At 36.4% G+C, this 72,089-nt stretch overlaps 3 protein-coding genes across 3 annotated transcripts in view; all 3 read left to right on the forward strand.

The window, feature by feature from the left end:
* The first annotated feature begins 4,194 nt into the window (after nt 1-4,194).
* LOC122119935 (vomeronasal type-2 receptor 116-like) lies at nt 4,195-19,272 on the forward strand. The gene is made up of 6 exons (XM_042693986.1): nt 4,195-4,310; nt 11,311-11,599; nt 12,683-13,489; nt 14,666-14,893; nt 15,839-15,962; nt 18,353-19,272. The coding sequence occupies exons 1-6, from the start codon at nt 4,195-4,197 to the stop codon at nt 19,270-19,272; spliced, it is 2,484 nt and encodes an 827-aa protein (XP_042549920.1).
* A 16,876-nt stretch (nt 19,273-36,148) lies between these two features.
* LOC122119937 (vomeronasal type-2 receptor 116-like) lies at nt 36,149-51,069 on the forward strand. Its single transcript, XM_042693987.1, has 6 exons — nt 36,149-36,264; nt 42,896-43,184; nt 44,252-45,058; nt 46,483-46,710; nt 47,652-47,775; nt 50,150-51,069. Exons 1-6 carry the CDS (start codon nt 36,149-36,151, stop codon nt 51,067-51,069), a joined length of 2,484 nt encoding a protein of 827 aa, XP_042549921.1.
* Nucleotides 51,070-61,866: 10,797 nt separating this feature from the next.
* LOC122119938 (vomeronasal type-2 receptor 116-like) overlaps nt 61,867-72,089 on the forward strand; it is a 24,939-nt gene continuing 14,716 nt past the window's right edge. Inside the window, exon 1 of the mRNA XM_042693988.1 lies at nt 61,867-61,982. Coding sequence (XP_042549922.1) covers nt 61,867-61,982 — 116 coding nt within the window. The remainder of the gene's footprint in view (nt 61,983-72,089) is intronic.

The raw sequence follows: 72,089 nt of genomic DNA on the forward strand, positions 1-72,089 counted from the left end.
CAGGAAAGATACTGAGCAATTTGACTATAATTAACTACCAAAATGATGGAAGTTGTGGGAATCCGTAGCTAGTCTCCCATATAACTAAAAGCAGAAAGGCTCAGGAAATGAGAATGGGAAGCAAAGTATCTTAGATTCAATTAACAGTTCTGGAATGGATTTCAGCTAGGGTAAATACAACAACCAACACAATTGTTGCATCTTCTGAATTCCAAGATTTGAACAAGCTTCAGCACAAACCCATGAAAGACTTTACCTTAGCAGAGAAGCAATGAACACACCTTCATAAAATTTGTTAGTCAAACAAGGGTGGGTGGCCTCTGGTGGGCAGGGTATTGGGGTCAGCTACTTCTCTAAGCTTTCCTTTTAGCTGCATGTGGAACCACAGCTCAGCAGCTTCCAAGGAGGTAAGCAATGGGCAAGAGCAGTATACACTGTGAATTGATGGTTGAGTTTGGCAAAGGAGAAGACACTGGTTTGGTAAGAACTATGTGAGGCTGGGGTGCTAAGGACTCAGACCCCTAATACTTTCATTGAAGATAACATTAAGCTCTTATGCTGGAAGATGAATGCTTAATAGATTCAATATTAGAGCGACATCTCCCAAAAGCCACCTACCAGGTTAAATATTTCACTTCCAAGAAATGGATGGACTAGTCGAAAACTGTGACAAATAATCACAGACACACATTAAACCCAATCAGCAAAGTAGATAATACACCAGCAATCAACAGGCTGAAAAGTCAAGGAATCCAACAAATTCCAAATAGTATCTATTACAACTAATACAAAGTATCATAAATATCAATTAATAAATATAACCAAGGAGGTGAAAGAGATCTATTAAAAAAAACATCGGTTTTTCAAAATAGTAGAAACCATAAGAGGAAAAATTATCCATTGGGTATATATTGAGAAAAGCACTATTGTGAAAATATATAAAAGTTTAAAATTATATGTATGTAGATAGATAGATAGATAGAAAGACAGATATCCCACATTTGGAATCTTACCAGATGTGCTTCAATGGATTAGGGGCCAAGAGTTGGTCTACATATACAATTTTTTTTGTTCATTCATAAGTACTTATGATATACCATTTGTAATGAGATGGAATATTCTGGAAAAATGTATAAATCAGGCCTAGACAAACAAAGGATTAATGTTTTTCTTTAGGCATGAAAGCTAGAATTAGTTTATATAGTAAAAGCTTAGGTGATCTCAAAGTGTATTCAGATGTATTAACTGAAATACCATAGATTCTTGGGAGAATTCAAATAATGCAATTCCCTAGAAAGGCAAAATCAACTTTCTGTAACATAAAACACCAGGAAAGGGCTGGGGGATCAAATCGGGAGAAAGGGTTGAACAAATAAAGAACAGAAGAGGAGAATGCAGTTACACATCCAATATATATCATTCAAAATGAAAAGATGGAAGAGGTGGATAGGGGAGGGATGAATGAAACATTGAAAGGGGTGACATTGATCAAGTACTATATGGTATTTATAAACTGCTTTATTAAAGAGCAACTTCATTGTACAATGACTTAAAATAATTTAAATTTAAAAACTAAAAAAGTGAGCCTGGGAAGGTGGCTCAGTGGTAGAGTGCTTGCTTTGAATGCCTGAGGCCCTGGGTTTGATTCCTCAACACCACATAAGCAAAAAGAAAAAAGCCGGAAGTGGCACAGTGGCTCAAGTGGTAGAGTGCTAGCCTTGAGCTGAAGAGCTGAGACACAGCCCCCAGGCCCAGAGTTCAGGCCCCACGACCGGAGGCCCACACCCCCAAAAAACTAAAAAAGTAAAGAGTTTTTAAAAATATTTTGGTGTTTCCATGCCTGTATATAATGTACTCTTTTCAGAAACATAGCAAATAATTTCCATCAACACCAACCCTTCTTAAAACTATTTCTATAGATCTCATTATTATATAATGTATATTAAGTACATTTATCATGTGGAAGCTGTTACATCTCCATTGACCTTCTGTCTCCAACACAAACCATGACTTTCATTTCATTCCTACCATTCATTTTTGTTGATCAGTTTTGTGCCAGTACTATTGCTTGAACTCAGGGCCTGACTGTCCAGATTAATTCATTCTGATACACATGCACTTTTCAGTGCTTTCTTGAGGACCATGATAGGTGGGTACTGCAAGATGAGCCATAAATCCAGCCCTTCTTTTACACTGAGTATTTTTGCAATAGTATCTTGCTTTGGCTACATGCCAATGCCTGGGCTCTAGTCTTTCTACTGATGCCTGCTGCCACAGCTGGAATGACAGGCCATATGCCTCAATATCCAGCTTCTTCTATTTACACAGAATCTGAGGATATTGTTTATAGCCTGGGCTGGCTTGAAATCACAATCCTCCTGATCTCAGCCATCCTCCTCAGCACACTCACACCCCCACCCACACACCTCTACACACAAATGGCTTGAATACAAATCATGTACCATCCCACCCAGCTATTGATTAAGAGGATCTCATGAAAGTTGTGCCTGGGCTATCTGTGAAATCTGATCCCAATCACAGCCATGTGAGCACGTTGCACTACAGTTAGGAGCCTCCATGCTTGCTCAATTCTTTAGTATGCTGGATATGGAACGCAGGATCTAAAACTGATCCACAGATCTTATAGTATTCATCAAGCTTTGTTCTTTCTTAAGCTATCTCAGTATTGCTTAGAACATAATTACCAGTGTCTGTTGCTTCAAGTATTTCCCATATATATGTATATATATATATATCTGTGGTTTTGTGTTTGAATCTCTTAGGTTGAGGACTCTCATGGAATGACAGCCCTCAACAAGGAACAATGCAGTTTGCAAACACAATTTGTTACAGAAGCAGTCTTGTGTCCACTATATGTAATTGGCCATTTTGTCAACAATCAGTTGGCTGTAGCTATGTGGGATTGTGCTGGATCATCTATTATGTTTACTGGTTTCCAGATGTTTTTGGCACCACTGTCAATGTGACTTTACTTCAGTAGTTGTGTAGTGGAGTTTGAAATCAGGTCTGCCATATTTCCAAAATTGTGCTTTTTCCCTTGCGGATTTGTTCTTACATTGCATGAATCCAAATAAATTTGAAGAGACTTTTTTTGTCAAGGACAACATTGGAATTTTGAAGGCAAAGGTATCTGTGAGTTTCTTTGTAAATTGGGCATTTCAGTGATATTCATCCTTACCCCTAGAAATGGGAGTTGCTTCCTGTTCTCTTTTCTTCTCTGATTCTTTCTTCTAAATCCTCTGGTTTTCAAGACTGATAGAGGATTTTGATTCCTCAACTTGAATTTCTCTTAGACATCTTTGGAGGCTATGACAGACAGGTGGGTACAGGGGGGTCTTTCTTCATCAAAAACTTTCGGCTGGTGTAAACCTTTCTGCATTACAGTTGAGAATATGAAGATTCTTCTCTGAACCAAGGCTGGGAAAAAGTGTTTCTGGGATGTCTTGCCTCGGTGGGGTTGCAGCTATCTATGATTCTAGCTCTTTTAGAGGTGGAGTTTGAGGAAATAAGAGTTCCAGGGCAGTCCTATAGCGTTGAAACTATGAGATATCATTTGCAAAGAGAGCATGTTTGCCTGGATATGGTGTATGTGGATCAACCCTCTAAGTACAATGCCCTTATAATTTTAGTTGGCAACTCGCAGGCATAGACTTTCTGGCCATTTCACCATCCACGTGACATGATATCACCTCATGCAATCCAGTTGCATCATCCCAAATGACTTTCATGCAAGTAGTTTCTAGACAGACTTTGGACAAACTACAACCAAGATAATTCCATCTCTGGGGCCTCACTATCTGTGGTGTTGGATAAAATTACAGCACCTGCTGTGAAGAAGGCAAATTTCCAAACATGTTTTCTTACATATGTTTTTCTTCCTGATGCAAGGCTACAAATGCAGAGCCCCTGGGAATAGTCTTGCACATTACTTCTGGGGACTCACATGAGGCTTTCATTAGAGGTGAGCTACATTATAGATCTCTGTCAATAAAAAGACATATGCACATATACAAAAATATGCCAATACATATAACTGAAATTGTGGGCCTCACTTCCCACCAGCATTTCTGCTTGGCAGAGGCTTCAGGGATGTGCCCTTTGACTTTCACACTCTTTCTTCTCCATCTTCCCCTCCCTGTCAGGTCCTTGGCTGGCACTAGTTGCTTTTCTACCATGAAGCACCGAGCACACATGGATGGAGATGTGATGATCACTGGATTTTTCCCTCTGAACACTTTGGGAATAGATCACAGTAACAGCCATGCTTCCAGGCAAGAAGAGAACAAGATGTGAGTAGTTTCATATTTTATTTTCATTTACAGTTCTGAGGATGTTTGACTGGTGCTGTGGGTGCACACATCAATGATCTCTGTCTCCTCTACACTGACCTCCATTACTATTGCATCTGTAGCAGCTCAGTTTCATTATTTTGTCTTATATGTACTGTTGAGTGATTTTCTGTCTGTTAGCAGGAGAGGATTCTATTTCCCTCCATGTAACTTCTCTTTGCAGCATGCCTGTATCTCCTCAATTTCAGCTGTGGAAAATGAGGTGATGTTACTACAATAAAATTGAGTCACTGTCCTGAGTTCTGTATTGAAAGGCTTCCACTTCATTTTCTAAACCAGACATCTGAGAACTTTTCTTTAGTAACACCTATATATTGAGAATGTTGATAAAATTTCTTATGGTGGCTCATGCCTGTAATCCTTACTAGTCATGGAGCTGATATCTGAGGATGGTGGTTTTAAGCAAGCCCAGGCAAGAAAATCTGTGAGACTTTTATCTCCAATTAACCAGCCAAATGCTGAAAATGAAGTTGTGGTTCAAGTGGCAGTATGTTAGCCTTGAGCCAAAAAGCTCAAGAACAGAGCCCAGGCACTGATTTAATGGTCTAGAACTGGTGTGCACACAGGCATGTGCACACACACACACAGAGTCACATACATACACATTGCTAGTGTACACAAGGAATTACTGTTCCAAATTAAGCCTTGTGTCATTGTTTCCTGTCAGATAGGTTACCAGGCAGCTCAGTGTTATGAAAGATTCCTCATTGGGGAATTTACCTAACCAAGATGAATTCTTCTTTCCTTGTGCACAGGCATATTCTTGAAACCTCGACTGTAAAAGTCTCTCACTAATAAGTGGCTATAATAAAGATCAAATTAAAGAAAAATGACTGCAGAGAAGTTCAAGAAATTCTAGCAAATTATCTGATTCCTATTTCAAAAGAAAATGTCTTTGTCTCCATCATTGGCACTGCTTTTTAAGTGCTGGTATAACAACTATAGCCAGATGCAGCTGCCCACAATTGAGAGCAAAGATACCAGGATAGGAATTACTCCCTTCTGTGCTATAGAAAATTCATGGCTTCATTTTATATGTCCCTGATATGTTTATCTTTCTCACTTTCATATTGGTCCTGGGATATTAGGGCTTGTGGGCTGTTCCATTTTTGCTGAAGTCTAGTGCTCTAGCCCTTGAGCCACAGCTTCACTTCTGGCATTTTTGGTGGTTAAATGGAGATAAGAGACTCAGCCCTCCCTTCCCAGGCTGCCTTGAAACCATGATCCTTAGGTCTCAGCCTCATGAGTAGTTCAGAATGAAGGTGTGAGGCGCTACTGTCTAACTTCCCTTATTCTTTATATTCCACACTATATACCCATGTTTAGTTGATTTTTATTCTTTTAACTTCCCAATATATACGTGAATATTTTTGTTAAGCTCTTAATAGAGATATGTTGAGAATCATGTATTCAGAAATTGGATGTTTCTTTTCTATTCCCAACTACAAAGTAAAATCTGGTTTGGGTTAGTAAAATTTTATGCATGTTTTCTATTCCCAACTACAAAGTAAAATCTGGTTTGGGTTAGTAAAATTTTATGCATGCTACTGACTACAGATTGAAATATTTATTGACTATGTCTCCTCATAGGTAAATAGAGCACTGTAATTAGACATCAATAGGTGTGAGATTTGACTCCTCTATGTCCACTGATGTTAGCATGTTTGCCAATTTGATACAATATGGTGCTTGTGCCAAGTACCTAGTTCATATTGTAGTTCTATACTTTGATTTTATTCATTCACTGTTTTAGAACCATTTCTTTATGTTTTTTGTTTTGTTATGTTTTTGGTTTTGGTTTGGTCATGGGGCTTGAACACTGGGCCTGGGTGCTGTCCCTCAGCTCATCAGCTCAGGCTAGCATCCCTACTACTTGAGCCACAGTGCCACATCTGGTTGTATGAGTTGTTTATTGGAGATAAAGCCTTTCCTGCCTGGGATGTCTTTGAACCGCGATGCTCAGATCTCACCTCCTGAGAAGCTATGATTACAGGAATGACTCACCACGCAGGCTTTTTATAGCCATTTCTATATCGTGTCACATATCAGTTCTTTCTCTTATATCTCTAATTTCTTCTACTCATTTTCACTTTTCTGGGGTAGCTAGGAATAAGCCATTGATAATTGGCTTACTTTGGAATTTTGCATACATTTTTATCTCAAAGCTGGTACTTTGCTACTATACCCCCTACTTAAAACTTTCTGCTGATTGACTGGAGATAAATGTGCCATGGTCTTTTCTGTGACAGCTCCTTTTGACTCAGGATCCTTTCCTCTTGATTAGCTTGGATTGCAGGTCTAAGCCACCAGTAGAAATACACTTAATTTCTTGAAGAATCTCTAAACTTCAATTTTTATGTACCATTACACTAACTTTAATTTTTCTCTGGGCTAATAAATAACTAATGGGTGCCCTGAAAAACCAAATTATTGAGCATCATTTTTCTGTTGTGATTTTCTATTTCTAACTTTTAAGTGTTTTTTTATGTATTCACAGGATTTTTCCAATTCAATATTTAATTTTAGAACTGTTTTCCACTACATTATTCATCCTCTGTGAGATATATAGGTGGCAAGATTTTTCACTGTTCATTTGTCTTTCCTGCCATTTCTTTCACTGTACTGAAGATTTTTAATTGGATACAAGCACAGTTAATTTACATTTCCAGTGCTTGGGGTACAAGTTTTGGCCTTGTAAGTGAGACAAAGGATTCTGCCATTTAATCAAACCCAGAGAATAATTATGCCACTTCTTTTATGAGCTATTGAAATTTGTTTAAGTTATCTGTGTTTTTATATTTCCCTTTATTTTCACTATTACTTCCAAAGTTGAAGTCTCTATTAAGAAATAATCTATTCTGAGATTAAAATACATATGGTCTAGATTGAGTGTTTCACACATGCATGCCCAGTTTCACAATGCCACTGCTTGCTAAGTGTGTCATGTTTGAACCATGTGTTATCTGACATCTTCTCCAAGAATCACATATCTATTGTTTGCAAGTACTTTATGGTCTAATATTTCTTTGATACATGTATCTGTTTTTATATTTTGTGTCATTTTTTAAATTGTGAAAACATCGTACAGAGGTGTTACAATTATATGGGTAAGGTAATGTGTTCATTTCTTATCAAGCAATGTTGCCTCTTCCTTTGTTTCCCCTTCCCATCCCCTTCCATCTCCCACCCCTTACCCCCACCCCAATTTGTGCAGGAGGAATAAACAACAGGCATGAGATGCTTTTGTGTTGTTCTTGTGTCTTAAAATATGTCTGGGTCCTGGAGAATTTCCTTGTTCAGAAAATTCAGTTTTCATTTACTGTAAAGGAAGTGATAGGAATTTTGATGTAGGCTGTACTGAAGGTTCTATAGATAGTTTTTCAGTAGTACAGCTATTTTCACCATATTGCTTCTGGCATACAAAATAATGAGAGGTATGGATTCACATGTGTAATTTTGTTGCTTTCCCTATTATGGTTCATGATTTTTTTCCCCCATTATGGTTCATGTTCTTGTAAATCCTCCTTTTCCTTTATTGATTGTTGCTATTTTTGGTAGTCTCTAATTCTTTTTCTTTTACTTGATTATTTCATTCTTTCTACTAATTTTGGGTTTGTTTTTCTAGTGGCTTGAGATGTAGCACAGGTTCTTTAGTACAACATTTGAACTCCAGACTTCAGCAAAGGTTGTGATAGTTTCATTTCATTTCAGTATTTATATATGTATAGATTCTGATATTCTGTTTTCATTTTTATTTGTTCCAAAGATTGGTATACTTCTTCAATTTGTCTTGAAAGTCAAGTCATTTAATCATGTATTAATCATTTAATTCAATTGAATACTTTTAAGTAAATTAAATTTTAATAAAATTAAAGGCTTTATTTCTGGTTTAAGAAGAACTCATTTCAATATTATGGGAATATTTTTGTTGTTTTGCTTTTTAATTTCTAGCCTTACCACAGTGGGGTTTGCACATGTGCTCAATGTATTTTAAATAATATTTTGTGTGTTTTTTATTGGAAAAGTGTTGTACAGAGGGGTTACAGTTTGACCAATGTAATGAGTACATTTCCTATTGAGTATTGTTACTTCCTCCTTTGTTTTCCCACTACCAACCCTTCCCTCCCACTCCACAGGTATGTCCCACAAAAGTTCGTTTTCAACATAGTTTTGTACATCTCCTTGTTACAATGGGTCAACCTGTATCCTTATGTAAGCATTTTGTTTTTTCCCTTACCTCCCCAAATTAGAGAAGTGTATATATAAGATGCAGGGCACCAACATCAAATACAGTGAAAATAGCGGTTATACTGTATGAGAGGAACATACAAAGAAACAAAAAAAAATCATGTGAAGGGTAAACAAAGGAGGATGCTCAATGCTTGATAAGAAATGTACTCATTATCTTGCCCATGTAATTGTATCCCCTTTGTAAAGTATGTTCACAAAAAATAAAAATAAAAAAAATAACATGGTACATTATAAATACATGAGAAACAATAGCTAGAAAGAAAAAATATATTTGTGTCCCTATTTTGGGGTTCATTTTACTTAACATCATCTAATATGATCATATGTACATGGCTTTGGCCTTGTCATAAAAACATACTAGTTGTTATATATAAGGGAAACCACAGGATGCTGTTTCTTTGGGCCTGGCTTATTTCAATGTATTTTAAATGACATTTATTTATTTATTTACTTATTTATTTACTTATTTATTTGATTTTTGGTAGGGCATGGTGCTTGTACTCTGGGGTTGGGCACTGTTCCTGCATTCTTTATCTTAAGGACAGTGCTCTATTACTTGAGCCACATTGCCACTTCCTGTTTTCTGGTGGTTAAGTGGAGATAAGTGTCTCATGGACTTTCCTGAAGGGGCTGGCTTTGAACCATGATCCTCAGATTTCAGCCCCATGAATAGCTAGGATTAAGCCCCTGGCAGCCAGCTATTTCCATACTTTTTATATCTGGCTGTTTTGTTTCTTATCCCACGATCTCTCCTGTAGAATGCTCAATATGTGGGTGAGAGATGGTTTATTCAGACATTTTGTGAAGTGTTCTCTAGGTGTATGTGAGGCTCATCTAATCAAGTTTTATTGTGTTCACAGGAAACAGGGTATATATTCTTGTATATCTTTCTTGTTCATTAATGTTTCTGTTTTGTGGTCTGAAAAACTTACTTTAGTATTTCATGTAGGAAGGGTTTAATGCAGATTCATTCTATTAACTGTGCTTTTCTGGGAACATTTTTATCCTTCCTCCATTTCTACAGGTTAGCATTACTAGGTGCAATACTCTTGTTGGACAATTTAAATTTTTTGTCTTCAGTACTGTAAAGAGCTCTTGCCATGTTTTGTTGACTTATATGGACTCTACTAAGCTATTATAGAAATTGGTGCACACCGATATGAATATGAGTCTCATTTTCGTTATACTTTAGAGAATTATCCCTGTATATGTATTTCAGTTGTGGGAGCCTCAGGCTAAGACAGCTTGCTGTAGATGCCATGAACAAAATTTGATAATCATTTCCTCTTTAGGAATGTTACTTTGTTAGTTGAGAAAATACTCTCATAAACTTTTGACAAATTTTTCCCACATCTTCATTCCTATATTTTATTCTTCCATATGTGTATGTTCAATTAAATTTTCCAAAAGCTTACTATTTTCTTCTGTTTAGAACATTTTGAATATGACAGATTTTGATTGTGATCATTTCACATATACATATAGTACAGATTGAACAAGTTGGTCCTTTCCCTTCGTATAGTATTTCCAATATGCCTTCATTGTTTCCTTTTAAACAATACCAGTTGATTTCATTATATTAGATTCTTTAGAATATGAGAATATGCCCATGCAATCTCAGCTTGCATGTAAATACACACAAACACAAACAGACATTCACACAAATCCTTGTTGCACATAGACAAAAAATGAAAGAAGGAAAAGTTCTTCGATTCTTTCTATTTTGCTCTATTGCTTCCTTTACAAATATCTCAATCTAAATATATATGGAAAAGAGTAGTGATCAATGCATTTTACCTTGGATGCCTTGGAACTGGGGTATCTATACAAAGCTTACCTATAATCCTCTTCTCAATACTCATGTCATGATTTCTTGTCTCCAAAATGAGTTCCTTGAAATTGGATGAATCCTTTTCATTGTGTTAGATAAATAAAAATAAAATCCTTGCCCCCAATAGTTCAGTTCTTTTTCTGGTTGTTATTAGTAAGAGCTATTCAGTATGTTGGTCTGTGAGCAGACCATTCATCATACAATCATTCATAAATAACATTTTGCTTCTGCATATTGCAGTTAAATTAAATATTCCTTAGTTATCCTGACATGCCTCTAAACACATAACAAACTGGGTGACTGAAAACACAAAAATTATTTTCCATACAGTTACAGCCAGTTGCCCTAATGTAAATGCAACACAACAAACATATGCTGTTTGATAAAAATCCAATCCAAGACAACAGCCTTTCCCTGTAGTGCATGTGGTAAAGGGCAAAACAAGCTCTTCCTCAATTTAAATAAGTATCTGAAGCTCATTCATGAGAAATGCCCTTCATGTCATTATCTAGATCTTTTTTTTTTCCGGTCATGGATCTTGAACTCTGGCCATGAGTACTGTCCCTGAGCTCTTCAGCTCAAGGCTAGCACTCTACCACTTGAGCCACAGTGTCACATCCAGCTTTTTCTGTTTACGTGGAAGTGAGGAATTGAACCCAAGGCAAGCACTCTATCACTGAGCCAGCTTCCTAGCCCACTTTACCTAGATCTTTATACAAGCATAAAACACTACATTCACATTCCATTCTAATTGAGGTAATATTTTAACATATTCTTTGACAACGAAGCAAGCATTTTAATGTATCATAGTCTTAAGTTTTGGAATATTCCTCCTCAAATTATTTGCTCATTATGCAGGTTTATCTTCAAGAACTATCAGCGTGTTTTGGCCTTGGCTTTTGCTATTGAGGAGATCAACAAAAATCCTGATCTTTTACATAACATGACTTTGGGATTTGATATTTATGATGTTGAATTCAGAACTTGGACAATGTTTAAGAATCCTTTCACTTGTCTCTTTGGGAAATACAAGATTCCAAACTACTCCTGCATGAGAGACAGCAGGTCTATAGCAGTACTTACAGGACCATCAGGAATAACATCTGACCAGATTGGGACATTATTAGGACTCTACAGATTTCCACAGGTGAGGGTGCAAATTGTGGAAGGATATAATAATGTCTAATTTTGTGGCATTTCCGATGTTAGAAGAGAATGATAGGAAGATATTCTATTTATGAACCCATCAAGTTTTGTGATATCAGAGTATTTATTCAAAGATATTTGGAAATATATATTTTCATACTTTGGAAAAAGATATAGAAGATTTGAGCTGACAAATGAATAATTTATTGTTTTGAGACTTATCAATAATTTTCTTTAATACATCAGGAAATGGAAAATGGTATAGCAGTGTGAAGATATATTGAGAGGGTACTGATTGCTCACAGCAGTAATCCTAACTAATAAGGAAACATGTATCTCAAATTAAATATCAAAGGGCACAAGTGAATGCATGAGTCCATTGGTCAACACAAGTCTTGAGGTAAATTACCAAGGAAGTGCAAAAAGCCATGTGTTTGTGCCTCTGGCATTCATACACACACACACACACACACACACACACATGCATGCAGGCACACAAAACATATTATATTGACTAAAGTAAATCAGGTTCAGAATGAGAAAGGGTAAATATGTGAAAGTTAGGTCTAAAATATGAATATGTAATATGAAATAAGTATGGAACACACATATAGCCCCTTACATATATACATGATTAATCTGACTAAATTAAGATATTCACAATGGTGAACTCCATGGTGTAACTTTTCTGACCTATTGACAATATAAAAATGAACACCAAAAAGGTGAAACATATCTTGTCTGAGTGGGGTAGATGGTAAGGGAAAAATGCAAGGAAATGTGGATTGGATGGGTGGCAAAAAGCAATATGATGTACTATGGGTATGTAAGCAAATGGAATTAGGAGTGGGTCAGGTTAATATAGATGGGAAGAGTTGATGGAAATAGTGACAAATATCAGGACAATTACAAGTCAATTGATATGTTGTGCAACATTTCAAAAACAATTAAATAATTTTTTCAAAAAATAAAACAAAACCTACCTTCCACCTACTTCAATTGGTTCTTAAAAGAATTCAAGATTGAGATTATAATGCATGGAAATCTTCTCATTCATGGAGCGTCCAATTTTCTTTTACTTTAGCTTACCTTTGGGCCGTTTGATCATGCCCTGAGTGACCATAACAAGTTTCCTGCTCTCTATCAGATGGCCCCAAAGGACTCATCAATAGCCACTGCCATGGTCTCCTTACTTCTTCACTTCAGCTGGAACTGGGTGGGACTATTGACCTCACAAGATGAGAATGGTGCCTGGATTCTTGCTGAATTGAAAGAAGAGATGGCCAAAAACAGAGTTTGTGTAGCCTATGAGCTAATGCTCTCAACGCAAGACTTGTCATATATATTCAAACTCATGGCAGTTCATAATGAGGTAAATCTATCTTCAGCAAGTGTCCTCATCATATATGGTGATAATGATTCACTGATAGCTTTAATGATATTTATTGAGCAAATTTTTATACATGGCAAAGTTTGTATTGTGAACTGTCAGTGGGATTTCACCATGAAAAGGAAATATTTCTTGCTAGGCTCATTGCATGTACCTCTTATTTTTACACACCATCATGTAGAAGTTTCTGGATTCACAGATTTTGTCAAGGCAGTTAAGCCTTCCAAATACCCAGAAGACATTTTTCTTGCAAGGCTGTGGTTTCTGTCTTTTAATTGCTCAGATTCTGAGTCTGACTGTATATCATGGGACAACTGTGTTCATGATGCCTCTTTGGATTGGTTGCCTGTGCATATTTTTGAAATGACTATGTCTGGAGACAGTTACAATATATACAATGCTGTGTATGCTGTGGCCCAGGCTCTGCATGAGATGTTTCTTCATCAAAGAGAAGTTCAAACAATGGGAAATAGAAAACAGAGAGTCCCTTCCCCAGAAGAGGTAATTCTTCTATGGAGGAGTGTCTATGGATGAGTATACATTATGAGCAAGGGCACTTTCTAGAAGGGATCCTTACTGTCTGAAATTCAATATTTCTGTATGTATGTCTGCTTGTTTCTGGACTTGTATATATATGACTTGTGTTTATGTACACAAATATAAATATATGTTTGTATTCATATGTCATACTAATTTGCTTGTTGAAATTAGTTAATATTGCTCTATTTAAAGCAATTTTCTCAACAGTTTTGCTTTTCCTTTCTCTTATCAGAAATTAATAGGAGTACAAATTTGAACAAATATAGACTCACATTTAAAAATTAAACATTTCATTTGCTTATCAAAACCTTATGTGATTCTTCATGTGTCCATGTAATTAAGGTAACATGTGTGGAAATGCTGGTAAGAAAACAACAGGCCAGTAACAAGATAAAACATATTTCACATTTCTGTAAGTTAAGTTTGGCCAGTGCAGGGACGTGAACACACTATCTGGGCTATGTCCCTGAGTGTCTATGTACTCAAGGCTAGTGCTCAACTACTTGAACACAGCATTTCTTCTGTTTTTTTTTTTTTTTTTTTCTGAATTGTTTTTTGGAGACATGGTTTTCTCTAACTTTTCTATACAGGCTGGCCTCAAAGCCTGATCCTCTTATCTGAGACACCCGAATAGCTCAGTTTACAACCATCAGCCAACTCCTGTTGGCTGAGGAATTCCTTTAGTTAATAATAACTCATCATGTTAATACCTAGTATTTTGAAAACTGCAAATTGAGCTTCTCCCTATACTTTCCTTCAGTCAAAGCAAAGGATGACCTTATGAACAGAATTATCCGTATTTTTCATGAGAGACCAATTTTTATTCAACTTTTGGAATTAAACATTTAGCAACCTGAAATTATAAACATTCATAAAATAATGGTTAGGGCAAGATGGAGTAAAATGATATCTGTGGAAGAAGTCTTTCTACTCTTTTTCTAAGTGACCAGTAACAATTATTTTTCAGAGTGATTATTTTATTTCTCCATAGGTTTTTCTTCTGAGATAATTCATTGTATATCATTACTCTTTTTGAATTCAAAATCAGAGATTAAAGGCAATCAGAGTGTTTCTTGCTTCATGTTTTTTTGTCTTAACTCCGGGATGTAATTCACTATAAGATAATGTCTCTTTTAGCTGCACACTTTCCTGAAGAGCATCCAGTTTTATAATCGTATTAGAGATCAAGTGATTTGGGATGAGAAAAGACAACTGGAGACAGAATATGACATTCTGAACATTTGGAATTTTCCAGAGGGTCTTGCACTTGAGGTGAAAGTAGGGAAGTTTTCTCCATATGCTCCACATGGCAATCAAATGTCTTTATCTGAAGATATGGTAGAGTGGGCCATTGGAACTACAGGGGTGAGTTGGATCTAATCCGAATAATTTTAAGGACACACATCAGTAAGAGTCACCTTTAAATTTATACCTGTCTCAGTGACAGCAAATTTCTCTTATAATCCTAGCAGCTAATGGTGCTGAGATTGGGATAGCATAGCTTAGAGTCAGCTCACACAGGAAACTCTGTGAGACGCTAATCTCCAATTAACTACCCAAAACCTGGAAGAAGAGTTGTGACTGAGGTAGGAGAATGCTATCCTTGAGTGAAAATAGCTGAAGTCCAGTGTCAAGGCCTGAGTTCATGTCCCAGGATCAGATACAGAAGAGTTAAATGTGTTTCTACATGTTGATTTTGAATATTGTCATAGAATGTAAATTTGATTTATGTCAGTAGGTATCTAACACTGTGATAATGAACCTGAGGATGTAATTCATGTCGTTGAAAGTTTTCTTTGGCTGCTTTCTGCAAAGGTTTATTTAATGGTTAATTGATTTGCTATTTATTCACCTTTGGTTAAGATGAATCATTGAAGGCATCTGTGAGGAAAGTTTCATGTCATGGCCACTGGGGAAAAAAGAGAAAGATAAGAAGACCCTGGGGTTCACATACCCCTATAAAGTGGTTTCCTACTTGCTCATTCCCATGTCACACATTAGTAGGTTACAAAATATAATGGCATGAATTCAAGAAAAATCCATAGGGCTGTACACTTAAATTACATTCTCACAACAACCTTCAGCCTTTTAAAGATTCCATACCTTTCAGTGATTCCACAGGTTAGATCAAAGTTGTAGCACATAGCCTTTGGAAATCATGGAATACGGAATATAAAACAGAATTCAATAAATTGGTTGCAATTGCCTGCCTAAATTATTATCCTCAAAATCAATTCCTTAAAACAATGGATTTTTGCAATGTTCTATATGAATCTGAACAGTCACTGGCACACTCCTGCCTTTTCTCAGACTCCTCACTCTGTCTGCAGTGAGAGTTGTGGTCCTGGATTCAGAAAATCTCCTCAGGAAGAAAAAGCTGCCTGTTGCTTTGATTGTACACCTTGTTCAGAAAATGAGATTGCTAATTGTACAGGTGAGTCTGTGACTTATGAAGAAATTCTTTACCTCTTCCTAGTTTTCCTCAATCCAAACAAGTCAATGCAAAAGTTGTGTATTAGGATTACAGACCTCATGCTCCTCTCCCTGTTAATAACTCAATTCTGATAAGTGGTGGTATTACTAATTGTAATATAATAGATCATGGCTTTGAATTATATATTTAGTTATAGTTTCCAGGCTATTGCACAGAAAGTTATACCCAGGAATCCTTCTTTTTTTTTAAAAAAAATTTTTATTGCGAAAATACTGTACAGAGGGGTTACAATTAGATGGGTGGGATAATGAGTACATTTCTTATCAAGCATTGTAGCCTCCTCCTTTGTTTCCCCTTCCCATCCCTTCCCAGACTCCCCCTGCCCCCCACCCAATCCTTCTCCCCCCCACCAAAGTTGTAAAGTTCTTTTTCAATATGACAAATTGTACTTCTCATTGTTACAACGGATCGACCTGTGTCCTTATTTAAACAACTTGTTTACCCCCTCCCATCCACAAAATATACCAATATCAAATACCATGAAAGCAGGGTTATACTGTGGGGGAGGGACATACAAAGCAACAAGAAATAATCTTATAAATACGTTAAAACAAATACATGAAAGAAAAAAAACATTTGAATACGTATCTTAGGATTCATTTTCCTCATATCATCTAATGGGACTTTTTCTGCTTGACTCAGACATATACTAGATATTGCAAATAAGGGAAACCATGGGACCTATGTTTCTTTGGGCTTGGCTTACTTCGCTTAATATAATTTTTCCCAAGCTTTCCATTTCCTAACAAATGGGGCAATGCCATTCTTTCTGATGGAGGCATAGAATTCCAATTTGTATATATACCATATTTTCTTGATGCATTTACCTACTGAGGGGCATTTGCTTGGTTCCATATCTTAGCTATAGTAAATAACGTTGCAATAAACTGGGAACCTTACTGCATTGTTGGTGGGAGTGTAAACTTGTTCAACCACTTTGGAAAGTAGTATGGAGGTTCCTGAAACGACTCCACATAGAGCTCCCCTATGACCCAGCAAGCCCACTTTTGGGCCTTTACCCAAATGTTTACAAACAAGACCACACTAAAGCTACCAGGAATCTTTCTTAACACTAATTATTAGGAAAAGTCTAAACTGTAACCGGAAGTTAAACCTAAGTCTTATTAAGAAGAGTGTTCATCTTAGAAGTTATATTTTATGCACACAGGAATCAGGGATCTCACATATGTTTATTTCTCAGTGCCCAGAACTCTTCTTGGCATAGGACAAGGGCCCAGTAAGCTAAATTCAGTGTAAGAAGTGAGCATGACTATACAATGTCCAAGAGAATTTAATCTGTGCCCACAGCTTCAAAGGTGAGCAGGCAAGTCAAATGTAGTGAGATGAAATCAAGGATAATGTATCATAGGGTAAAATTAATGTTTTACAGAAACATGTGGGGACACTTAAGCTGCTTAATTACAATTTAAATATTATTGAAGAACTGTTAATGGGAGTGAGTCGTGTAGAAAAATTTAATAAGATGTTAGAGTAGCCCAATATCAATACATGTGGTAGTCATTGAGTGAAAACACTCTTAAGTAAAAAAGACTGATGGAAGCATAAACATCACCCCATTTGTAAGGAAATGGAAAAACTTGGAAAAAGTATTAAGTGAAGTAAGCCAGACTCAAAGAAACATAGGCTCCATAGTATTCATTATTTGCAATTATTAGTATATGTCTAGGATAATCATAGCAGATAAACAGAATAGCTCAATAGCTTTAATCATATGACCATATAAGGTGATGCTAAGTAAAATGTACTTCAAGAAACAGGTAGAAGAGGTCTTTCTTTATTGTTGTTTTTTAATGTGCTATGTGATTTCATGCATCTTTTGTATACTTCCTCCCTTTTAGTATACTCCTGTTGTCACTGTTTTTGATTTTTGTAACCTAGAAATGTTTTTCTGAATTAGGGAAGAGAAGGGAAACACAGAATGGTGAGACAAAGGACAAAGTGGGAGCCAATACAACAGCGACATGCACAAGAGAGTATGTTGGAAATGATCTGGACAAGTTGTGGGGGAAATTTTCTGGGGAAGGAAAGTAGGAGAAAAATGAGGGAAGGGGTAACATGTTTGACAAGAAAAGTACTTATTACCTTATTTTTGTAACTCTAACCTTTCTGTACATTACCTTGCAATAACAAAAGTCTGTATAAAGAAGAAAAAACAGGAGGTGGTTATGGCCTGGGAAAAATACAGAAAAAGCTTTTATGATACTAAATGCTGACATCGCAGGATTTCACTTACATGAAAAATTTCCTAAAATCCTTGAAGAAAATGAGGTTCATAAAAAGAAGTAATGGTAATGTACATGTCTCAGCAGATATGGAGCAATGTGTGAAGTGTCCAGATCATCAGTATGCCAACACACAGAAGAACCAGTGCTTCTTGAGAACTGCAAGTTTCCTGGCATTTGAAGATCCCTTGGGCATAGCTCTGGCTTGTATGGCTCTTTGCTTCTCTATGCTAACTGCTGCTGTTCTTGGGGTGTTTGTGAAACACCAAGACACTGCCATTGTCAAGGCCAATAACAGGGCTCTCAGCTACATCTTGCTCATCTCCCTCATCTTCTGTTTCCTCTGTTCCTTGCTGTTTCTTGGTCATCCCAACCAAGTCACATGCATCCTGCAGCAGATCACATTTGGGGTTGTGTTCACTGTGGCTGTTTCCACAGTGTTGGCCAAAACAGTGACTGTGGTTCTGGCCTTCAAGGCCACTTCCCCAGGAAGAAGGATGAGGTGGTTGTTGGTATCAGGGGTTCCTAACTTCATCATCCCCATCTGCACCCTCATCCAGGTGACTCTCTGTGGAATCTGGCTGGGAACCTCTCCTCCCTTTGTGGACACTGATGTACACTCTGAACATGGCCATATCATCATCCTGTGCAACAAGGGCTCCCTCACCGCTTTCTACTCTGTCCTGGCATACTTGGGCTCCCTGGCCCTGGCCAGCTTCACTGTGGCTTTTCTGGCCAGGAACCTGCCTGACACCTTCAATGAGGCCAAGTTCCTGACCTTCAGCATGCTGGTGTTCTGCAGTGTGTGGCTCACCTTCCTGCCTGTCTATCACAGTGCCAAGGGGAAGGTCATGGTGGCTGTGGAGGTCTTCTCTATCTTGGCCTCCAGTGCTGGCCTACTGGGATGCATTTTTGCTCCAAAGTGTTACACCATCTTGTTAGTGCCAAATAGAAATTCTTTATATGGCTTCAGGGTGAAAGAAAGTAGTAGAAACAAACATTCTTAAGATTAAGCACATAGGTTTGATTCTTATAGACAAGGTCTGATGTAAGTCTACAGTAATTATGCCTTTTGTTATAGTTTATATTATAAAATTTATATTTCAAAGACTAAGGATCTAGTGTTCATTTTCCTAGCAGTGGTAGTGAAGAAGTGATGGTGATCACAATTTAAACTGGAGTTTTGCTTCTGTACTTTTGGTTCCTCCTTTTTAATCTCCACTTAATTCTATTATCTCCTCTTTATAATGTCTATTCACTCTTGTTTTTCTCAATAACTCTTCTAAATTTTACAGCTTATTAACTTCCTGTCTGCACACCACCATGTTGCAGAGCCCTCCAAACTATTTCATTAATATTTTCTTCTTCACAAATTTACATCCTTTAATGTTGTACTTAGAGTTTGTTTTATTCAATACTTGTATATTTCCATTCACACATTCACCTTTTGAAATTATCCTGAGTCTCATTTATGGGACCTTTCTCTCTGTCCCAGTCTTTTTTTTCTCTTTGATTCACTCCATCTCCTTCACTGTCTTCCTCTTCCTTTTCACACTATTTTTGTCATATAACTTAGGAATGAAATGTATATGTAACAAAAATTAAGCCTCTATTGATGATTACAATGTGTAATATGTTTTGCACTTTCTCCTAAAATTAAAGTCCATTATACATAATAGTAATGCCCTTCTTGCCTGGAATATCATTTATAATTTATGGTTGATTCATCACTATGCATTAGTTTGACACAAAGAATTTTGAATATTAATTATATAAGATTATCTCTTAATAACATCTTTCTTACAATCTGTTCAACATGAACATTTTTATTTGTCATATTTCAAAACTCCTAATTTGATAAGAAAAGCATCACTTATTGGTTCAAATAGGTTGACCTAGTCCATTCCATATAATTTTTACAAAATCACATATTTAAGTGAAATAGACTCAGTTGCACTCATTTCTTGTCTCTACTAGTGTTAGTTACATGTTTCTTCTCATATTAATTCAATTCATTTATGCATATGTGTAGTCAGGGCCTATATTGTCCTTTAACTCTTTCATTCAATCCTTCTTTACCATTTGACTCACAACTCCATTTGTAGCTGTTTGTCTCTTATTGGAAATCAGAGTCTCTTACATTTTCTTCCCCAGTTTGACTTAAAACCAATTTTTATTTTTACATTTCTAATAAGTAAATGAATATGTAATTTACTATAACTGCATAATTTAAAATTTTAGTTTACAATATAACAATATTTGACAAAATATTTGTATTTTTCTGTTCAGGGCATAATGTTTAACAAATGAAAATGTAATTAATTTTCAACTTCCTCAGTATGGTAATCAAGATATCAAAATATTCATGTTTTCACTGATATATTTTTTACTATATCCTTTGTTAATTTAAGGCATTTCATTAATAGAATTGAGTTTATATTATTTAGTAAAATACTGAATCCTCATTGTATGATGTGAAATTATTGGAAGAATATGTGGTTTCATTGAATTTGCATAGCATTTTGTAGCCTTTGCTAATTTTTTCTTAGGATTTCTGTAATCTTACACATTTTTCTATTAAATGAAGAAATTAAAGAATATACACATGGATGGGTTGATGTGTTGAAGTAAGATTGGATGAATGGGACATAAGGAGAAAGTAAATGTATGTAAAGGAAAAATTCATAGATAAATAGGTAGAAGAACATAGGTAAAAAGGGAACAAGGAAAATGTAGCCATATGTGCTATGTTTATTTGTGTTACAATAAAACTTTATTCATAAGAAACAGGATGGATTTGGTCCTTGAGTCATGGTTTACCTATTTTCTGTGTTGTGTGTGTTTGTGTCTGTGTCTGTGCTTGTGTGTGTGGTAATGAGAATCAAATTTCATATCCTTTATCTGATTTTTGTTGCTTTAAAACAGGTTACATATATTATATCAAACATTGGAAATTTCATATGAATGGAGCAGAATATAGCAATAAAGACCATTAGGATGATTTAAAATTTTTAGAGGAAGTAAAATGTAATGGATATAGGACATTTAGAAAAAAAGACTTTATATGCTCACATAAAACTACCATAATGAAATTAATTTTTAACTAAACACTCTATTAAAACCTTAAAGTGATACAAAAAATAAAACTTAAAGACAATCTACTTAGAGTTGGAAAAGTAACATCTCCTTTTGTCAATTAAGACTGAACTTCATGTATACCATTAAATGGTGGCTTCCCAAAACAAATACTGAGGACTCTCTATCTAAGAAAAGATCTGTAAAGACTCCTACAGTGAAAAGGAAAGCTATGATATAAGAGACTGGATAAGAAAATGAAAAGACGATGTTAATCCTTCTAATCCAGGAGCATGGGAGGTTTTGCGACTTTCTAAGTTCTGTTTTGATTTTCTCTTCAGGTTTTTAAAGTTTTCATCATAGAGGACCTTCACTTCTTTGGTGAAGTTAAATCCTAAGTATTTTCCTTTTATAAGGCTATTATGAATGGAATAACTATCCTGATTAAATCCATGCTATTCTCATTGTTAGAATACAGAAAAGCCATTGATTTATTTTATTTTATTTTTTATTGTGAAAATACTGTACAGAGGAGTTACAATTACAAGGGCAAGATAATGAGTACATTTCTTATCAAGCGTTGTAGCCTCCTCCTTTGTTTCCCCTTCCCATCCCCTCCCATCCACCCCCCGCCTGCCCCCAATCTGCCAGGTCCCTCCACGCTCCCTCCCCCCCCCCTCCCCCCAGACGAAAGTTGTAAAGTTCGTTTTCAACATATCTCATTGTTGCAATGGGTCCACCTCTATCCCTATTTAAACGATTTGTTTTTCCCCTTCCCCTCCACTAATTATAACCACATCAAATACAGTGAAAGCAGGGGTTATACTGTGGGGGAGGGACATACAAAGCAACAAGGAAATAATCTTATAAATGTGTTAGAAACAATCACATGACAGGAAAAAAAAAACATTTGATAACATATCTTAGGGTTCATTTCCCTAACATCATCTTATGTGACATTTTCTTCTTGACTCAGGCATATACTAGATATTGCAAATAAAGGAAATCATGGGACCTATGTTTCTTTGGGCTTGGCTTCCTTCATTTAATATAATTTTTTCCAAGTCTTTCCATTTCCTAACAAATGGCGCAATGTCATTCTTTCTGATGGAGGTATACAATTCCATTGTGTATATATACTACATTTTCTTGATCCAATCACCTACTGAGGGGCATCTGGGTTGGTTCCATACCTAACCTATAGTAAATAATGCTGCAATAAACATAGTCATACTGGTAGCTTTAATATGGTCTTGTTTGTAAACATTTGGGTGAAGGCCCAAAAGTGGGATTGCTGGGTCATAAGGGAGCTCTATGTGGAGTCTTTTGAGGAGCCTCCATACTGCTTTCCAAAGTGCTTGAACAAGTTTACACTTCCACCAACAATGCAGTGAGGTTCCCTCTGTCCACATCCCCTCCAGCATCTGTTGTTAATAGAGTTCTTGATTATAGCCATTCTAACTAGAATGAGGTGGTTATCTCAATGTTGTTTTGATTTGCATTTCTTTGATGGCTATGGAGGTTGAGCATTCCGTCATGTCTATTGGCCATCCTTCTTTCCTCTTCAGAGAAGTTTCTCTTTAAGTCTTTAGCCCACTTATTTATTGGGCAGTTGTTTCTTAAGTACCAGGGTATAAAATTAACCCTCAAAAATCATTGGCTTTTCTGTATGCCATCAAAGAGAAAAGTGTGCCTGAAATTATGGAAGGAACTGTATTTGTAATAGCCCCACAAAAAATAAAATACCTAGGAATTAACCAAAGAAGTGAAAATCCTCTATGATGAAAACTTTAAGAACTTGAAAAGGATATCAAAACAGAACTTAGAAAGTAGCAAACACTCCTATGCTCCTGGATTGGAAGATCAACATCGTGAAAATGGCAATACTTCCCAAGGCTATCTACAAGTTCAATGCGATACCTATCAAAATTCCAACTTCTTTCTTAAGGGAAATAGAAGAGGCAATCCAAAAATTCATATGGAATACTGAAAGTCCCCGAATAGCAAAAACACTCCTCAACCGAAAGAACGCTGCTGGAGGAATATCAATACCAAATTTCAAACTCTACTATAAAGCCATAGTATTCAAAACAGCTTGGTACTGGCCAAGAACAGACCCCATTGCCAATGGAATAGAATTGAAATCCTAGAAATGAACCTACGGATAAGAGAGCTAAAAAAATAGAATGGAAGAAAGACAATCTCTTCAGTAAATGGTGCTGGCAAAATTGGTTAACTACTTGTGGAAAGCTACTAAAGCTAGATCCTTATATATCACCCTGCAGCAGAATCAACTCCAAATGGATCAAAGAACTTGGAGTCAAAGCAGACACTCTGATAATGTTACAGGATGGAATAGGAGAAACCCTAGGTCTCCTTGGAGCAGGCCGAAATTTTCTTAATAGAAACCTGGAAACACAACAAATCAAAGAAAGGTTGGACAAATGGTATTGCATGAAGTTGCAGAGCCTCTGCATGGCAAAGGACATAGCTAGCAAGATCAATATAAAGCCTACGGATTGAGAGAAGATCTTCATTAGCCATAAAACAGACAAGTGTCTTATATCTAAAATATTCTTGGAACTCAAAAAATTAAATCCCCCAACAACAAATCCTCAAAGAAACAACTGCCCAATAAATCAGTGGGCTAAAGACTTAAAGAGAAACTTCACTGAAGAATAAAGAAGGATGGCCAATAGACACATGAAGAAATGCTCCACCTCCGTAGCCATAAAAGAAATGCAAATCACAACAACACGGAGATACCACCTCACTCCAGTTAGAATGGCAAAAATCAAGAACTCTGTTGTTATCAACAGATGCTGGAGCGGATGTGGACCGAAGGGAACCTTACTTCATTGTTGGTGGGAGTGTAAACTTGTTCAACTACTTTGGAAAGTAGTATGGAGGTTCCTCAAAAGACTCCACATTGAGCTCCCCTATGACCCAGCAAACCCACTTTTGGTACTTTAACCAAATGTTTACAAACAAGACTACACTAAAGCTACCAGAACAACTATGTTTATTGCAGCATTATTTACCATAGCTAAGACATGGAACCAACCCAGATGCCCCTCAGTGGATGAATGGATCAAGAAAATGTTGTATATATACACAATGGAATTCGATGCCTCCATCAGAAAAAATGCCATTGCCCCACTTGTTAGGAAACGGAAAGACTTGGAAAAAATTATATGAAGTGAAGTAAGCCAAGCCCAAAGAAACAGAGGTCCCATGGTTTCCCTTATTTGCAATATCTAGTATATGTATGAGTCAAGCAGAAAAGATCAGATAAGTTGACATTAGGAAAATGAACCCTAAGGTATGTATCTAAATCTTTTTTTCTTTCATACATTTGTTTCTAAGGCATTTATAAGATTATTTCAATGTTGCTTTGTATGTCCCTCCCCTACAATATAACCCCTGCTTTCACTGTATTTGATGTCGGTATAATTTGTGCAGGGGAAGGGGAAAAACAAGTCATTTAAATAAGGATACTGGTGGACCCATTGCAACAATGAGAAGTACAAGTCGTTATGTCGAAAACGAACTTTACAATGTTGGGGGAGAGTTGGAGTGGATGAGAAGGGATGGGAAAGGGAAATAAAGGAGGAATCTACAATGATTGATAAGAAATGTACTCATTATATTGCCCGTGTAATGGTAACCCCTCTGTATGGTATTTTCACAATAAAAATATTATGTATAAAAAAAGAAAAAAGCTACCTTGATTTTTAACATAATAAACAAGACATAAAATTAAATATTACATAGAGCACTATAAAGCCTCAAATCCAAATTGCCTAATATAATTAAGGTATATTTGAAAATTCATCTAAAAAATGTATGTTATCTATTGTATTTCTCCATCCGTATTTCTGTGGTTCTAGACTAAAACAAACACCGTATTAAACAAAACTACTTTCCTGGTAAATGGTAGGATAAAATCACATTCTTTAAAACAATGGATTTTTCAGTGTTCTATATGGCACATCCCTGCCTTTCCTCAGACTCCTCACTCTGTCTGCAGTGATAGTTGTGGTCCTGGACTCAGGAAATCTCAGGAGGGAAAGACTGCCTGTTGCTTTGATTGTACACCTTGCCCAGAAAATAAGATTGCTAATGGGACAGGTGAGTCTGTGACTTATGAAGAAATATTTTTATCTCTCCCTAATTTTCCAAACAAGTTGATGCCAAAGTTGTATATTAGGATTACAGAGCCCATGCTCCTCTCCCTGTTTATTACTAAATTCTGAAAACTGGTAGTATTGCTAACTGTAACATGAGAACTCCTGGCTTTGAATTATATATTTAGTAACATTTTGCAGACTATTACAGGCAACGTTATCTCCAGGAATCCTTCTTATCACGAACCATTAGGACAAGTCTCAATTCTAACAGGGAATTAAACCTAAGACTTATTATGGAGAGTGTTCATCTTAAAAGTTACATTTTATGCACACAGAAAACATTGATCACCCATATATTTATTTCTCAGTGCCCAGAGCTCTTCTTAGCACAGGACAAAGGCCCAGTAAGCTAGAGTCAGTATAAGGTGAGCATGAATATATAAAGTCCAAGAGTGGTCAATCTGTCCCTATAGCTTCACAGGCGAACAGGTAAGACAAATGTAATGAAATGAAATTGAGGATAATGTACCACAAGTTAAAATTAATGTTTTACAGAAACATGTGGAGACATTAAAATATGATTGAAGAGCTGTTAATTAGAGTGAGAAATAGTGTATAAAATTTTAATAAGATATTATACTAGCCCAACTATTACATTGCCAATACATGTGATAGTCATTGAGTGAAAATATGTTGATAAAAGTTGCTTTGTATCTCCCTCCTCCACGGTATAATCCCTATTTTCACTGTATTTGATATAATTTGGTATAATTTGTGGAGGGGAAGGGAAAAAACAAATTTTTTAAATATGGATATAGGTGGACCCATTGCAACAATAAGATGTACAAGATGTTATATTGAAAAATGCACTTTCCAACTTTGGCGTTTTTGGGGGAGACATGGGGAGGGATGGGAAGGGATGGGTAGGGGGAAACAAAGGAGGAAGGAACAATACTTGTTAAGAAATGTGCTCATTACCTTGCCTATGTAATTGTAACCCCTCTCTATAGTGTTTTCACAATAAAAAATGATTGAAGCATGAACACCACCCCATTTGTAAGGAAATGGAAAGATTTGGAAAAAAATTATATTAAGTGAATTAAGCCAGACCCAAAGAAACATAGTCTCCATGGATTCCCTTATTTGTAATAGTTAATATGTGTGTAGGATAATCTTAGCAGATTAACAGAAGAGTTCAATACCTATATCCATATGACCCTATAAGATGATGCTAAGCAAAATGAACTCCAAGACATGAACACAAACAAATTTTGGTGTTGTTGTTTTTAACATAGTATGTGATTTCATGCATCTTTTGTACCTTTTTCTCACTATGGTATATCCCCTGTTGTCACTACATTTGCTTTTAGTATCCTAGAATTATGTATGTGTATATGAATTAGGGAAGAGGAGTGAACCAACAGAATGGTAAGGCAAAGGACAAGGTGGGAAACAATACAACAGCAATATACACAATATATTAGAAATTAAGTGTACAACTCGTTGGTTGGAGACTGGCAAGGAGGGAAAGTAGGAGAAAAACGAGGGAAGGGTAACAAATTTGACAAGAAATGTACTTATTACCTTATGTATGTAATTGTAACCCCTCTATACATCAACTTGACAATAAAAATTTGGTAAAAGAAGAAGAAAAAAATAGGATGAGGTTATGGCTTGAGAAAAAATATAAAAGCACTTTTATGATAGTAAATGGTGGTAAATGCTGACATCTCAGGATTTCACTTAAGTGAAAAATTTCCTAAATTTTTGAAGAAAATGAGTTTAGTAAAAGAAGTAATGCTAGAGTACATGTCTCACCAGATATGGAACCATGTGTGAAGTGTCCAGATTATCAGTATGCCAACACAAAGAGGACTAAGTGCCTCCTGAGAACAGCAAGTTTCCTGACTTTTGAAGAGGTTGGGCATGGCTCTGGCCTGTATGGCTCTTTGCTTCTCTATACTAACTACTGTTGTTTTAGGGATTTTTTTTAACACAAGACAGTGCAATTGTCAAGGCCAATAACTGGCTTTCAGCTATATTTTGCTCATCTGGCTCATCTTCTGTTTCCTCTGTTCCTTGCTCTTTCTTGACCATCCAAACCAGTTACATGCATCCTGTAGCAGATCACATTTGGATTTGTGTTCACTCTGGCTGTTTCCACATTGTTGCCCAAAAGAATGACTGTGGTTCTGGCCTTCAAGGCCAATTCCCCAGGGAGAAGGATGAGGTGGCTGCTGGTATCAGGGGCTCCTAACTTCATCATCCCCATCTGCACTCTCATCTAGGTGACTCTGTGGAGTCTTACTGGAAACCTTTCCTCCCTTTGTGGACACAGATGCACACTCTGAACATGGCCACATCCATCCTGTGCAACAAGGGATCCCTCACTGCCTTCTATTGTGTCCTGGGACACCTGAGATCGCTGGCCCTGGCCAGCTTCACTGTGGCTTTTCTGTGCAGGGACCTGCCTGGCATCTTCAATGAAGTCAAGTTCCTTGACAATTGCTGGTGTTCTGCAGTGTGTGGATTATCTTCCTGATTCTCTACTACAGTGTCAAGGGGAAGGTCATGTTGGCTGTGGAGGTCTTCTCCATCTTGGCCTCTGGTGTAGGGCTCCTAGGCTGTATTTCTGCCCCAACATGTTACATCATCTTGTTCATGCCAAATAGAAGTTCTCTGCATGGCTTGAGGTATAAAACACAGTAAGAGAAATAATCATTCTTAAAATTAAGCACATAGGTTTGATTTTATATACAAGCTCTGATCTATTTTTACAGTAATTATCTCTTCTTGTCATAATTTATATTATGGAATTTATACCTGACAGACTAAGAATCTAGTGTGAATTTTCCTAGCAGTGGTAGTTACAAGTGATGGTGATCACAATTTAAACTGGAATTTTGCTTCTGCATTTTTGTTTCCTCCTATTCAATCTGCACTTAATTCTATTATCCCCTCTTTTTAATGTCTTTTCACTCTTGTCTTTCTCAATTACTCTTTTAAATTTTTCAGTATATTAACTTCCTGTATGCATAACTCCATGTTGCAGAGCCCTCAAATCCATTTCATTAATATTTTCTTCTTCACAATTGTACATTTTTAATGTTGTCGTTAGACATTGTTTTGTTCAATACTTGTATATTTCTACTCATACTTTCATCTTTTGTAATTATGCTGAATTTCTTTTGTGGGACCTTTGTCTCTTTCCCAGTCTCCTTTCTCTTTGTCTCTCTCCCTCTCATTCTTCAACTTCCTCTTCCCTCTCACACTGCTTTCCTCATATAACTTAGGAATGACTTGTATATGGTACAAAAAATTCTCTTTGATTTGAGGTTACAATACATGAGATGTTTGGAATTCTCTCTTAAGATTAAAGTTTGCCATGCATAGTAATAGGACCCTTCTTGCCTGGATACACTTTTTATTTTATGGTTGATTATTCACTCTGGGTTAATTTGAAACAAGGAATTTTGAATATTAAATATATATATATATATATATGTATAAGATTGTTTTTGTAATATCATCACTACTTACAATCTGTTCAAACAGAAAAAAGTTTTATTTGCCACATTTCAAATTCTTGGTTAGACAAGGTTTACTTATTGTTTCATATAGGTTGATTTAGTGGGCTCTATACTATGTCTGGAGAATTACATATTTAAGAGAAATTGACACAAGTGCACTCATTTCTTGTCCATTCAAGAGCTCTTTACATGTTTCTTCTGATAATAATTTGATTCATTTATGCATACTTGTACTCAGGGCCTATACTGTCCTTTTACCTTTTTCACTCAAGGCTTCTTTAACACTTAAATAATGCTCCATTGCTAGCTGATTGGTTTCTGATTAAGAGTCTTGTAAACTTACCTTCCCAGGCTGATTTTGAACCTCTTCTCACATTTACATTTCTAAAAGATACAAGGCTAAGTAACTTACCATAGCTTTCTATAAATTAACTTTCTAGTTGACAATAAAACAATGTTTGGTAAAATATATTGTGTTCATATATTTTGTTGGGGGCATGATGTTTAACAAAGAAAGTGTAATTGATTTTCATTGTCATGTTGAAAACAAAACTTTACAACTTTGGTGGGGGGGGGGAGGATTGGCTGAGTGGGGCCTGGGGGAGGCTGGGAAGGGATGGGAAGGGGAAACAAAGGAGGAGGCTACAATGCTTGTTAAGAAATGTACCCATTATCTTGCCCATCTAATTGTAACCCCTCTGTACAGTATTTTCACAATAGAAAAAGAAATTATAATTGATTTTCAACTTCTTCAGTATATTAATCAAGATATAATCAAAATACTCATCAGTTTCTATTGCATTTTTGACTATCTTACTTGTTTATTTAAGGAATTTCATTGATAGATTTGAGTTTATATTATTGAGTAAAATGGAGAATCCTCATTTTGTCATATGAAATTATTGGGAGAATATGTGATTTCAGTGAATTTGCATATGATTTTATAATCCTGCTAATTTTTCTGAGTTAGGATTTCAGCAATCTTACACTCTTTCTCTTAAATGAAGAAATGTAAAGAATGTACACATGGATGGATTGATATGTTAAAGTAAGATTGGATGATAGGAGCCAAGAAGAAAGTTTATACACGTAAAGGAAAAGTTAATGAATAAAGATGTAGAAGAACAGAGATAGGAAGGCAAGGAGAAAAAATGGCACCATATGAGAGGTTATTATTTTTGTTACAATAAAACTTTATTCATAAGAAGCAGGTTGGATTTGGCCTTTGAGTCATGGTTTACCTGTCTTCCATGTGTGTGTATAAGTGTTTGTGTGGGTGTGGGTGTGTCTGTGAGAGAAAGAGAGAGAGACAGAGAGAGAGAGGTATTGAGAATAAAATGCTATGTTTTTATCTGATTATTTTTGCTCTAAAAAAGTTTACATATATTCTATTGAACATTGGAAATGTCATATGAACGAAGAAGTAAAGTAGTGGAGGCCATTAGGATGATTTAAATTTTTAGGGGAAATAAAATGTAATGGATTCAGGGCATTTAGATAAGAGACTTTATATGGCCATATAAAACAAACATAATGAACTCCATTTTAACTATATACACTAGTACAAATTTAAAGTAATAAAAATTTTAAAAATAAGTCTATGTGGTGTTGAAAAAGACCATCTCCTTCTTAAATTCGTACTAAACTTCATTTTTTAATTGTTTAAAATAAAACTAATGAAGAGCCAAAGTTCATTTCATATATACCTTCAAATGGTGGCTTCACAAAAACAAATACCTAGGACTCTAAACCTATGAAAAGTTCTGTAAAACCTCTACAATGAAAAGTAAAGCTATGATAAAAGACATTGGATGAGAAAATGGAAAGACATCCTGTGTTCAGTGTCTGGCAATATTAAAATTGAGAAAGTGGCTATATATCCAAAGCTACCGTTCATTAAATATTTTTTCACTGAAAATTACATTGCATTTTTGTAGGAATATAAAAATCAATTCTAAGCCTAAAAGCAATGGGAAACTCTGATACCGCTAGTTGAGATTCTTCTCTTAATCCAGTCTGGGAAAAAAAAAAATTTCTGGAATGTCTTGCCTGGGTGGGGTGGCAGATATCTGTGATCCCAGATCTTTCAGAGGTGGAGATTGAGGAAATGAGAGTTCCAGGGCAATGCTATGTGGGTGATAGTCACAACAGTGTTGCATGACTATAACCACTGATTTGATGGCAATGAAGAGAAAGCATCACAAAAATACACAGAGCAAGCTGGATGTTGGTGACTCATGTCTGTAATACTTGGTATTTACCAAGCTGAGATCTGAGCAATGCAGTTCAAAGTCAGCCTGGACAGGAAAGATACTGAGCGATTTAACTATAATAAACTACCAAAAAAGATGGAAGTTGTGGGAATCCTATAGTAAATTGCTAGTCTCCCATATAACTAAAAGCAGAAAGGCTCAGGAAATGATAAAGGGAAGCAAAGTATCTTAGATTCAATCAACAGTTCTGGAGTGGATTTCAGGTAGGGTAAATACAACAACCATCACAATTGTTGCATCTTCTGAATTCCCAGATTTGAACAAGCTTCAGCACAAACCCATGAAAGACTTGACCTTAGCAGAGAAGCAATGAACACACCTTCATAAAATTTGTTAGTCAAACAAGGGTGGGTGGCCTCCGGTGGGCAGGGTATTGGGGTCAGCTACTTCTCTAAGTTTTCCTTTTAGCTGCGTGTGGAACCACAGCTCAGCACTTCCAAGGAGGTAAGCAATGGGCAAGAGCAGTATACGCTGTGAATTGATGGTTGAGTTTGGCAAAGGAGAAGACACTGGTTTGGTAAGAACTATGTGAGGCTGGGGTGCTAAGTACTCAGACCCCTAATACTTTCATTGAAGATTACATTAAGCTCTTATGCTGGAAGATGGGTGCTTAATAGACTCAATTTTAGAGCGCCACCTCCCAACAGCCACCTACTAGGTTAAATATGTCACTCCCAAGAAATGGATGGACTAGTGGAAAACTGTGACAAATAATCACAGACACACATTAAACCCATTCAGCAAAGTAAATAATACACCAGCAATCAACAGGCTAAAAAGTCAAGGAATCCAACAAATTCCAAATAGTCTCTAATACAACTAATACAAAGTATCATAATATCAATTAATAAATATAACCAAGGAGGTGAAAGAGATCTATAAAAAAAACATTTGTTTTTCAAAATAGTAGAAACCATAAGAGGAGAAATTATCCATTGGGTATATATTGGGAAAAGTACTGCTGTGAAAATATATAAAACTCTTAAAATTATATATGTATGTAGATAGAAATACAGATAGATAGACAGACAGACAGACTGACAGACAGACAGACAGACAGACAGACTGACAGACAGACAGACAGATAGATAGATAGATAGATAGATAGATAGATAGATAGATAGATAGATAGATAGATAGATAGATCGATAGAATACCACATCTGGAATCTTCCCAGATGTGCTTCAATGGATAAAGGGACCAAGAATGTGTTCTACATACACAATTATTTTTTGTTCATTCATAAGAACTTATGATATACCATTTGTAATGAGATATAATATTCTGGAAAAATGTATAAGTTAGGCCTCGAGAAACAAAGGATGAATGTTTTCCTTTAGGCGTGGAAGCTAGAATTAGTTTATATAGTAAAAGCTTAGGTGATATCAAATTGTATTCAGATGTATTAACTGAAATACCATAGATTCTTGGGAGAATTCAAATAATGCAATTCACTAGAAAGGCAAAATCAACTTTCTGCAAAATAAAACACCACGAAAGGGAGAGGGGCTATCAAATCGGGAGAAAGGCGTGATTAGATGAAGAGCAGAAGTGGAGGATACAGTTACACATCCAATATATATCATTCAAACTATAGAGAAACTCAGCTTTGGTATTGGATGAAAAAGCCTGGCTATGATGCCAAGATTGGAAAGCACAGTGCATGAATCCTGATTTAATCAATACATCTTTGATACTCTCAAGAGTTTATTCAGTGTGCTTGGAAAGTCACTCATGTACACAAAATGATTAGAAGGATTTCGTTTTTTTTAATCACTCTGCTTGTCTTTGTCCTTGCTTGTAAAATAATGCATGGTACATCTGAGTGCTGTAGCAAGTACAGTTCATAACACCTTTCCAATATTGTCCTGGAAGGAGAGTATTTCTGCCCATGGTCCAACACAATGCCCACAATTGGTACACAAACATGATGGTCTGTTATGATTGGTGAAAAACTTTTGTCACCTCTTCTTTCTGGCTATATAGATTTCACTGCTTGACAAACTTTGCAAATCAAGCAGGAAACAACTTTGTGTGCTGCTTCTGACTGTGCATTATTAGACTGAATAAAGGCTTCTCCAGGTGAAAAAAATATATATAATTCAAAATGAAAAGATGGAAGAGGTGGATAGGGGAGGGATGAATGAAACATTGAAAGCGGTGACATTGATCAAGTAATATATGATATTTATAAATTGCTTTATGAAAGAGCAACTTCCCTGACAATGACTTAAAAATTATTTAAATTTAAAAACTAAAAAAGTGGGGCTGGGAAGGTGGCTCAGTGGTAGAGCGCTTGCCTTTCATGCCTGAGGCCCTGGGTTCGATTCCTCAGCACCACATAAGCAAAAAGAAAAAAACCGGAAGTGGGGCCTTGGCTGAAGTGGTAGAGTGTTAGCCTAGAGCTGAAGAGCTGAGGTAAGAGCTCAGGCCCAGAGTTCAGGTCCCACGACCGGACCCCCCCCCCCCCCAAAAAAAAAAAACTAAAACTAAAAAGTAAAGAGTTTTTCAAAGTATTTTGAAGTTTCCATGCCTGTATATAATGTACTCTTTTCAGAAACATAGCAAATAATTTCCATCAACACCATCCCTTCTTAAAACGATTTCTATATATCTCATTATTATATAATGTATATTAAGTACATTTATCATGTGCAAGCTGTTACATCTCCATTGACCTTCTGTCTCCAACACAAACCATGACTTTCATTTCATTTCTACCATTCATTTTTGTTGATCAGTTTTGTGCCAGTACTATTGCTTGAACTCAGGGCCTGATTCTCCAGATTATTTCATGCTGACACACATCCACTCTTCAATGCTTTCTTGAGGACCATGATAGGTAGGTATTTCAAAATGAGCAATAAATCCAGCTCTTCTTTTACACTGAGTATTTTTGCAATAGTATCTTGCTTTGGTTTCATGCCCATGCCTGAGCTCTAGTCTTTCGATGCCACAGCTGGAATGACAGGCATATGCCTCAATATCAAGCTGCTTCTATTTACACTGAATCGGAGGATATTGTTTATAGTCTGGTCTGGCTTGGAATCACAATCCCAATAATTTCAGCCATCCTCCTCAGCACACTGACACCCCCACCCACACATCTCCACACACAAATGGCTTGAATACAAAGCATGTACCATCATATTCAGCTATTGATTAAGAGGATCTCATGAAAGTTGTGCCTGGACTGTCTGTGAAATCTGATCCCAATCACAGCCATGTGAGCAGGTTGCGCTACAATTAGGAGCCTCCATGCTTGCTCAGTTCTTTAGTATGCTGGATATGGAACGCAGGATCTACAGATTTTACAGTATTCATCAAGCTTTGTTGTTCTTTCTTAAGCTATCTCAATATTGCTTAGAACATAATTACCAGTGTCTGTTGCTTCAAGTATTTCATATATATATATATATATATATATATATATATATATCTGTAGTTTTGTGTTTGAATCTCATAGGTTGAAGACTCTCATGGAATGACAGTCCTCAACAAGAAACAATGCAGTTTAAAAATACAATTTGTTACAGAAGCAGTCTTGTGTCCACTATATGTAATTGGCCATTTTGTCAACAATCAGTTGGCTGTAGCTATGTGGGATTGTGCTGGATCATCTATTATGTTTACTGGTTTCCTGATGTTCTTGGCACACCTGTCAATGTGACTTTCTTTCAGTAGTTATGTAGTACAGTTTGAAATCAGGTCTGCCATATTTCCAGAATTGTGCTTTTTCTTTTTGGTTTTGTTCTTTCATTGTGTGAATCCAAATAAATTTGAAGAGACTTTTTTTTTTGTTAAGGACAACATTGGAATTTTGAAGGGAATGGTATCCATGAGTTTCTTTGTAAATTGGGCATTTTAATGATATTCATGCTTATCCCAAGAAATGGGAGTTGCTTCTTGTTCTCTTTCCTTTTCTGATTGTATCTTCTAAATACTCTGGTTTTCAAGACTGATAGAGGACTTTGATGCCTTAACTTGAATTTCTCTTAGACATCTTTGGAGGCTATGACAGACAGGAGGGTACAGGGGTGTCTTCATCAATAAGTTTGGGCTGGTGTAAATCTTTCTGCTTTACAGTTGAGAATATGAAGATTCTTCTCTGAACCAAGGCTGGGAAAAAGAGTTTCTGGGATGTCTTGCCTCGGTGGGGTTGCAGCTATCTATGATTCTAGCTCTTTTAGAGGTGGAGATTGAGGAAATAAGAGTTCCAGGGCAGTCCTATAGCGTTGAAACTATGAAATATCATTTGCAAAGAGAGCATGTTTGCCTGGATATGTAGTTTGTGAATCAACCCTCTAAGTACAATGACCTTATAATTTTAGTTGGCAACTCGCAGGCATAGACTTTCTGGCCATTTCACCTTCCACGTGACATATTATCACCTTATGTAATCCAGTTGCATCATCCCAAATGACTTTCATGCAAGTAGTTTCTAGACAGACTTTGGACAAACTACAACCAAGATAATTCCATCTCTGGGGCCTCACTATTTGTGGTCTTGGATCAAATCACAGCACCTGCTGTGAAGAAGGCAAATTTCCAAACATGTTTTCTTACATATGTTTTTCTTCCTGATGCAAGGCTACAAATGCAGAGCCCCTGGGAATAGTCTTGCACATTACTTCTGGGGACTCACATGAGGCTTTCATTAGAGGTGAGCTATAGTATCGATCCCTGTCAATAAAAAGACATATGCACATATACAAAGATATGCCAATACATATAACTGAAATTGTGGGCCTCACTTCCCACCAGCATTTCTGCTTGGCAGAGGCTTCAGGGATGTGCCCTTTGACTTTCACACTCTTTCTTCTCCATCTTCCCCTTCCTGTCAGGTCCTTGGCTGGCACTAGTTGCTTTTCTACCATGAAGCACCGAGCACACATGGATGGAGATGTGATGATCACTGGGTTTTTCCCTCTGAACACTTTGGGAATAGATCACAGTAACAGCCATGCTTCCAGGCAAGAAGAGAACAAGATGTGAGTAGTTTCATATTTTATTTTCATTTACAGTTCTGAGGATGTTTGACTGGTGCTGTGGGTGCACACATCAATGATCTCTGTCTCCTCTACACTGACCTCCATTACTATTGCATCAGTAGCAGCTCAGTTTCATTATTTTGTCTTACACCTACTGTTGAGTGATTTTCTGTCTGTTAGCAGGAGAGGATTCTATTTCCCTCCATGTAACTTCTCTTTGCAGCATGCCTGTATCTCCTCAATTTCAGCTGTGGAAATGAGGTTACTACAATAAAATTGAGTCACTGGCCTGAGTTCTGTATTAAAAGGCTGCCACTGCATTTCCTACACCAGACATCTGAGAACTTTTCTTTAGTAACACCTATATATTGAGAATTTTGATAAAATTTCCTATGATGGCTCATGCCTGTAATCTTACTACTCATGGAGCTGATATCTGAGGATGGAGATTTTAAGAAGCCCAGAAAAGAAAATCTGTGAGACTTTATTCTCCAATTAACCAGCCAAATGCTGAAAATGAAGTTGTGGCTCAAGTTGCAGTATGTTAGCCTTGAGCCAAAAAGTTCAAGAACAGAGCTCAGGCACTGATTTCATGATCTAGAACTGGTGTGCACACAGGCATGTGCACACACACACACACATACACACAGAGTCACATACATACACATTGCTAGTGTACACAAGCAGTTACTCTTCCAAATTAAGCCTTGTGGCATTGTTGTCTGTCAGATAGGTTACCAGGCAGCTCAGTGTTATGAAAGATTCCTCATTGGGGAATTAACCTAACCAAGATGAATTCTTCTTTCCTTGTGCACAGGCATATTCTTGAAATTCTGATCGTAATAGTTCCTCACTAATAATTGGCTATACTAAAAGGAAAAAGAAAAGAAAATTGACTGCACAGAACCTCACGGAATTCTAGCAAATTATCTAATTCCTACAGCAAAATAAAAATGTCATTGTCTCCATCATTGGCACTGCTTTTTAAGTGCTGGTATGACAACTACAGCCAGATGCAGCTGCCCACAATTGAGAGCAAAGTTACCAGAATAGGAATTACTCTCTTCTGTGCTATAGAAGATTCATGGCTTCATTTTATATGTCACTGATATGTTTATCTTTCTCACTTTCATCCTGGTCCTGGGATATTAGGGCCTGTGGGCTGTCCCATTTTTGCTGAAGGCTAGTGCTCTAGCCCTTGAGCCACAGCTTCACTTCTGGCATTTTTGGTGGTTAAATGGAGATAAGAGACTCAGCCCTCCCTTCCCAGGCTGCCTTGAAACCATGATCCTTAGGTCTCAGCCTTATGAGTAGTTCAGAATGAAGGTGTGCGGTGGTACTGTCTAACTTCCCTTATTCTTTATATTCTAAACTATATACCCATGTTTAGTTGATTTTTATTCTTTTAACTTACCAATATATACGTGAATATTTTTGTTAAGCTCTTAATAGAGACATGTTGAGAAGCATGTTTTCAGAAGTTGAATGTTTCTTTTCTATTCCCAACTACAAAGTAAAATCTGGTTTGGGTTAGTAAAATTTTATGCATGCTATTGACTACAGATAGAAATATTTATTGGCTAACTCTCCTCATAGATAAATAGAGCACTGTAATTAGACATCAGTAGGTGTGAGATTTGACTCCTCTATGTCCACTGATGTTAGCCAATTTGATACAATATGGTGCTTGTGCCAAGTACCTAGTTCATGTTGTAGTTCCATACTTTGATTTCAATCATTCACTGTTTTAGAACCATTTCTTTCTGTTTTTTGTTTTGTTATGTTTTTGGTTTTGGTGTTGGTTTTGGTCATGGGGCTTGAACACTGGGCCTGGGTGCTGTCCCTCAGCTCATCAGCTCAGGCTAGCATCCCTACCACTTGAGCCACAGTGCCATATCCGGTTGTATGTGTTGTTTATTGGAGATAAAGCCTTTCCTGCCTGGGCTGGCTTTGAACCATGATGCTCAGATCTCGCCTCTTGAGAAGCTATGATTACAGGAATGACTCACCACGCAGGCTTTTTATAGCCATTTCTATATCGTGTCACACATCAGTTCTTTGTCTCTTTTATCTCTAATTTTTTCTACTCATTTTCACTTTTTTGAGGTAGCTAAGATTAAGCCATTGATAATTAGCTTACTTTGGAATTTTGCATACATTTTTATCTCAAAGCTGGTACTTTACCACTATACCCTTTCTTCAAGCTTTCTGCTGATTGACTGGAGATAAATGTGCCATAGTCTTTTCTGTGACAGGTCCTTTTGACTCAGGATCCTTTTCTCTTGATTTCTAGTTTAGCTAGGATTGCCGGTCAAAGCCACCAGTAGAGATACGTTTAATTTCTTGAAGAATCTCTAAACTTCAATTTTTATGTACCATCACACAAACTTTAATTTTTCTCTGGGCTAATAAATAACTAATGTGTGCCCTGAAAAACCAAATTATTGAGTATCATTTTTCTGTTGTGATTTTCTATTTCTAACCTTTAAGTGTTTTTACTGTATATTTTCGATTTTTCTAATAGAATATTTAATTTTAGAACTGTTTTCCACTACATTATTCATCCTCTGTGAGATATATAGGTAGCAAGATTTTTAACTGTTAATTTGCCTGTCCTGCCATTTCTTTCACTGTACTGAAGATTTTCAATTGGATACAAGCACAGTTAATTTACATTTCCAGTGCTTGGGGTACAAGTTTTGGCCTTTTAAGTGAGACAAAGGATTCTGTCATTTAATCAAACCCACGGAATAATTATGCCACTTCTTTTACGAGCTATTGAAATTTGTTTAAGTTATCTGTGTTTTTATATTTCACTTTATTTTCACTATTACTTCCAAAGTTCAAGTCTCTATTAAGAAATAATCTATTTTTAGATTAAAATACATATGGTCTAGATTGAGTGTTTCACACATGCATGCCCAGTTTCACAATGCCACTGCTTGCTAAGAGTGTCATGTTTGGACCATGTGTTATCTGACACCTTCTCTAAGAATCAGATATCTATTGTTTGCAAGTACTTTATGGTCTTATATTCCTTTGATACATGTATCTGTTTTTATCTTTTGTGTCATTTTTTAAATTGTGAAAATATCGTACAGAGGTGTTACAATTATATGTGTAAGGTAATGTGTGCATTTTTTATCAAGCATTGTTGCCTCTTCCTTTGTTTCCCCTTCCCATCCCTTCCCATCTCCCACCCCTTACCCCCACCCCCATTTGTGCAGGATGAATTAAGAACAGGCATGAGATGCTTTTGTGTTGTTCTTGTGTCTTAAAATATCTCTGGCTCATGGAGGATTTCTTTGTTCATAAAATTCAGTTTTAATTTTCTATTTCTGTAAAGGAATTTATAGGAATTTTGATGTAGACTGTACTGAAGGTTCTATAGATAGTTTTTCAGTAGTACAGCTATTTTCACCAAACTGCTTCTGGCATACAAAATAATGAGAGGTATGGATTCACATGTGTAATTTTGTTGCTTTTCCCTATTATGGTTCATGGTTTTTTTGCCCTATTATGGTTCATGTTTCTGGTAACTCCTCCTTTTCCTTTATTGATTATTGCTATTTTTGGTAGTCTCTAATTCTTTTTATTTTACTTGATTATTTCATTCTTTGTACTAATTTTGGGATTCTTTTTCTAGTTGCTTGAGATGTAGCACAGGTTCTTTAGTACAACATTTGAACTCCAGATTTCAGCAAAGGTTGTGATAGTTTCATTTCATTGCTGTATTTCTGTATGTACAGATTCTGATATTCTGTTTTCATTTTTATTTGTTCCAAAGATTGGTAAACTTCTTGAAATTTGCCTTGAAAGTCAAGTCATTTAATCATGTATTAATCATTTAATTCAATTGAATACTTTTAAGTAAATTAAATTTTAATAAAATTGAAGGTTTTATTTCTGGTTTAAAAAGAACTCATTTCATTTCAATATTATGGGAATATTTTTGGTGTTTTCCTTGTTAATTTCTAGCCTTACCACAGTAGGGTTTGCATATGTGCTCAATGTTTTTTAAATAATATTTTGTATGTTTTTTTATTATTGGAAAAGTGCTGTACAGAGGGGTTACAGTTTGAGCAATGTAATGAGTACATTTCCTATTGAGTATTGTTGCTTCTTCCTTTGTTTTCCCACTACCATCCCTTCCCTCCCCCCACAAGTATGCCCCCTAAAAGGTCGTTTTCAACATTGTTTTGTACATCTGATTGTTACAATGAGTCAACCTGTATCCTCATGTAAACATTTTGTTTTTTCCCTTCCCCTCCCCAAATTAGAGAAGTATATATACAAGATGCAGGGCACCAACATTAAATACAGTGACAATAGTGGTTATACATTGTGCAAGGAACATAAAAAGAAACAAAAAAATCACATGGTACATAATAAATACATTAGGAACAATAGCTAGAAAGAAAAAATATATTTGGGTCCCTATTTTGGGATTCAGTTTACTTAACATCATCTAATATGCTCATATGTACATGGCTTTGGCCTGGTCATAAACACGTACTAGTTGTTATAAATAAGGGAAACCGTGGGATGTTGTTTCTTTGGGCCTGGCTTACTTCAATGTATTATAAATGACATTTATTTATTTATTTGATTTTTGGTAGGTCATGGTGCTTGAACTCTGGATTTGGGCACGGTTCCTGCATTCTTTAGCTTAAAGAGAGGGCTCTATCACTTGAGCCACATTGCCACTTCCTGTTTTCTGGTGGTTATGTGAAGATAAGTGTCTCATGGACTTTCCCGCATGGGCTGGCTTTGAACCATGATCCTCAGATTTCAGCCGCTTGAGTACCTAGAATTAAGCCCCTGGCACCCAGCTATTTCCATACTTTTTATATCTGGCTGTTTTGTTTCTTATCCCACGATCTCTCCTGTAGAATGCTCAATATGTGGGTGAGAGTTGGTTTACTCAGACATTGTGTGAAGTGTTCTCTAGGTGTATGTGAGGCTCATCTAATCAAGTTTTATTGTGTTCACAGGAAACAGGGTATATATTCTTGTATATCTTTCTTGTTCATTAATGTTTCTGTTTTGTGGTCTGAAAAACTTATTTTAGTATTTCATGTAGGAAGGGTTTAATGCAGATACATTCTATTAACTGTGCTTTTCTGGGAACATTTTTATCCTTCCTCCATTTCTACAGGTTAGCATTACTAGGTGCAATACTCTTGTTGGATAATTTAATTTTTTTATCTTCATAACTGTAAAGAGCTCTTGCCATGTTTTGTTGACTTATATGGACTCTACTAAGCTATTATAGAAATTGGTGCACACCTATATGAATATGAGTCTCATTTTCGTTATACTTTAGAGAATTATCCCTGTATATGTATTTCAGTTGTGGGAGCCATAGGCTAAGACAGCTTGCTGTAGATGTTGTGAACAAAATTTGATAATCATTTCATCTTTAGGACTGTTACTTTGTTACTTTGAGAAAATAATCTCATAAACTTTTGACAACTTTTTCCCACATCTTCATTCCTACATTTGATTCCTCCATATGTGTATGTTCAATTAAATTTTCCCTAAGCTTACTAATTTCTTCTGTTTAGAACATTTTGAATATGACAGATTTTGATTGTGATCATTTCACATATACCTATAGTATAGATTGAACAAGTTGATCCATTCCCTTAGTACATCCAATATGCCTTCATTGTTTCCTTTTAAACAATACCAGTTGATTTCATTATATTAGATTCTTTAGAATATGAGAATATGCCCACGCAATCTCAGCTTGCAAGTAAATACACACAAACACAAACAGACATTTACACAAATCCTTGTTGCACATAGACAAAAAATGAAAGAAGGAAAAGTACTTTGATCCTTTCTATTTTGCTCTATTGCTTCCTTTACAATATCTCAATCTAAATATATTTGGAAGAGAGTAGTGATCAATGAATTTTACCATGGATGCCTTGGAACTGGGGTATCTATACAAAGCTTACCTACAATTCTCTTCTCAATCCTCATGTCATGCTTTCCTTTCTCCAAAATGAGTTCCTTGAAATTGGATGCATCCTTTTCATTGTGTTAGACAAATAAAAATAAAATCCTTGCCCCCAATAGTTCAGCTCTTTTTCTGGTTGTTATTTGTAAGAGCTATTCAATATATTGGTCTGTGAGCAACGTTGCTATACAATCATTCATAAATAACATTTTGCTTCTGCATATTGCAGTTAAATTAAATATTCCTTAGTTATCCTGACATGCCTCAAACACATAACAAACTACGTGAAAACACAAAAATTATTTTCCACACAGTATGGCCAGTTGCTCAGTCATAGATCTTCAACTCTGGCCATGGGTACTGTCCCTGAGCTCTTCAGCTCAAGGCTAGCACTCTACCACTTGAGCCACAGTGTCACACCCAACTTTTTCTGTTTGCGTGGCAGTGAGTAATTGAACCCAAGGCAAGCACTTTATCACTGAGCCAACTTCCTAGTCTACTTTACCTAGATCTATATACAAACATAAGATACTACATTAATATTCCATTCTGATTGAGGTAATATTTTAACATATTCCTTGACAACGAAGCAAGCATTTAATGTATGTATCATAGTCTTAAGTTTTGGAATATTCCTCCTCAAAGTATTTGCTCATTATACAGATTTATCTTCAAGAACTATCAGAGTGTTTTGGCCTTGGCTTTTGCTATTGAGGAGATCAACAAAAATCCTGATCTTTTATATAACATGACTTTGGGATTTGATATTTATGATGTTGAATTCAGAACTTGGACAATGTTTAAGAATCCTTTCACTTGCCTCTTTGGGAAGTACAAGATTCCAAACTACTCCTGCATGAGAGACAGCAGGTCTATAGCAGTACTTACAGGACCATCAGGAATAACATCTGACCAGATTGGGACATTATTAGGACTCTACAGATTTCCACAGGTGAGGGTGCAAAGTGTGGAAGGATATAATAATGTATAATTTAGTGGAATTTCAGATGTTAGAATGATAGGAAGATATTCTATTTATGAACCCATCAAGTTTGTGGTATCAAAGAGTATTTACTCAAAGATATTTGGAAATATATATTTTCATACTTTGGAAAAAGATATAGAAGATTTGAGCTGACAAATGGATAATTTGTTGTTTTGAGACTTATCAATAATTTTCTTTAATACATCAGGAAATGGAAAATGATATAGCCGTGTGAAGGTATGTTGAGAGTATACTGATTCCTCATAGAAGTAATCCTAACTAATGAGGAAACATGTATCTCAAATTAAATATCAAAGGGCACAAGGTGAATATGTGAGTCCATTGGTCAACACGAGTCTTGAGGTAAATTGCCAAGAAAGTGCAAAAAGCCATGAGTTTGTGCCTCTAGCATTCATACACACACACACACACATACATGCAGGCACAAAAAACATATTATATTGAGTGAAGTAAATCAGGCTCAGAATGAGAAAGGGTAAATATGTGAACGTTAGATCTAAAATATGAATATGTAATATGAAATAAGTATGGAACACACATATATCCACTTACATACATACATGATCAATCTGACTAAAGTAAGGTATACACAGTGGTGGAACCCCATGGTGTAACTTTGCTGATCTATTGACAGTATAAAAAATCACCACCAAAAAGGTGAAGCATCTTGTCTGAGTGGGGTAGATGTTAAGGGAAAAATGCAAAGAAATATGGATTGGATGGGTGGCAAAAAGCAATATGATATACAATGGGTATATAAGAAAATGGAATTAAGAGTGGGTCAGGTTGATATAGATGGGAAGAGTTGATGGAAATAGTGACACATATTGAGACAATTACAAGTCAATTGATATGTTGTGCAACATTTCAAAAACAGTTAAATTTTTTTTTCAAAAAATAAAACAAACCTACCTTCCACCTACTTTAATTGGTTCTTAACAGAATTCAAGGCTGAGATTACAATGCATGGAAAACTTGTCATTCATGGAGCACCCAATTTTCTTTAACTTTAGTTTACCTTTGGGCCTTTTGATCATGCCCTGAGTGACCATCACAAGTTTCCTGCTCTCTATCAGATGGCCCCAAAGCACTCATCAATAGCCACTGCCATGGTCTCATTACTGCTTCACTTCAGCTGGAATTGGGTGGGACTATTGACCTCACAAGATGAGAATGGTGCCTGGGTTCTTGCTGAATTGAAAGAAGAGATGGCCAAAAACAGAGTTTGTGTAGCCTATGAGCTAATGTTCTCAACCCAAGACATGTCATATTTATTCAAACTCATGGCAGTTCATAATGAGATAAATCTATCTTCTGCAAGTGTCCTCATCATATATGGTGATAATGATTCACTGATAGTTTTAATGATATTTATCGAGCAAATTTTTATATATGGCAAAGTTTGTGTTGTGAACTGTCAGTGGGATTTCACCATGAAAAGGAAATATTTCATGCTAGGCTCATTGCATGTACCTCTTATTTTTACCCACCATCATGTAGAAGTTTCTGGATTCACAGATTTTGTCAAGGCAGTTAAGCCTTCCAAATACCCAGAAGACATTTTTCTTGCGAGGCTGTGGTTTCTCTCTTTTAATTGCTCAGATTCTGAGTCTGACTGTATATCATGGGACAACTGTGTTCATGATGCCTCTTTGGATTGGTTGCCTGGGCATGTTTTTGAAATGACTATGTCTGGAGACAGTTACAATATATACAATGCTGTGTATGCTGTGGCCCAGGCTCTGCATGAGATGTTTCTTCATCAAAGAGAAGTTCAAACAATGGGAAATAGAAAACAAAGAGTTCCTTCCCCAGAACAGGTAATTTTTTCTATGGAGGAGTACACATTATGAGCAAAGGCACTTTCTAGAAGGTATCCTTCCTGTGTGACATTAAATATTTCTGTATGTATGTCTGCTTGTTTCCGTACTTGCATATATATGACTTGTGTTTATATACACAAATATAAATATATGTTTGTATTCATATGTCATACTAATTAGGTTGTTGAAATTAGTTACTATTTCGGTATTTAAAGCAATTCTCTCAACTGTTTTGCTTTTCCTTTCTATTATCAGAAATTAATATGAGTACAAATTTGAACAAATATAGACTCACAGTTAAAAATTAAACATTTCAAGCCGGGTGCTGGTGGCTCACGCCTGTAATCCTAGCTACTCAGGAGGCTGAGATCTGAGGATCGCGGTTCAAAGCCAGCCCGGGCAAGAAAGACCGTGAGACTCCTATCTCCAATAAACCACCAGAAAACCGGAAGTGGCGCTGTAGCTCAAGTGGTAGAGCGCTCACCTTGAGCTGAAGAGCTGAGGGACAGTGCCCAGGCCCAGAGTTCAAGCCCCACGACCGACAAAAAAAAAAAGAAAAAAAAAATTAAACATTTCCGTTGCTTATCAAAACCTTATGTGATTCTTTATGTGTCAATGTAATTAAGGTAATCTGGACATGTGTGGATATTCTGGGAAGAAAACAACAGGCCAGTAACAAGATAAAACATATTCCACATTTCTGTAAGTTAATTTTGGCCAGTCCAGGGACTTGAACACACGACCTGGGCTATGACTCTGAATCTCTGTGCACTCAAGGCTAGTCCTCAACTACTTGAACACAGCATTTCTTCTGTGTTTTTTTTTTCTGAATTGTTCTTTGGAGACATGGTTCTCACTAACTTCTCTGCCCAGGATGGCCTTCAAGCCTGATCCTCTTATCTGAGCCACCTGCACAGCTTAGTTTACATCCATCAGCCAACAGGAACTTGCTCATGAATTCATTTAGTTACTGATAAATCCTCATGTTAATACGGAGTATTTTGAAAACTGCAAATTGAGTTTCTCCCTATTCTTTCCTTCAGTCAAAGCAAAGAATGACCTAATGAACAGAATTATATATATTTTTCATGAGAGACCAATTTTTATTCAACTTTTGGAATTAAACATTTAGCAACCTTAAATTATAAACATTCATAAAATAATGGTTAGGGCAAGATGGAGTAAAATGATACCTCTGGAAAAAAGTCTTTCTACTCCTTTTCTAAGTGACCAGTAAAGATTATTTTTCAGAGTGATTATTTTATTCATCCATAGATTTTTCTTCTGAAATAATTCATTATGTGTCACTACTCTTTTTGAATTCAGAATCAGAGGTGAAAGGCAATCAGGAGTGTGTCTTACTTCAGGTTTTTTGTCTTTACTCTGGGATTTACTTCACTATAAGATAATGTCTCTTTTAGCTGAACACTTTCCTGAAGAGCATCCAGTTTTATTATCGTACTAGAGATCAAGTGATTTGGGATGAGAAAAGACAACTGGAGCCAGAGTATGACATTCTGAACATTTGGAATTTTCCAGAGGGTCTTCAACTTGAGGTGAAAGTAGGGAAGTTTTCTCCATATGCTCCACATGGCAATCAAATGTGTTTATCCGAAGATATGGTAGAGTGGGCCATTGGAACAACAGGGGTGAGTTGGATCTAATCCAAATAATTTAAAGGACACACACATCAGTAAGAGTCATCCTTTAAATTTATATCTGTCTGAGTGACAGCAAATTTCTCCTATAATCCTAGCAGCTAATAGAGCTGAGATTGGAATATCATACCTTAGAGTCAGCTCACACAGGAAACTCTGTGAGAATCTTATTGCCAATTAACCACCCCAAATCTGGAAGCAGAGCTGTGACTCAGGCAGTAGAGTGCTATCCTTGAGTGAAAATAGCTTCAGTCCTGTGTCCAGGCCTTGAGTTCAAGCCCCAGGATCAAACCAAAAGAGCTAAGTGTGTTTCTACATGTTGATTTTGAATATTGTCATAGTATGTAAATTTCATTTATGTCAGTAGGTATCTAACAGTGTGATAAAGTACCTGAGGAGGTAATTCATGTGGTTGAAAGCTTTCTTTTGCTGCCTTCTGCGGAGGTTTATTTAATGGTTATTTGATTTGCTATTTACTCACCTTTCGTTAAGATGAATCATTGAAGGCATCTGTGATGAAAGTCTCATGTCATAGCCACTCGAAAAAAAGATAAAGATAAGATGACCCTGGGGAGCACATAACCCTATAAAGTGGCTTCCTACTTGTTCTTCCCCATGTCAGTAGGTTAGAAAATATAATGGCATGAATTCAAGGAAAATCCATAGGGCTATACACTTAAATTACTTTCTCACAACAACCTTCAGCCTTTAAAGATTCCATCCCTTTCAATGATTCAACCGGCTCGATCAAGGTTGTAGCATATGGCCTTTGGAAATCATGGAATATGGAATATAAAACAGAATTCAATTAATTGATTGCAATTGCCTGCATAAATCATTATCCTTAAAAATAGCATTCTTTAAAACAATGGATTTTTTCAGTGTTCTATATGAATCTGAACAGTCACTGGCACACCCCTGCCTTTCCTCAGACTCCTCACTCTGTCTGCAGTGAGAGTTGTGGTCCTGGATTCAGAAAATCTCCTCAGGAGGAAAAAGCTGCCTGTTGCTTTGATTGTACACCTTGCTCAGAAAATGAGATTGCTAATGGGACAGGTGAGTCTGTGACTTATGAAGAAATTCTTTGTATCTCCCTAGTTTTCCTCAATCCAAACAAGTCAATGCAAAAGTTGTGTATTAGGATTACAGACCTCATGCTCCTCTCCCTGTTAATAACTCAATTCTGATATGTTGTGCTATTACTATTTGTAATATAATAGATCATAGTTTTGAATTATATATTTAGTTATAGTTTCCAGGCTATTGCATGGAAAGTTATCTCCAGGAATCCTTCTTTTTTAAATATTTTTATTGTGAAAGTACTGTACAGAAGGGATACAATTAGATGGACAAGATAATGAGTACATTTGTTATCAAGCATTGTAGCCTCCTCCTTTGTTTCCCCTTCCTATCCCTTCCCAGGTTCCCCCACACCCCACCCAATCCTCTCCCACCCCAACCAAAGTTGTATAGTTCGTTTTCCACATGACAACTTGTATTTCTCATGTTGAAACGGGTTGACCTGTATCCTTATTTAAACAACTTGTTTATCCCCTTCCGTTACACAAATTATTCCGACATCAAATACAGTGAAAGCAGGGGTTATACTGTCGGGGAGGGACATACAAAGCAACAAAGAAATAATCTTATAAATGTGTTAGAAACAAATGCATGAAAGAAAAAAACATTTGAATACATATCTTAGGATTCATTTTCCTAACATCACCTTATATGACATTTTCTGCTTGACTTAGACATATACTAGATTGCAAATAAGGGAAACCATGGGACCTATGTTTCTTTGGGTTTAGCTAACTTCACTTAATAAAATTTTTTCCAAGTCTTTCCATTTCCTAACAAATGGGGCAATGTCATTCTTTCTGATGGAGGCATAGAATTCCATTGTGTATATATACCACATTTTCTTGATGCATTCATCTACTGATGGGCATCTGGGTTGGTTACATATCTTAGCTATAGTAACTAACGCTGCAATAAACAGAAGGGAACCTTACTCCATTGTTGGTGGGAGTGTAAACTTTTTCAAAAACTTTGGAAAGTATTATGGACTCCACATAGAGCTCCCCTATGACCCAGCAATCCCACTTTTGGGCATTTACCCAAATGTTTACAAACAAGACCATATTAAAGCTATCAGGAATCTTTCTTAACACTAATCATTAGGAAAAGTCTAAACTCTAACAGGAAGTTAAACCTAAGCCTTATTAAGGAGAATGTTCATCTTAGAAGTTATATTTTATGCACACAAGAATCATGGATCTCACATATGTTTATATCTCAATGCCCAGAACTCTTCTTGGCATAGGACAAGGGCCCAGTAAGCTAAATTCAGTGTAAGAAGTGAGCATGACTATACAATGTCCAAGAGAGATTAATCTGTGCCCACAGCTTCAAAGGTGAGCAGTAGTAGTGAGATGAAATCAAGGATAATGTACCATAGGGTAAAATTAATGTTTTACAGAAACATGTGGGGACACTTAAGCTGTTTAATTACAATTTACATATGATTGAAGAACTGTAAATGAGAGTGAGTAGTGTAGAAAAATTTAATAACATGTAATAGTAGCCCAATTGTTACATTATCAATATATGTGATAGTCATTGAGTGAAAATAATCTTAAGTAAAAAAGACTGATGGAAGCATAAACATCACCGCATTTGTAAGGAAATGGAAAAACTTGGAAAAAATATCAAGTGAAGTAAGCCAGACTCAAAGAAACACAGGCTCCATAGTATCCCTTATTTGAATAATTAGTATATGTCTAGGATAATCATAGCAGATAAACAGAATAGTTCAATAGCTTTGATCATATGACCATATAATGTGATGGTAAGTAAAATGTACTTCAAGAAACAGGTAGAAGAGGACTTTCTTTATTGTTGTTTTTTAATGTACTATGTGATTTCATGCATCTTTTGTATACTTCCCCCCTTTTAGTATACTCCTGTTGTCACTGTATTTGATTTTTGTAACCTAGAAATGTTTATCTGAATTAGGGAAGAGAAGGGAAACACAGAATGGTGAGACAAAGGACAAAGTGGGAACCAATAGAACAGCGACATCCATGAGAAAGTATGTTGGAAATGATCTGGACAATTTGTGGGGGAAATTTTCAGGGGAAGGAAAGTAGGAGAAAAATGAGGGAAGGAGTAACATGTTTGACAAGAAAAGTACTTATTACCTTATTTATGTAACTGTAACCCCTCTGTACATTACCTTGCAGTAACAAAAGTCTGAATGAAGAAGATAAAAGCAGGAGGTGGTTATGGCCTGGGAAAAATACAAAAAAGCTTTTATGATGCTAAACCCAGAGATCTCAAGATTTCACTTAAATAAAAAATTTCCTAAAGTCTTTGAAGAAAATGAGGTTCATAAAAAGAAGTAATGGTAATGTACATGTCTCAGCAGATATGGAGCAATGTGTGAAGTGTCCAGATCATCAGTATGCCAACACACAGAAGAATCAGTGTTTCTTGAGAGCTGCAAGTTTCCTGGCATTTGAAGATCCCTTGGGCATAGCTCTGGCCTGCATGGCTCTTTGCTTCTCCATGCTAACTGCTGCTGTTCTTGGGGTGTTTGTGAAACACCAAGACACTGCCATTGTCAAGGCCAATAACAGGGCTCTCAGCTACATCTTGCTCATCTCCCTCATCTTCTGTTTCCTCTGTTCCTTGCTGTTTCTCGGCCGTCCCAACACAGTCACATGCATCCTGCAGCAGGTTACATTTGGGGTTGTGTTCACTGTGGCTGTTTCCACAGTGTTGGCCAAAACAGTGACTGTGGTTCTGGCCTTCAAGGCCACTTCCCCAGGAAGAAGGATGAGGTGGCTGCTGGTATCAGGGGCTTCTAACTTCATCATCCCCATCTGCACCCTCATCCAGGTGACTCTGTGTGGAATCTGGCTGGGAACCTCTCCTCCCTTTGTGGACACTGATGCACACTCAGAACATGGCCACATCATCATCCTGTGCAACAAGGGCTCCCTCACCGCCTTCTACTCTGTCCTGGGATACTTGGGCTCCCTGGCCCTGGCCAGCTTCACTGTGGCTTTTCTGGCCAGGAACCTGCCTGACACCTTCAATGAGGCCAAGTTCCTGACCTTCAGCATGCTGGTGTTCTGCAGTGTGTGGCTCACCTTCCTGCCTGTGTATCACAGTGCTAAGGGGAAGGTCATGGTGGCTGTGGAGGTCTTCTCTATCTTAGCCTCCAGTGCTGGCCTACTGGGATGCATTTTTGCTCCAAAGTGTTACACCATCTTGTTAGTGCCGAATAGAAATTCTTTATATGGCTTCAGGGTGAAAGACAGTAGGAGAAATAAGCATTCTTAACATTAAGCACATAGGTTTGATTCGTATAGACAAGGTCTGATCTAAATCTACAGTAATTATGCCTTTTGTCATAGTTTATATTATAGAATTTATACTTCAAAGACTAAGGATCTAGTGTGCATTTTCCTAGCAGTGGTAGTCAACAAGTCATGGTGATCACAATTTAAACTGGAGTTTTGGTTCTGTATTTTTGGGTTCTCTTTTTTAATCTGCACTTAATTCTATTATATCCTCTTCATAATGTCTTTTCACTCTTGTTTTTCTCAATAACTCTTCTAAATTTTAGAGCTTATTAACTTCCTGTCTGCACACCACCATGTTGCAGAGCCCTCCAAACTATTTCATTAATATTCTCTTCTTCACAAATTTACATCCTTTAATGTTGTACTTAGAGTTTGTTTTATTCAATACTTGTATATTTCCATTCACACATTCACCTTTTGAAATTATCCTGAGTCTCATTTATGGGACCTTTCTCTCTGTCCCAGTCTTTTTTTCTCTTTGATTCACTCCATCTCATTCTTTGTCTTCCTCTTCCCTTTCACACTGTTTTCGTCATATAACTTAGGAATGAAATGTATATGTTACAAAAATTAAGCCTCCATTGATGATTGCAATGTATAAGATGTTTTGCACTTTCTCCTAATATTAAAATCCATTATTCATAATAGTAATGCCGTTCTTGCCTTGATATCATTTATATTTTATGATTGATTCACCACTATGCATTAGTTTGACACAAAGTATTTTGAATATTAATCATATAAGATTATCTCTTAATAACATCTTTCTTACAATCTGTTCAACATGATCATTTTTATTTGTCATATTTCAAAACTCTTAATTTGATAAGAAAAGTATCACTTATTGGTTCAAATAGGTTGACCTAGTCCATTCCATACAATTTTTACAAAATCACATATTTAAGTGGTATAGACACAATTGCACTCATTTATTATCTCTGCTAGTGTTCGTTACATGTTTCTTTTCATATCAATTCAATTCATTTATGCATATGTGTACTCAGTCCCTATATTGTCCTTTAACTCTTTCACTCAATCATTCTTTACCATTTGACTCATAACTCCATTTTTAGCTGTTTGTCTCTTATTGGAAATCACAGTCTCATACATTTTCTTTCCCAGTTTGACTTCAAACCAATTTTCATTTTTACATTTCTAATAAATAAATGTCTGTGTAATGTACTATAACGTTGTATAATTTACAATTTTAGTTTGCAATATAACAATGTTTGCAAAATATTGTGTGTATTTTTTTGTTCAGGGCATAGTGTTTAACAAATGAAAATGTAATTAATTTTCAACTTCCTCAGTATGGTAATCAAGATATCAAAATATTCATGTTTTCACTGATATATTTTTAACTATATCCCTTGTTATTTTAAGGCATTTCATTAATAGAATTGAGTTTATATTATTAAGTAAAATACTGAATGCTCATTGTATGATGTGAAATTATTGGACGAATATGTGGTTTCGTTAAATTTGCATAGCATTTTGTAGTCTTTGCTAATTTTTTCTTCGGATTTCTATAATCTTACACAATATTTTTCTATTAAATGAAGAAATGAAAGAATATACACATGGATGGGTTGATGTGTTGAAGTAAGATTGGATGAATGGAAGATAAGGAGAAAGTAAATGCATGTAAAGGAAAAATTCATAGATAAATAGGTAGAAGAACATAGGTAAAAAGGGAACAAGGAAAATGTAGCCATATGTACTATGTTTATTTGTGTTACAATAAAACTTTATTCATAAGATACAGGCTGGATTTGGTCCTTGAGTCATGGTTTACCTATCTTCTCTGTTGTGTGTGTTTGTGTCTGTGTCTGTTTCTGTGTGTGTGGTATTGAGAATCAAATTTCATATCTTTTTATCTGATTTTTGTTGCTTTAAAACAGGTTACATATATTATATCAAACATTGGAAATTTCATATGAATGGAGCAGAATATAACAATGAAGGCCATTAGGATGATTTAAAATTTTTAGAGGAAGTAAAATGTAATGGATATAGGACATTTAGAAAAAAAGATTTTACATGCTCACATAAAACTAACATAATGAAATTAATTTTAACTATACACCCTAGTAAAACCTTAAAGTAATACAAAAAATAAAACTTAAACACAATCTACTTAGAGTTGGAAAAATAACATCTCCCTTTGTTAAATAGGACTGAACTTCATTTATACCCTTAAATGGTGACTTCCCAAAACAAATACTAAGGACTCTCAACCTAAGAAAAGATCTGTAAAGACTCCTACAATGTGAAGGAAAGCTTTGATATAAGAGACAGGATAAGAAAAAGAAAAGACGATGTTCATCCTTCCAATCCAGGAGCATGGGAGGTTTTGCCACTTTCTACGTCCTATTTGATTTCTTTTTTCAGGTTTTTAAAGTTTTCATCACAGAGAACCTTCACTTCTTTGGTTAAGTTAATGCCTAGGTATTTTTTTGTTTGTGAAGCTATTATGAATGGAGTTGCTCTCCTGATTACAGCCATGCTATTCTCATTGTTGGCATACAAAAAAGCTATTGATTTTTTTTTTTATTTTTTTTTATTGTGAAAATACTGTACAGAGGAGTTACAATTACATGGGCAAGATAATGAGTACATTTGCATTGTAGCCTCCTCCTTTGTTTCCCCTTCCCATTCCTTCCCATCCACCCCCGCCCCCCACCCAATCCGCCACATCCCCCCCCCCCCCCCCCCGCACAAAAGTTGTAAAGTTCGTTTTTGACTTAACAACTTGTACATCTCATTGTTGCAATGGGTCCACCTGTATCCTTATTTAAATGATTTGTTCTTCTCTTTCCCCTCCACAAATTATAACGACATCAAATACAGTGAAAGCAGGGGTTATACTGTGGGGGAGGGACATACAAAGCAACAAAGAAATAATCTTATACATGCATTAGAAACAATCGCATGACAGAAAAAAAAACACTTGAATACATATCTTAGGGTTCATTTCCCTAACATCACCTTATGTGACATTTTCTGCTTGACTCAGAGATGTACTAGATATTGAAAATAAGGGAAACCATGGGACCTATGTTTCTTTGGGCCTAGCTTACTTCACTTAATATAATTTTTTCCAAGTCTTTCCAATTCCTAACAAATAGGGCAATGTCATTCTTTCTGATGGAGGCATAGAATTCCATTGTGTATAAATACTACATTTTCTTGATCCATTCATCTACTGAGGGGCATCTGGGTTGGTTCCATACCTAACCTATAGTAAACAATGCTGCAATAAACAAAGTCGTACTGGTAGCTTTAGTGTGGTCTTGTTTATAAAGGTTTGGATAAAGACCCAAAAGTGGGATTGCTGGATCATAGGGGAGCTCTATGTGGAGTCTTTTGAGGAACCTCCATACTGCTTTCCAAAATGCTTGAACAAATTTTCACTTCCACCAACAATGCAGTGAGGTTCCCTCTGTCCAAATCCCCTCCAGCATCTGTTGTTAATAGAGTTCTTGATTATAGCCATTCTAACTGGAGTGAGGTGGTTATCTCAATGTTGTTTTGATGGCTAGGGAGGTTGTTCATTTCTTCATGTGTCTATTGGCCATCCTTCTTTCCTCTTCAGAGAAGTTTCTCTTTAAGTCTTTCGCCCATTTATTTATTGGGCAGTTGTTTCTAAGTAGCAGGGTATAAAATTAACCTTCAAAAATCAATGGCTTTTCTGTATGCCATCAAATAGAAAAGTGTGGCTGAAATTAGGAAAGGAACTGTATTTGTAATAGTCCCACAAAAAATAAAATACCTAGGAATTAACCAAAGAAGTGAAGATCCTCTATGATGAAAACTTTAAGAACTTGAAAAGGATATCAAAACAGAACTTAGAAAGTAGCAAAAACTCCTATGCTCCTGGATTGGAAGATCAACATCGTGAAAATGGCAATACTTCCCAAGGCTATCTACAAGTTCGATGCGATACCTATCAAAATTCCAACCTCATTCTTAAAGGAAATAGAAGAGGCAATCCAAAAATTCATATGGAACACTAAAAGACCCCGAATAGCAAAAACACTCCTCAACCGAAAGAACGCTGCTGGAGGAATATCAATACCAAATTTCAAACTCTACTATAAAGCCATAGTAATCAAAACAGCTTGGTACTGGCCAAGAACAGACCTCAGGGCCAATGGAATGAAATTGAAATCCTAGAAATGAACCTATGGACCTATAGTTATCTAATCTTCGATAAGAGAGCTAAAAAAATAGAATGGAAGAAAGACAGCCTCTTCAGTAAATGGTGCTGGCAAAATTGGTTAACTGCTTGTAGAAAACTAAAACTAGATCCTTATATATTACCTTGCACCAGAATCAACTCCAAATGGATCAAAGACCTTGGAGTCAAAGCAGACACTCTGAAAGCATTACAGGATGGAATAGGAGAAAACCCTAGGTCTCCTTGGAGCAGGCCGAAATTTTCTTAATAGAGACCCGGAAACACAACCAATCAAAGAAAGGTTGGACAAACGGGATTGCATGAAATTGCAGAGCTTCTGCATGGCAAAGGACATAGCTAGCAAGATCAATAGAAAGCCCACGGATTGTTAGAAGATCTTCACTAGCCATACAACGGACAAGGGTCTCATATCTAAAATATACTTGGAACTCAAAAAATTAAATCCCCCAACAACGAAATCCATTGATTTTTGAGGGCTAATTTTATACCCTGCTACTTTGCAAAAGTTTTGAATCAGCTTGAGTAATTTGGGAGTGGAGTCTGTGGGATTCCTTAAATACAAGATCATGTCATCTGCAAAGAGGGAGAGTTTTACTTCATCTTTCCCTATTTGGATCCCTTTTATGTTTGCATCTTGTCTTATTGCTGTAGCTAGGCATTCTAATCCTAGATTGAAGTGAAGTGGAGAGAATGAACATCCTTTTCTCATTCCTGAGTTAAGAGGAAAAGGCTTTAGTTTTTCACCATTAAGTATAATGCTAGCTTTAGGTTTGTCATATACAGCCTTTATTGTATTGAGGAATGTTCCATGGATTCTTAATTTTTCCAGAACCTTCATCGTAAAGATGTGTTGGATCTTTTCAAATGCTTTGTCTGCATCTGTTTAGATAACCATGTGGTTCTTATCCTTGCTCTTGTTGATGTGATGGATTATATTGATTTGTGTATATTGAACCAGCTTTGCGTCTTTGAAGTGAATCCTGTTTGATCATGGTGTATGATTGTTTGGATGAATTGTTGAAGTCAATTGGCCAAAATTTTGTTGAGAAGTTTTGCAACAACCGATACTGCAGGGGGTGTGAACAGAAGGGAACTTTACTGCATTGTTGGTGGGAGTGTCAACTTGTTCAAACACTTTGGAAAGTACTATGCAGGTTCCTCAAAAGACTCCACATAGAGCTCCCCTGTAACCGAGAAATCCCACTTTTTAGGTATTTATCCAAATGATCACATACAAGAGCATACTAAAGCTACCAGCACAACCATGTTTATTGCAGCGTTATTTACCACAGCTAAGATATGGAACCAACCCAGATGCCCCTCAGTAGATGAATGGATCAAGAAAATGTGCTATATATAAACAATGGAATTCTATGCCTCCATCAGAAAGAATAAGATTGCCCTATTTGTTAGGAAATGGAAATACTTGGCAAAAATTATATTAAGTGAAAAAAGCCAGGCCCAAAAAACATAAGTCCCATGGTTTCCCTTATTTGCAATTACTAGTATATGTCTGAGACAAGCAGAAACTGTCAGACAAGTTGATGTTAGGCGACATGAGCCCCAAGATAAGGACTCAAATATTTTTTTCTTTCTTGTGTTTCTAACACATGTATAAGATGATTTCTTTGTTGCTTTGTATGTCCCTCTCCCATGATATATTCCCTGTTTTCACTGTGTTTAATGTTGGTATACTTTGTAGAGGTGAAGAAATTGTTTAAATAGGGATACAGGTGGACCCATTGCAACAATGAGATGTACAAGTCGTTATGTCGAAAAATGAACTTTTCAACTTTGGCTGGGGCAAAGATGGGAAGAGATTGGAAGGGTAAACAAAGGAGGAGGCAACAATCCTTGATACATACTTATTATCTTGCCCATGTAATTGTAACTCCTTTATACAGCATTTTCACAATAAAAAAAGAAAGTGAAAAGACATCCTGCATTCAGAGTTTGACTGAATTAAAATTGTGAAAGTGACTATATTCCCCAAAGCTACCATTCTTTTATTAATCCACTGAAAATTCCCGTGCATTTTGCAGCAATATAAAAATCAATACTAAGCCAAAACAACCAGTCGGAAAATCTGATAACCATAGTTGAGAGTAAGAAGATTCTTCTCTGAATCTGGGCTGAGAAAAAGGGTTGTGGGCTGTCTTACCTGGGTGGTGTGGGAGATGTCTGTGATCCCAACTCTGTCAGAGGTGAAGATTGAGGAAATGAGAGTTCCAGGGCAGTCCTATGTTGATGTTAGTTACAACAGCGGTGCATGCCTATAATCACAGCTGTGATGGAAGTGTAAAAAATTATTGAAGATAATTTGTGTGTATAACTATGAAGAGAAAACATCACAAAAATACACAGAGTGAACTGGGTATTGGTGACTCATGTCTGTAATGCTTGGTATTCACCAAGGTGAGATCTGAGCAATGCAGTTCAAAGCCAACCTGGACAAAAAAGACATTGAGCAGCTTATCTATAATTAAAAACCAAAAAAGCTGGAAATTGTGGGAATCCTGTAGTAAAATAGCTGGTCTCACACATGACTTAAAGCAGAAGGGCTGTGAAAAGGAGGGCTGGAATCAAAGTATGTTGTATTCAATCAGTAGTCCCCGAATGGATTTCACCAACCATCACAGTTGTTGCATCCTCTGAAATCCCAGATATGAACAAGCATCAGCACAAATCCTTAGCAGAAAAACAATGAACACATCTACAAAAAATGTTAATCAAATGGGAGTGAGAGGCCTCAGGTGGGCATGACATTGGGGCCAGCTACATCTCTAAGCTTTCCTTTTAGCTGTGGGTGGAACCACAGTTCAGCAGCTTCCAATGGGCAAGAGCAGAATAACAGTTAATTGATGGTTGATTTGGGTGAAGGAAAAGACACAGGCTTGGTAAGAACTATGTGAGACTGGAGGTCCTAGGGCTCAGACCCATAATGCTTTAATTGAATATTATATTGAGCTTCCATGCTGGAAAAGAGGGGCTTAATAGACTCAATTCTAGACTGACACTCTCAAGAAATGGACTGAGAACAGTATCAAAGAATCACAAATATACATTGACCCCTTTCAGCAAAGTAGTCAATAGTCAATACACCAGCCATCACCAGACTGAGAAGTGAAGGAACCCATCAAATTCCAAATAGTACCTAATACTACTAATACAATGTATCTTAAATATCAAGGAATAAATATAACCAAGGAAGTGAAAGAGATCTACAAAGAAAAACACTGGTTTTTCAAAAAAGTAGAAGACATAAGAAGAAAAAATATCTATTGTGTATAGTTTGGGAAAAGAACTATTGTGATGATATCTGCATCACTCAAAATTATATATATATATATTTATTCATCTACATCTATAACTATATCTATCAATCAATCTATCTATCTGTCCATATATATTTGAGGTCCAGAATCTTTCCAGGTGCCCTTCAATGGATAAAGGGACCAAGAATGTGTTCTACACACACAATAGGTTTTTGTCATTCATAAGAATATATGTTGTACCATTTGTAATGGGATGAAATAATCTGGAAATATGTATACTAGGTGACATAACTCAAGCCTAGAGAAACAAAAGATGAATGTTTTCTTTATGTGTGGAAGCTAGAATTAGTTTATAAAGCAAAAGCTTAGGTGATATGTAAGTGTATTCATATGTGTTAACTGAAATACATTAGATTCATGGGAGAATTCAAACAATGCAATTCCCTACAAAGTGAAAGTCAACTTTCTGCAAAATAAAACATCAGGAAACAGGTACTCCAAAGGTGTGGGATCAAATCAGGGTAAAGTGGTGGACAAATGAAGAATAGAAGAGGAGAATACTGTCACATTTCCAATATACGTCCTACAAAATGAAACGATGGAAGAAGTGGATAGGGAGGGATTAGTGAAATGTTGAAAGGGTGACATTGATCAAGTTATGTACAGTATTCGTAAACTGCTTTATTAAAAGGCAGCTCTATTATACATGACTTTAAGATAATTTAAATTTCAAAACGAAAACTAAAAAGTAAAGATTTTTAAAAAAGTATTTTGATATTCCCATGTGTTTATATAATGTACTCTTTTTGGAAACATAACAAATACTATCTATCAGTACCATCCCTTTAAAAAGATTTCTACAGAGCTCATTATCCCATATTCATAAATGTATATAAAGTACGTTGATCATGTGAAAGCTATTACAACTCCATTGACCTTCTGCCTCCACCACAAGCCGTGACCTTTATTTCATTCCCAACATTCATTTTTGTTGATCATATTTGGCCAGTATTATGGCTTGAACTCAGAGCCTGAGTAATTTCCCTTAGCTTCTTTGTGGACTGTACAGATACTTTCATTCTGACACACACCCACTTGTTAATGCTTTCTTAAGGACCGTGATAGGCAAGTACTGTTGAATGAGCTGTATCTCCAGCCCTTCGTTGCACTGAGTATTTTTTGATAGCATCTTGCTTTTGGTATATGCCCATGCCTGGGCTCTAGTCTTTCTAGTGATGCTTGCTGCCACAGCTGGAATGACAGGCATACGCCTCAATATCCAGCTTCTTCTATTTACACAGAATCTCAGTGCAATTTTTTAGCCTGGGCTGGCTTGGAATCACAATCCTCCTGATTTCAGCCCTCCTTTTCAGCATACACACAAAAATAGCTTGAATACCAAGCATGTAGCATCACACCCAGCTCTTCATTCAGAGGGTCTAATGAAAGTTGTGCCTAGGCTGCCTGAGAACTGTGATACCAATCTCAGCCATGTGAGCATGTTGCACTACAGTCAGGAGCTCATTTCTTTAATGTGCTGGATATGAACCCCGAATCTAAAACTGAGCCACAGACCAGGCAGTATTCATTGTTTTCCTCTTGTTTCTTAAGCTATTGCAGTACTACTTAGAAAATCATTACCTCTGTCTGTTGCTTCAAGTGTTTCTCTTATATATCTGGTAGTTTCATATTTCAAGCTCTTAAATTGAAGATTGTAATGGAATGCCATGGAACTATTTCCAGTCTTCTACAAGTGGAAATGCAGTTTTACAAACAAAATTTTTTACAGAAGCAATCTCGTATCCACTATATATAAATCGCAATGTTGTAGCAATCAGTTGACTGTAGCTCTGTGGGATTGTTCTGGATCATCTATTGTGTTAACTAGTTTCCATACACTTTTGCACCAGTGTCAATGGGACTTTGTTTCAGTGGTTTTGTAGTATACTTTGAAATCATGTTTGCCATGTTTCTAGCAGTGTGCATTTTCCTTGTGGTTTTAGTCTTTCATTGTGTGAATCCAAACAAATTTGAAGAGTTTTTTTTTGTCAAGGATGACATTGGAATTTTTTAAATTTTTATTATGAAAATACCGTACAGAGGGGTTACAATTACATGGGCAAGGTAATGAGTACATTTCTTTTCAAGAATTGTTGCCTCCTCCTTTGTTTCCCCTTCCCATCCCTTCCCGTTCCCCCTCTTTCCCCTGCCAAAGTTGTAAAGTTTGTTTTTCGACATAACGACTTACGACTTGTACATCTTATTGTTGCAGTGGGTCCACTTGTATCCATATTTAAATGGTTTGTTTTGCCCTGCCCCTCCACAAATTATACTAACATCAAATACAATGATGTCCCTCTCCAACATTGAAATTTTGAAGGAAAATTAATCTAAGATTTTTTTTTGTGAATTGGGCATTTCAATAATATCCGTGTTCATTCATAGAAATGGGAGGTGTTTCCTGTTCTATTGTCTTCTCTGATTCTTTCTTTGTGCTTCTCTGGTTTTCAAGATTGCTAGAGGACTTTGATGCCTTAGGATGAATTTCCCTATGGCATCTTTAGGGGCTGTGGCAGACAGGTGGGTACAGAGGTGTATTTCTTTATCAGTGAGTTTGGTTTGGTTTAAAGCCTTCTGATGGCATCTTTATGTCCTTGAAACTATGAGATATGATTTGCAAAGAGAGGATGTTTGCCTTGATATAGTGTATGTGAATTGATCCTCTAAGTACAATGCCCTCATAACTTTAGTTGACCACTCAGAAGCATAAACATTTTCTAGCCATTTCACCATTCACATGACCTGGCATAGTCTCATGCAATCCAGTTGCATCATCTCAAATGACTTTCATGCACACAGTTTCTAGACACAGACTTTAGACAAACTTTAACCAAGATAACTCCACCTCTAGGGACTCACTATCTGTGGTCTTGGATAAAATTACAGCACCTGTGGTGAAGAAGGTAAATCTACAAACATGTTTTCTAACTCATGTTTTTCTTCTTGATGCAAGGTTACAAATGTAGATCCCTTGGAAATAGTCTTACACATTACTTCTGAGGTCTCACAAGGGACTTTGACTAAAATGGAGCTATAGTGTAGATCTGTCAGTAAAAACACACATATGCATATGTACATAGATATAAGAATATACATAGCTGAAACTGTGAGCCTCACTTGCATCCACAATTTCTGCTTAGCAGATGCTTCAGGCATGTGCCCGTTCATTTTAATACTCTTCCTTCTCTATCTCCCCCTCCCTGTCAGGTCCTTGGCTGATACTAGTTGCTTTTCTACAATGAAGCATCGAGCACACATGGATGGAGATGTGATGATCACTGGGTTTTTCCCTCTCTACACTTTGGGAATAGATCACAGTCACAGTCATGCTTCCAGGCAAGAAGAGAACAAGATGTAAGTAATTTGATATTTTATTTCAATTACTGTTTTATTCTGAGAATGTTCTATGGGTGACAGAACTCTGGGTGTACACATCAATGTTCTCTGTCTCCTCTACACTGACCTCCATCCCTATTGCACCAGGCACAGCTCAGTTTCATTATTGTCTTACATTTTCTGTTGATTGATTTTCTGCCTGCTAACAGGAGAGGGCTCCATTTCCTTCCATGGATCTTCTCCTTTCAGATCTGTAAGTTCTTTGCTTTTTTCCAGCTTGCCTGTATCTCCTCCATTTCATGTGTCACTGTAGAAAATGAAGTGAGGTTATTTTAATCAACCTGAGTCACTGGCATGAGTTGTGTATTAAAAGGCTGCCCCTACATTTCCTTACCATGAGGCCAATAGAAACACCTATATTTTGAGAATGTTGATAAAATTGCTTATAATGGCTCATGCCTGTAATCCTAACTACACATGGGGCTATAATATCTGAGAATGGAGGTTTGAAGCCAGACCAGGAAGGAAAACTTGTGATAATTTTATCGCTAACTAGCCAGAAGCTAGAAATGAAGTAACCAGGTACTACCTCTGCCAAAAAGCACAATAACAGTGCCCAGACACTGATTTCATGCCTTAGAACTGGCACACACACACACACACACACACACACACACACACACACACACACACACAAGTTCATGTGTACTCACACACTCACATATTCTTAGTGTACACAAGCAGTTGCTATTCCAAACTATGCTTTGTGGTATTGTTACATGTCTGATATGCTCCATGACCCAGGTGTTACCAGGCAGCTCAGCATTATGAAATATTCCTTGTGGGAGAATTTTATGTTCCCAAGATGAATTCTTTATTTGTGCATATGCATATTCTTAAAGATTTTTGTCTGTAACTCAGAGTCTCACTAATAAGTGGTATACTAAAAGAAAGAGAGAAGAATAGAAAAATGACTGCACAGACCTTCAAGAAATTCTAGAAACCTATCTGATTCCTTTTTATATTTTTTTATTGTAAAAATAGTTTACAGAGGGTTTAGAGTTACATGAGTAAGGTAATGAGTACATATCTTATGGAGCAGTATTACCTCCTCCCTTGTTTTTCCCCTACCATCCCTTCCTTCCACACCTCCCCAAATCCTCCCCAGTCCCCCTGCCCAAGTTGTAAATTTTGTTTTCTACATAGTTTCTTGTACATCTCATTATTACAATGGGTCAACCTGTATCCTTGTTTTAGCATTTTGTTATTTCCCATCCCCTCCCCAAATTAGAAAAATGTATATATTGCAAAAAATATCATTATCTTTATCATCTGCACTGCTTTTTAAGTGTTGGCATGACAACTATAGCCAGAGGCAGCTGCCCACAATTGAGAGCAGAGATCCCAGGATAGGAATTACTCTCTTCTGTGCTATAGAGGATATGTGGTTTCGTTTTATATGTCACTGATATGTTTATAATTCTTACTTTCATGTTGGTCCTGGGATATTAGGTCCTGGGTGCTCTCCTTGAACATTTTTTAAAAAAAATTGTATGGGCAGTTATATGGGCAAAGTAATGAGTACATTTCCTATTGAGCATTGTTGCCTCCACACTTTTTGCTGAAGGCTAGTGTTCTAGGATTTGAGCCACAGCTCTACTTCTGGCAATTTTTGGTAGTTAAATGGAGATACGAGACTCACAGACATCCCTGCCCAGGTTGCCTTGAAAACATGATACTCAGGTCTCAGCCTTATGAGTAGTGAAGAATAAAGGCATGAAGCATTAATGTCTGGCTTAGCTTATTCTTTATATCCAACACTATTTACCCAGGTTCTGCTGAGTTTCATTGTTTTAATTTTCCAAAATACATTTAAGTACTTTTGTTAATGTACTCTCATAGACACATTGAGTAGTACTGTTTCAAGCCAATGGATGTTTCTTGACTAACCCCAGATACAAAGTAAAGTCTGGTTTGGGTTAGTAAAAGTTTATATATCCTGTTGGCTACAGGTAGAGATATTTATTGACTAAGGTTTTCCTGTAGACAAATAGAGCACTGCAGTTAGACATCAGTAGATGAGAGATTTGATTCATGTCTACGCTCACTGAGGTTCGCTGATTTTTCCCAATTTTGATGCAATATGGTGATTGTGCCAAGTATCTGGTCCAGGGTGTCGTTCCACACTGCACTCCACACACTTTGATTATATTCACTCACTTATGTGTAAGTATTTTCATATCATGTCACACATCATTTTTTCCTCCCATATCTCTAATTTCTTTTACTCATTTTCACTTATCTGAGGTAGCTAAGAATAAGCCATTAGTTATTGGCTTACTTTGGACTGTTACATGCATTTTTATCTCAAAGGTGATACTCTACCACTTGAGCTATACCTCCATTTCAAGCTTTCTGTTGGTTGGCTGGAGATAAAATATGCCATGGACTTTTTTGTGATAGCTTGCTTTGATTCAGGATCCTTAGCTGTCAGCTTCTTTCTTAGCTAGGATTGCAGCTATAAGCTACCAGTAGAGGTAGTTTTAACCTTGAAGAATCTCCAAACTTTAATTTTTATATGCCATTATCAAAACTTCAATTTTTTCTGGGTTAATGAATAGTTAATGGGTGTCCTGATTGCCCAAATGATTCAATACCATTCCTCTGTTGTTATTTTCTAAATATCAAGTGTCTGTTCCATGAGTGGATTTTTTTCTATTCTAATACATACTTTTTAGAATTGTTTTCCACTATGCTATTCTTCCTCTGTGAGATGTATAGCTACCAAGATTTTAACTATTCATTTGCCTATCCCACCATTTCTTTCATTGTACTGAAGCTTTTCAATTGGATACAAGCACAGTTACTTTACATTTCCAGTGTTTGGGGTGAAAGTTATGGTCTTGTAAGTGAGACAAAGGATTCTGCCATTTAATCAAACCCAGAGAAGAATTATTCATAATCTTTTATGATCTAATGACTTTTGTTATGTTACCTCTGTGTTTATATTTTTCCTCATTTTCACTATCATTTGCAAAGTTCAATTCTCTATTATGAACTAATCAATTTTTTGTCGGTCCTATGGCCTGAACTCTGGACCTGGGTTCTGTCCCTCAGCTCTTCAGCTCAAGCCTAGTGCCCCTACCACTTGAGCCACAGCACCACTTCTGACTTTTTCTGCTTATGTTGTGCTGAGGAATCAAACCCAGGGCCTCATGCATACTAGGCAAGGACTCTAACCACTGAGCAACCTTCCCAGTCCCGAACTAATCAATTTTGGGATTAAAAAATATACGGTCTACATTAAGTGTTTCACACATGAATGCTCAATTTCACAATGCCACCTCTTGTTACGTGTGTCATGTTCAGGCATGTATTATTTGACACTTTCTCCAAGAATCAGATATCTATTGATTACAATTACTTTTTGGTCATCTATTTCTTTGATCCATGTGTCTGTTTTTATCAGGATGTTTTTTTCTCTAATGGCTTTTTAGTATAAGTAAAAACCGGTGTAGGGATGTTTTTGAGTTGTTTTTATGTCTTAAAATAGCCCTGGCTAATGGAGAGTTTGCTCTTCATAAAATTCAGTTTTGCCTTTTTTTTATTTCTGTGAAGGAAGTAATAGGAATTTTCATTAATTTTTACTAGTCCCAGAATATATTATTGTCAAGGTGATGTACATACGGGTTTTAGTTACATAAATAAGGGAGTGCACACATTTTTTGTCAACCTTGTTGTCCCTTCCCTCAATTTTCTCCCATTTTTCCCTTTCCCCACCCCTCCCTAGCTGTACCAATCATTTCCAACATTGTCTCATGTACACTGCTGTTACATTTGTTCTCTCCCAACAATTATTATATAGACTGTACTGCATCTTCTGTACATGGTTTTGCACTAGTACAGGTATTTTCACCATACTGACTCTGGCATCCAGAATAATGGGAGATGTGCATTGATACGTGGAATTTTGTTGCTTTACTTCAGTTTTATCACCCTGTTGTTCTTGTAGAACCTCCTTTTGGCTTTATTGTTTCTATTGTGTTTTTAGTCTCTAATTTCTTTTTCTTCTACTTGATTATTTGATTCCTTCTACTCATTTTGGGTTTATTTTTCTAGTTCCTTGAGATGCAGCATATGTTCTTTAGTATAGCATCTCTACTCCTGATTTCAGCAAAGGTTGTTACAATTTCATTTCACTGCTCTTTTTCCATATGTATAGATTCTGGTATTGCTTTCATTTCTATTTGTTCCAAAGATTGGTAAACTTCTGGAAATTTGCCTTGTAAAACAAGTTATTTAATCATGTATTAATCACTTAATTAAATTTAATGCTGTCAGTTAAATTAAATGCTTTATTTTTGATTGAGAGATAATTCATTTCATTTTGATATTATAGGCATATTTTCAATGTTTTCCTTGTTAATTTCTAGCCTTACCACAGTGTATTTTGCAGGTGTGTTCATTGTACTTTCTATACTTTTAAAATCTGGTTGTTTTTTGTCCTATCCCACAATTTCTCTTGGAGAACACTCAATATGTTAATGAGAGATGGATTATTCAGACATTGAGTGAAATGTTCTATAGGTGTATGTGAGGCTCATCTCATCAAGGGTGAATTTTAATTCTGATACATCCTTGTTGACTTGGTCTCGAGGGTCTCTCCAGGAAATCTAGAGGAATTATTGTATTGAGCAGTATTTCAAAAGTCTCCCTACATAGAGTTAAGGGTTTTGATCTTGTGTGAATATACATTTACAATTGTTATGCCATCTTGTTGATCTGATTGCTTCATCACTGCATTACAAACACTGCATTTTTAATTGTTTTGATTAAGCTTTATATGATGTAATAGGTTATGGATACTGTTGCTTTTTTTCCCTTTGATTTGCTTGGATTGTCTTGTTCATGCCTTTTGTTCCTGTTCATGTATTTTTATTGCTATTGTAAAGATGATGTACAGAGAGGTTACAGTTACATGCGCAAGATGAAGTGAATATTTCTTTTCCAATAATGTCTCCTCTTCCCTCGCTGTATTTCCTTCCTATCCTTACCAACTAGTTCTATAGTTTATTTTCAACATAGTGTCTAGTGAGTAGCACTGCTGCATTTGTTCTCTTTGTTCCACCTATTCTGTGACTCCATGCTCACAAAAATAGCAACAAAGAAAACAACCCTCTTGTTCCCATTTCTTGGAGTTCTTTTTAACAAATATTATTTTATATGATCATATGCATTATTATGTCTTTGTGTTGTGTTCCTCTCCTGAGTATGTTCTCCTTTGTTCTCACTGTGTAGAATGTCTAGAGACCTGTATAATTTATGATATACAAGGATTTCATTGAGGTTTTGGATCCAGTTAGAATTGATGTTGGTGAAAGGTGATGTATAAATATCTAGTTTAAATTTTCTGCACATGGATGTTCACTTTTGCCAGCATCATTCTTTCAGCCTATATTTTTGGCTCCTTTATCAAATATTAGATAGCTGTAGGTCTTTGTGTTCATTTCAAAGTGTTCAGTTCTTTTTTCCTGTACCATGTTGTTTTATAACTATGGCTCTCTAATAGTGCTTAAAGTTCAGTATTGTTATTCGTACAATACTGTTCTGACCACTAAAAATTACTTGGCTTTCACAGTTTTTACTTTCACAGTCTTTTCTTGTTCTCTATGAGTTTCTGGATTGGTTTCTCTATCTGTTTGAATAATTTTGTTGGGATTTTAATGGATATTGCATTGAATTTTTAGTTGTTTTGGGTAGTCTTTCCATTTTCACAATGCTAATATTTCCAGCCCAGGAACACAGAATATTTTTCTATCTTCTTAAGTCCTCCTTGCTTTCCTTTTTCAAGTTATTGAAGTTTTCACTACAGTGGTCTTTTACCTATTGGTTAATTCCCAGGTATTTTATATTTTTGGTTGCAAATGGGGTTGCTTTTCTAATTTCAGCCTTGATTTTCTGTCAGTGGCATAAAGAAAAACAATTAATTTATGTGGGTAGATTTTGTCAAAGTTCAGGATCAATTTTAGTAGCTACAGAAGAGGAAATTTTGGGATCGCTTAAGTACATGACCATGTCATTTGTAAAAAAGGATGATTTTACTCTCCCTTCCCTATTTGGTTCACCTAAATGCTTTTCCCTTGCATATTTCTCTTGCAAGGAATTCCAATATTATATTGAAGAGGAGTGGAGAGAGTGGATATCATAGTTTTCTTTCTGAATTTAGGGGAAACGTCTTTAGTTGTTCATTGGCTGTAGAATTCCATATACAGTTTTTATTGAGGAATGTTCCAAAGATTCCTAGTTTTCTCCAGACCTTTTATCGTAAAGGTGTATGGACATCGTCAAAAGTTTTTCTCTGTATCAATTGAGTAATTCATGTGGATTTGGCCTTGCTTCTGCTGATGTGCTATAGTATGTTAATTGACATAGATATGTTAAACCATATTTGCATCCCTGATATGAATCCCCTTTGATCATATTGTATGATTTTCTGGATCAGTTGTTGGATTCTGTTTGCCAGTATTTTGTTGAGAGTTATTGCTTCAATGTTCATTGAGGAGAAAACAGAGTTGTCTTTTCTCTGTGTGGCCTTCTCTTGTTTGGAGATGAGTGTAATGCTGGCTTCATAGAATGAGTAGTGTTCCCTCCCTTTCTATTTCATTGAAAACTTTGAGTTGCACTGATGAAAATTTTCCTTTAAAGATCTTTTAGAATTTGGCTGTAACTCTGTTAGTGTCAATGCAATTTCATTGTTTGTGAAGGGCTATTTCTTAATTGTGGGTTTTTTAATTCATTTATTATTTCTAATTTTTATTTTAGAGTTGATATACAGCGGGGTTACAACTACTTGAGTTGGATAATAAGTGATGAGTACAATTCTTTTTGAATCATATCTGTTCTTTTATCATTCTCTCCCTGTCTTTCCCTCCTATCCTCACCCATACCATATCCAGTTCATTTTCTACAGTGTCTAGTGAATATCACTGTTGAGTTTGTTCATTAGTTCCACCTTTCATGTGTTCTCCCTTACCCTCCCAAATACAGACTAACAAACTGAAAGAGGTAAAGAGAACAAAAACAGCAACAATTGCAAATAAAATTAACCTTTGTTTCCTTTTCTTGGAGTTCATTTCATAGAATACTATTTTAAATAGTCATCTTTACATACCCATTGAGCTTTTTCTCACCACTCCTCTGCATCTCCTCCTTTTGTCTCTGTATGTTAATATCTAGGGTCCTATATAATTTATCATGTCCCATAATCTGTGTGGAAATACATATAATATTTACTTGTTGTAGTCAGTCAGTTTGCTTACTTATAGATTTATAGGGACATTCAGTTACCACAAACAAGGAAACAATGCAGCTTATACTTCTTACTTTGCGTAATATAATTTTTCCAAGGTTTTTCATTTCCTTAAAAAAGTTAAAGTATCATTCTTCCTGAAAGATAAGTATATTACCATTGTGTGTGTATGTGTGTGTGTGTGTGTGTGTGTGTGTGTGTGTGTGTGTGTGTGTGTGTGTACATAGATACATACCATATTTTCTTGTTTTCTTGTTCATTCATCCACTGAGAGATAACTGGGATGACTACCTTCTTGACTTGCTAAACAATGCTGTCATAAACATGTGTTTTCTTGGGGCTTTAGTGTGGACTTGTTTGTGATCCGTTGAATAAATGCCAACAAATGGAATTGCTGGGTCATATGGAAACTCTATAATTAGTCTTTTAAGGAACTTCCATACTGCTTTCCAGAGTGATTGAACAATATTACATTCCCACCAAAAGTATAATTGAGTTCCCCTGGGGCCACATCCCTGCCAGCATTTGTTATTGTTAGTTTTCCTGATAATGGCCACTGTAACTGGACTAGTTAGAATCCTAATGTAATTTTGAATTGCATTTTTCTTTTTAAATATTATTTTATTGTAAAAGTGATGCAAAGAAGGGATACAGGTATATAGGTAAGGTAATGAGTACATTTCCTTTTAAACAGTCATACCCTATCCCTGGTTTCCCCACTTTCCCTCCCCTAACATCCCTTCTCCCCAAGTTGAAAGTTCTATTTCCAACATAGTGTCTAATGAGTATTGCTGTTGCAATAGTTTACTCGGACCCTCTTTTTCTCTGATTCCCATTCTCTTCACAATCAGATGAAATTACATATAAGAAAAAGGGTACTGAAATCAGTAACTGTGACCACAAACAAAAGAAAAAGGCAATGTTTCCTGAGGTATTGAACACACTTCATCATCTATCGATTTGACCATTTTTTCTTTCTCTGAAAAGTCTCTCTTTAAGGTCTTTGGCCTTTTTATGATTGGGTTGTTGAGTTTTGGAGTTTTGTTTTGTGGTGTGACTTTTTAACTCTAGGTATACATTAGATATAACCTCTTTGTTGAATAGCTAGTCAATGTTTTCTCCCATTCTGTGGTCTGTTCATATACCTTCCTAGCTATGTCCCTTACCATTCAGAATCTCTTCAGTTTAATACAGTCCCAATTATTCCAGTCTTTCTTTGATTGGTTGTGATTCTGGATCTTTGTTTAGAATGTTTTACCCTGTGGGTAAAAGGCTTAGGTGTTACCTGAGCGCTTCTTGTAGTATTTTCACAGTATTTGGCCTTAATTGAGGTCTTCGATCCATTTAGTGTTGATACTAGCTCAATGTGATATATAGGTATATAGCATGTAGATAGCCAATTTTGCCAGCACTGTTTGTGTAAGAGTCTATCTTTCTTGGAAACTGTGTTTTTGATTCCCTTACCAAATATTAGATGATTATATGTTTGTGAATTGTTTCTGTGTCTACTATTCTGTTTGATTGGGCTTCAGGCTTATTCTTGTATCAGTACAAAGAAGTTTTTATTACTATGGCTTTGTAATAAAGATCTTTATTATTCCATATAAATGTTTGATTTCTCTATTCCTTTGAAGAAAGTTACTGGAATTTTTATTTGTATTGCAGTGAATTTGTATATTGCTCTGGGAAGAATTGTCATTTTCATGATAATTCTTTTTTATTGTAAAAATGTTGTACAGAGGGGTTACATTTACATCAGTAGGGTAATGACCACATTTCATAGACAGCATTGTTACCTCCTCTTTATTTCCCCCTACCATCACTTCGCTCCCCACCCTCCTAACTCATCCTGCTCCTCCACCCTGACATTGTAATTTTCGTCCTCAATATAGTGTCCTGTACATCTTGTCCTGTGCATCTCGTCAATCAGCCTGCATCCCCATTTAAGCATTATCCCTTCCCTTCCCCAAATTACATACAAAGTGTAGAAATGTATGTACATACAAATGTACATACAAAGTGTAGAACACTGGCTCAAATCCAGTGAAAACCAGGAGCAAAATCATGGGATGATTTTCCCTTTCCTTAGGTCAGTTCCAATGTCTTTATAAGAGTTTTTATATCCCATTTTATATCTCATGATAATCAGGGGACAGAACAGATAATGAATAATCCAGAGGAGAGTTCCCAAATAGCTCTACAAACACTGCTGGCAAACATGGTAAATGAAAAATTTGAAAACATACAAAGGACTCTGTATGAGCAGATAGAGAGAGAGAGGAGGCAAATCAAAGGCTAATACAGGAAAAGATTGAAAACATACTAAGGAATCTGTATTAGCGTGATAGGGAGAGAGAGGAGGCAAACCAAAGGTTAACACAAAACATCATGAGCATGAGGAAGCTACTCAAAAACTGATACAGGAATTGCATGAGCAGCTTGAGATCACTCAAAGAGAATGGTAGGAATGGCGTGAGCAGGCTGAGAACACTCAAAGAGAACTACAGGAATGGAGTGAATGTGAGGAAGCTAAGTAAAGACTAATACAGGAATTGAGAGAGCAGGATGAGAATACACAAAGATCACTAAAGGCATTCATGGAATCCACAAACAGAGAGCCAAAGGAAGTCAGGGAGACCTCAAAGGGAATGCTGAATAGACCCAGACAGAAGGAATGGGAGTCCAAGGAAACCATAACCAATCAACTAAGTGATTTGAGAATAAACACTGAATAACAAATTAAGGAAGTAAAGAAGTCCATACAAGATCTAAAACAAAGCTTCAATAAAGAATTTGAAGCCATCAAAGCTGACCAA

This window comes from Dipodomys spectabilis, unplaced genomic scaffold (genome assembly GCF_019054845.1).
Source record: "Dipodomys spectabilis isolate Male_0828 unplaced genomic scaffold, ASM1905484v1 ptg000173l, whole genome shotgun sequence".
NCBI classification, from domain to species: domain Eukaryota; kingdom Metazoa; phylum Chordata; class Mammalia; order Rodentia; family Heteromyidae; genus Dipodomys; species Dipodomys spectabilis.

What these genes read in the sequence shown, in the direction of transcription:
- LOC122119935 (XM_042693986.1), top strand. Translation starts at nt 4,195, where the DNA reads ATGAAGCACCGAGCACACATGGATGGAGATGTGATGATCACTGGATTT. An exon ending in GAGTCCCTTCCCCAGAAGAG is followed by an intron (nt 13,490 to 14,665) that starts GTAATTCTTCTA and finishes TGTCTCTTTTAG; the next exon opens with CTGCACACTTTCCTGAAGAG. An exon ending in GGGCCATTGGAACTACAGGG is followed by an intron (nt 14,894 to 15,838) that starts GTGAGTTGGATC and finishes GCCTTTTCTCAG; the next exon opens with ACTCCTCACTCTGTCTGCAG.
- LOC122119937 (XM_042693987.1), top strand. Translation starts at nt 36,149, where the DNA reads ATGAAGCACCGAGCACACATGGATGGAGATGTGATGATCACTGGGTTT. An exon ending in GGGCCATTGGAACAACAGGG is followed by an intron (nt 46,711 to 47,651) that starts GTGAGTTGGATC and finishes GCCTTTCCTCAG; the next exon opens with ACTCCTCACTCTGTCTGCAG. An exon ending in TGAGATTGCTAATGGGACAG is followed by an intron (nt 47,776 to 50,149) that starts GTGAGTCTGTGA and finishes ATGTCTCAGCAG; the next exon opens with ATATGGAGCAATGTGTGAAG.